Below are 72089 nucleotides of genomic sequence, written 5' to 3' on the forward strand. Positions count from 1 at the left end.
TTACACCCTCTGCAAAGAGGGGGCTCTTTTATAATAAGAGATTTAACGAAAGGGTCTGTGGGTGGAGTCCCAGGTTGACTCCTGGCTGGGTTTCATCGAGAGCTAGAATTTGCTAGGTGGGGGGTGGGAAACCTGAGCAGATCATTAGAATGGGGGCTGGGACAGCTCAAGTTGGCTCAGATCCAACAGGGGTTGTGAGAGCCCCGATATCTCCTATTGGAATTCAAAGGGTGTTTTTGACAAGGATTTGTGAATCAAAGGTCCTAGCTTCTTGAATTGATAAGCTAGGAGGGGTTGGGATTCAGAAAGGAATAAAGGATTTTGAAAGGATTAATCTTAAAGGGACCACCACTTGCATCATTAATAGCACCTGTTTCTCAGATTGTTGCAATTTTTGAGGGTTGGAGAATTAGGAATCTAACCCTAAATCTGTTTCTCTTATACCACATTTAACATAGTCTCTTGTAGGTTTTTTTTTTTTTTAAAGTTGTTTTCAGTTCAATCTGATTCTTCATGACCCCATTTGGGGTTTTTTTTTTGGCACAGATACTGGAGTAGCTTCCCATTTTCTTCTCCAGCTTCTTTTACACATGAGAAAACTGGTGCAAACAAGGTGAAGTGACTTATTCAGGATCATACAGCTATTAAGTGTTAGAGGCTGATTTAAAATCAGAAAGATGAGTCTTCCTGGCTTCAAGCCTAGCACTCTATCCACTGAGCCAATTAACTTCCCAAGGTGCTATATAAATGCTAGATAAATTATTATCCTTAATGACTAGGGGAGGGACAGAGTCTCCTTTCAAACAGATTTCTTTCTGACATAACTACCAGGTAAATAGGCATTGCATCATGAGCTGCACCTGAGAAAGCAGTGTATTCTGTAGCCGGTGAAATCGTTTGACTGCAAGTTGGGAACTGAGATCTTGCCTTTGACCCTTGACCTTGCTTTCCTTCTCTAATTTTCTGATAAATTTACATATTGTTGGACTAATGATTCCTCCCTTTGTTGGTCTAAGTTCCATTTATACTAGAGGCCACTAGGTGGTGCCATATGCGCTTTTTCCTCCCTCTTTCCCTACATTGAGGTCATCTGACCATTGTGTGTTGTTTGTGTTTGGAGGGGGGAATCATGGGATTTTAAAGATTTACTGCTGGAAGGGACTTTGTTGGTCATTGATTCCAATCCTTTCATCACATGAAGAAACAAAACCTAGAGAGATTAAATGATCTATTAAGGTCAATAATTACGGAAGAAGAATCCTTGCAGAAGAGAACATATTTAACATGTATTGGTCAACCTGCCATCTGGGGGAAGGAGAGGAAAAGTTGGAACAAAAGGTTTTGCAATTGTCAATGCTGGAAAATTACCTATGCATAAAAAAAGAAATATTAAAAAAATAAAATTTAAAAATTAAAAAAAAGAGAGAGAGTAGTTATGGCTTCACTTGTCAACTGGTTGCAGCTAGGTGAGTAGCCAGTAGAGTGCATGCCTTGGAGTCAGGCCACTTACTAGCCATGTAACCCTGGGCAAGGCACTTAATCTTACCTCTGTTTACCTCAGTTTCCTTACCTGTAAAATGAGCTGGAGAAGGAAATGGCAAACCAGTCCAGTATCTTTGACAAGAAGGAAATGGCAAATCACTCCAGTATCTTTGACAGGAAAACTCCAAATGGGGTCATAAAGAATCAGATTCAACAGAAAACAATAGAACAAGAACAAAGCCCCAGCAGTCCCTTTAAATCTTTGCATTTGTCAATGAAAAATTAGAGAGAATATATACATTGGGTATATATTATCTTGCCTAAGATTTCAGAGAGGACAAACTGAATGGATGGGGTGGAGTGGAAGGAAAATGAGAGGGTGACTATATTTTGATTTCCTTCCACCATTAGGAAAAGGACCTTAATTGCTGAGATTATGATTATATCCAATTATAACCTGAAAATTAATAGAAATTTTTTCAACCTTCAGATAATGAAATTAATGATTTAAAAAGTGTCACTGTAACTTTGAATGTTGATGGTTTGGGGCTGGTAACTATGTTTAAAAAAAAAAAAAAGATGTAGAATTAGTATTTGCAATCAGCAAGGGCTACAGTTGAACTACTTACATCTGAAAGTATCAGGTTGTGGGATTACCCAGGAGCAGAGCTGTGTTTAAGGGGTAGCTACATTATAGCAAATGAATTCTTATTTGCAGGTGAGGGGTATCTTCTTCAAAGATCAGACTGGACCATTTGCTCTTACTGAAAGCATTCACTAACTGACAGAGCTGTCCACACACCCAGCCTCCTGGGCACTGAGTAGTTATGTGATTTGTCTCCGGTCACTTAATCAGAAAGGCATCATATCTATTCAGATTGGCTTAAACCAATTTAAACTTGATCTCTCTGCTTGGGAGCAGTAAATGAACTTTATTTTTGAAGGCAACTTTATCTTTTTTTCAGTTAAAATGTTAATCTTTGGGTCATTTTAATAATCATTTCCAGCACTTCTTAAGAAAATCAATCTTCTATATTTCTTATAGTGCCATGGACCAAAATTTATGATTTTCAGAGGTTAAGACTTAACGAAAGTTTGGAATTGGGAGTTGATGAAATGGTTCTCTTTCAATAATGAGTGTCAGGGCAAGCTCACAATCCAATCATATCTTTGCTCAAAAGAAATTCGACTTGGAGATTTCTCAGAAATAACAAAGAGATGGCCAATCTGCCAGATAATTAGGTGCCTAGTGGGTGAGCGCAATGTCTGGGAGCACAAAGTTAGCTTATGTTATATCTCAAGATAAGATTCAGAAAATCAATGTCTGGGAGCATGGTGCTTAGCAGCCTTCTCTCTTCCTCAAAGAAGAAAAAATATTCCATGGCCGGCATTATTCACTTGCCGATTGGGCTTTGATAGTAGCTGAACATCTCATTATTATGTGTCCCTCATACATGAAATACTCTCTCTTGGGAGTCTTTGAATATCCAGCATCTGACATAGTGCCTGAAACATGACAGACATGTAATACGTGTTTGTGGAAGTCATTTGAAGTGAATTAAATTGTCAGAGGAGTCTAGAAAGACTTATTTATGCCATCAGGGCAGAAGGGAATGATTGAGAGAGATGGGAGTTATCCAATTCATTGTGCAACATTAAGATGACTATGCAAGATCAATGGGCCAATGTAGATTGAATCTTGATCACGAGACCATAGTTTTCAGCTTGAAAATTACCTTGGGGATCATTTAGTCTCTCTGCTCCCCTCATAGTGTAGCTAAGGAAAGTAAAGCCCAGGGAAAGGAAGCTCTTGCCTAAGTCACAGGATAGTGCCAGAGGTAAAAGGGACTTTAGCCCACCATTCTCAATTTTTAATTAAGAAAACTGAGGCTCAGAGCAGTTTAGTGCCTTACTCTGAGTCACATAGGGTGGAGGAAGTAATAACATTCATGTGTTTCAATCCCATCTAATTGAATTATGCCTGTCAAGGGGCCTCAAGGTTGCTGGATTTGCAAACAGTATAGCCTGCTGTTTTATGGGACTATAGGATCACAAATCTAGAAAGGCTATCCAATCAGATTCATCTGGTCATTTTACAGATAAGAAACTCAATTCCCTTAGGAGAGGCCAAGAGAATTGTGTCTCACAGCTTGTAAACATCTGAGTTGGGATTTGAACCCAGTTCTGATTTCAGAGACAAAGCTTTTCTCACAGTGAAATGCAGCTACTGATCAATAGGCAAAAAAAAGAGAGCAAAAAACTGGTTTGGACCAAAGGATATGAGCTTGTTCTTCAACTCCCCAGTATAGTTTCCCCATCCCCCAAAATTGGGAAGGATAAAAGACAGGAATACTGGAGACTGATCATAGGGTCCTTCTCTTGGGTAGCTGCAAGAAGTCACATAGATGCCCAAGCCTTTGGCATTGTCTGTCTACAGTACATCAGAACTAACTAAAAGAAATACTTTAATGAATTCTTGGCTCCATGGAGGTACTTTGAATATTATTTCCTCTTGTATATACAGTATCAAAGATGCCAAAGTCATCCCAGGCTATCACCAGCCATCTTGTCTTTTGTCTTGACTTTGGAGGAGAGTGAGACTGAGGACTGTGTTTATTAGATGGCAATTGGATTGGATGAATGGCAAATCACCACTAAGCAGCAAGGTTCCTGCCCTTTGGAGTTACAGGGTCTATCTCCCACAGAATAAGAGAGTCAGAGGAGATGATCTCTCCAGTCCTCTCTAGAGCAGTTGTTCTGTTTTCTGGATATGTTTCATTGGGATTTCTTTTTAGAAGGCAGAGTAAAGGCAGGAACTTGCCCAACATCTCCCCTAAACAGCTCCAAATTCCTTTAAGTAATGACTCTAAAGAAATTTTAGAGCATCACAACACCCCACAAGATGAAGTAGAACATTTTCTAGCCAAAGACAACTTAGAAGGTCAGCAGAAAGAATCTATGACACCAGGGTGGTCATCTAGCATGCAGTTCCTGCACCATTGCAACCCAGGCCCCACCCAAGCCCTACCCCAGAAAAGCACAAATGGATCTAGGGATCTCTGGATCAAAGCAGTAAAACAGAAATTGAAAGAATCCACCAATCACCTTCTGAAAGAGATTCCCAAGATGAAAACTCCCAGTAATATTATTGTCAAATTCAAAAACTCCCAGGTCAAGGAAAAAATATTGCAACACATAGAAAGAAACAATTTAAGTATAATAGAGGTACAATCAGAATAACACAAGATTTAACAGCTTTTACATTAAAGGACCAGAGAACTTGGAATATGATATTCCAGAGAGCAGTAGATCTAGGATTACAAACAAGAATCACCTACCAGAAAAACTGAGTATAATCTTTCAGGGGAAAGGTCAACATTCAATGAAATAGAGGATTTTTTAAGCATTCTTGATGAAAAGATCAGAGCTGAATGGAAAATTTCATTTTTAAATGCAGGACTCAGGAGAAGCCTAAGGAGGTAATCTGGAAAGTGATATCATAAGGGCCTTAATAAGGTTTATCTGTTTACATTCCTACATGGGAGGATGATACCTATTACTCATTAGAACTTTTTCATTATTATGTCAATTAGAAGGCATATATATATATATATATATATATATATATATATGTATAAGGCATAAGTATGAGCTGAATATGAAGGGATAGTATAAAAAACTGATGAAATTAAGGGGTAAGAGAGGAATATACTGGGAGAAAGGGGAAAGGAGAAGTAGAATGGTGTAAATTATCTGCCATAAAAAAGAGGCAAGAAAAAGTTTTTACACTGGAGGGTTAGAGGCAGAGAAAAGAGTTTTATAGTAAGGGTGAACCTTACTTACTCTCATCAGAACTGGTTCAAAGAGGAAATAACATACACACTCAATATGAAAATAGAAATCCATCTTACTCTGCAGAAAATTGGAAGGGAATGGAATAGGGGGAATGGGGAAGGGTCATAAAAGAGAGGACATATTGGGAGAGAGAGCAAAACACTTTTGAGAATGGACAGGGTGAAAGAAGAGAGAAACTAAATGGGTGGGAGGAGAATAATTAGCAATAGTAATTGTAAAAAAAAAAAAAAAACTCTTTGATAAGGCCTCATTTTTAAATAAAGAGGGAACCAAGTCAAATTTATAAAAAATATGTACCATGCCCCAATTGATAAATGATCAAAAGATATGATTAATACCAAAAGTGCTATAAATTCATACCAAAAGAGATTTTTTAAAAAGAAAAATGACCTATATGTACAAAATATATTTATATAGCTTTCTTCCAAGGGCAAAAAATTGAAAATTGAGAGGATGTCCTTCTATTGGGAAATGGCTGAATAAAATATAGTATGTGTTTGTGATGGAATATTATTGTTCTATGGGAAATGATGAGCAGGATGTTCTCAGAAAAAAAAAAAAGGAAGCTTTTCCATGAATTCCACACAAAGTGAAATGTATTGTATTCAGAGTAATAGCGATATTCTGGGATGACTAGCTATAAGTATGTTCATTATTTTCGGTAAGTACTATCATCCATAACTACTTTGAAGGACTTATGATGAAAAATCCTATCTATACCTAAAGAAGGAAATGATTGTATCTGAATACAATCTCCTTCCTTCCCCTCTCTTTCTTTCTTTGCTTTTTTTTGAGATTTTTTTTTTTAAATTAGGATAGGAAATCAATGCTTTCTTTCACATTATGACTTTTATGTAAATGTATAACTTTTACATGTGATTTCTTAATGGGAGCTGAGCATGGAGATAACTACTCATTAAAACAATTATATATATATATGTATATATGTGTATATATATATATATATATATATATATAATTGTTTTAAATATAAATGGAAAAATATTAAATAAATAAGTTTAAAGTGTCTAAACATGTTTCAAATTGATTTTGCCAATTTTATTTGGTGACAAAGCATTCTACACAAACACTCATTTGGAGAAATTCATTGTCACCTAAATCTGTGGCCATAAGGTCCTTGACCAAATTTGTATAAATGCAATTTTCATCATATGTGGATACAACCAAAAGAAATTAAATCTGTTTGTATGAATTCTGGTTCCTCTTCCCCAAATCATCCCTAGATATTTTGAACTTCACATTTGTAGAAAGTTTGTCCCATCCTTGCATAAAAGGAGTCTTTAGAGGCTCTCCTATCCATGGGTCATGGATTCTGCTGTCCCCAGTCTCAAATCTCATCCTATCCATATCATCAGGGAGGCTAAGTGAAGTGGATAAAGAATGGAACCTAAGATCAGAAAGATGAGTTCAAATCTGGCCTCAGATACTTACTAGATGTGTGCATACTCCATGGCACAGAGAGAAGAGTGCAGATATAGGAGTCAGAAAACCCAAGCTCAAATCTTAACTCTTGCTCAAAACTATGACTTTAGGAGGGGTGGGTGGGCATTCTACAGGGGAAAAAGCATATTTTTGCTATGGTATCCCAGGATTTAATAGACCTGCAGGGCAAAAGAGAGCATTGGGCCCAGCTCAGTTTCCTTCCAGCTTCCCCTCTTTGACACCATCTTTTGCCTGCCACAGGTGTTTCTTCCAGAGTCTCTGGGATGAGTACATTTTCCATATATTAAACTGTGTTTCACTGGTGTGGTATGGTAAGGAAGCAACAAGATCCCAGGACCATCAGTGATGCTTCCCCATCACTCTGAGCAGATAATTTCCTCAGCCAACTGGAACATCAGTCTCCACATCTGCCCCCACTGACACTTCTAACCTCATTTCACATTCTTCCCCTGTCCTCTGCGCTCCAGTCACACTTCTTCCTAAGCTTCAAATTTCATCTGCTACCCCCAAGCATATTTATCTAACTTGAAGAGCCTCCCTTTTGTCATCTCTGCCTGTCAGAAACTGTCACCCCTCAAAGGCTGCTCACTGTCATATCCTCTGAGAAGCCTTTTCTGTCCCCATCCCCCAGGCTTTATCCTCTCTCCCTTCAAAATTAACAGATTCATTTATCTGTGTCTTCCCAGTAGACTGGGCTCCTTGAAGCTTGGCTCATTTTTATGTTTAGCACAGGCAGTCTTGCATGCAGTCTTTAGTAAGTAAGAGCTTGTTTAATTGAAATGGGACACACCAAATGACCTTATTCATCTCCTGCTTTTCTCTGATGCAGGAGGTTTTGACCTTATTTGTGTCTTGCATGTCTTAGGCAAGTAAAGCTTGTGAACCCCTACTCAGAATCATGTTTAAAATGCATTAAAGAAAATACATTGGAAAACACAAGGAAAACTCATTATATAATGAAATGAAGTTATCGGGATACTAAAAACAACAACAATGTCACCATAATTCAGGGTCTTAGGCCAGATCCTCTCCTCTAAGAAATTCTTTAACCGTTCATTGCTAGATATAAGTTTAGCTAAAATTATTGTTTCAACTATTTTTAGTTGAGTAGAATTATCCATGAAGATTATCATATCAATTGCCAAAAGATGTAGTTTTATTATCTCATTCCCTGTTCTGGTTCCTTCTATTTCCTTTTCTTCTCTTATTCCTATTGCTAAGATTTCCAAAACCGATGTTACAAGGAAAATTACTTGTTTATTCCTATTAAAAATACTGCTTGTTAATTGTTTTATATAAATGCTTTTTAAAAACTAATTTAAGAGAAAATCCATTTATATCTGTCTTCAAATGTTTGTTTCCTTTGTTTGTTTGTTTGTTTTTTGTTTTGTTTTGCTGAGGCAATTGGGGCTAAGTGACTTGCCCAGTGTCACACAGCTAGGAAGTATTAAGTGTTTGAGACCAGATTTGACCTCACATCCTCCTGACTTCAGGGCTGGTACTCTACCCACTGCACCATCTAGCTGACCCATTTTCAAGTGTTGTTGGTTTTTTTTTTTTTTTTTTTTTTTTAATAGAAATAAATGTATTTTTTTTATATTATATATATATATATATATGTATATATATATATATATATATATTTTATAATATTATCCCTTGTATTCATTTTTCCAAATTACCCCCCCTCCCTCTATTCCCTCCCCCCGACGACAGGCAATACCATACATTTTACATGTGTTACAATATAGTCTAGGTACAATACATGTGTGCGAATATCATTTTCTTGTTGCACAATAAACATTAGAATCCGAAGGTACATGCAACCTGGGCAGACAGATATTAGTGCTAACAATTTTCATTCCCCTCCCAGTGTTCCTTCTCTGGGTGCAGTTATTTCTGTCCATCATTGATCAGCTGGAAGTGATTTGGATCTTCTTTATGTTGAAGATTTCCACTTCCATCAGAATACATCCTCATACAGTATTGTTGTTGAAGTGTACAGTGATCTTCTGGTTCTGCTCATTTCACTCAGCATCAGTTGGTTTAAGTCTCTCCAGGCCTCTCTGTATTCCTCCTGCTGGTCATTTCTTACCGAGCAATAATATTCCATAACCTTCATATACCACAATTTACCCAACCATTCTCCAACTGATGGACATCCATTCATCTTCCAGTTTCTAGCTACAACAAAAAGAGCTGCCACAAACATTTTGGCACATATATGTCTCTTTCCGCTCTTTAGTATTTCTTTGGGATATAATCCCAGTAGTAGCGCTGCTGGGTCAAAGGGTATGCACAGTTTGATAACTTTTTGGGCATAATTCCAGATTGCTCTCCAGAATGGCTGGATTCTTTCACAACTCCACCAGCAATGTATTAGTGTCCCAATTTCCCCACATCCCCTCCAACATTTGTCATTATTTGTTCCTGTCATCTTAGCCAATCTGACAGGTGTGTAGTGGTATCTCAGAGTGGTCTTAATTTGCATTTCTCTGATCAGTAGTGATTTGGAACACTCTTTCATGTGAGTGGATATAGTTTCAATTTCTTCCTCTGAGAATTGTCTGTTCATATCCTTTGACCATTTATCAATTGGAGAATGGTTCGGTTTCTTATAAATTATGGTCAGTTCTCTATATATTTTGGAAATGAGACCTTTGTCAGAACCTTTGTTTTTAAAAATATTTTCCCAATTTGTTACTTCCCTTCTAATCTTGTTTGCATTAGTATTATTTGTACAGAAACTTTTTAGTTTGATGTAATAAAAATCTTCTATTTTGTGATCAATAATGATCTCTAGTTCTCCTCTGGTCATAAATTCCTTCCTCCTCCACAAGTCTGAGAGGTAGATTATCCTCTGTTCCTCTAATCTATTTATTATCTCCCTCTTTATGCCTAAATCATGGACCCATTTTGATTTTATCTTGGTATATGGTGTTAAGTGTGGATCCATATCTAATTTCTGCCATACTAATTTCCAGTTTTCCCAACAGTTTTTTCCGAATAATGAATTTTTATCCCTAATGTTGGAATCTTTGGGTTTGTCAAAGATTAGATTGCTATAGATGTACCCTTTTTTGTCCTTTGTATCTAATCTGTTCCACTGATCTACCAGTCTATTTCGTAGCCAATACCAAATGGTTTTGGTGACTGCTGCTATATAATATAGCTTTAGATCAGGTACACTTAGACCACCTTCCTCTGAGTTTTTTTTCATTAGTTCCCTTGCAATTCTTGACCTTTTATTCTTCCATATGAATTTTGTTGTTATTTTTTCTAGGTCATTAAAATAGTTTCTTGGGAGTCTGATTGGTATAGCACTAAATAAATAGATTAGTTTGGGGAGTATTGTCATCTTTATTATATTCGCTCAGCCTATCCAAGAGCACTGAATGTCTTTCCAATTATTTAAATCTGATTTTATTTTTGTGGCAAGTGTTTTGTAATTTTTCTCATATAATTCCTGACTTTTCTTTGGTAGATGGATTCCCAAATATTTTATACTCTCAACATTTGTTTGGAATGGAGTTTCTCTTTGTATCTCTTGCTGTTGCATTTTGTTAGTGATATATAAAAATGCCGAGGATTTATGTGGATTTATTTTGTATCCTGCCACTTTGCTGAAATTTTGAATTATTTCTAGTAGCTTTTTAGCAGAGTCTTTGGGGTTCTCTAAGTATACCATCATGTCATCTACAAAAAGTGATAGTTTAATTTCCTCATTTCCTACTCTAATTCCTTGAATCTCTTTCTCGGCTCTTATTGCCGAAGCTAGCGTTTCTAGTACTATATTGAATAGTAATGGTGATAGTGGGCAACCTTGTTTCACTCCTGATCTTACTGGGAAAGGTTGCAGTTTATTTCTATTGCATATTATGCTTACTGACGGTCTTAAATATATACTCCTGATTATTCTAAGGAATAATCCATTTATTCCTATACTCTCAAGAGTTTTTAATAGGAATGGATGTTGGATTTTGTCAAATGCTTTTTCTGCATCTATTGAGATGATCATATGGTTCTTATTAATTTGATTATTAATATGGTCAATTATATTAATAGTTTTCCTAATATTAAACCAGCCCTGCATTCCTGGAATAAATCCTACTTGATCATAGTGTATTATCTTGGAGATGATTTTCTGAAGTCTTTTTGCTAATATCTTATTTAAGATTTTAGCATCAATATTCATTAAGGAGATTGGTCTATAATTTTCTTTCTCAGTTTTCGATCTACCAGGTTTAGGTATCAGTACCATGTCTGTGTCATAAAAGGAGTTTGGTAGGACTCCTTCATCCCCTATTTTTTCAAATAATTTATATAACATTGGGGCTAATTGTTCTTTAAATGTTTGGTAGAATTCACATGTGAATCCATCTGGCCCTGGGGATTTTTTCCTGGGGAGTTGATTAATAGCTTGTTCTATTTCTTTTTCTGAAATGGGACTATTTAAGCAATTTATCTCCTCCTCTGTTAATCTAGGGAGCCTATATTTTTGGAGAAAGTCATCCATTTCACTTAAGTTATCAAATTTATTGGCATAAAGTTGGGCAAAGTAACTCCTTATTATTTCTCTAATTTCCTCTTCATTGGTGGAAAGATCCCCCTTTTCATTTGTAAGACTATCAATTTGATTTTCCTCTTTCTTTTTTTTGATCAAATTTACCAAAGGTTTATCTATTTTATTGGCTTTTTCATAAAACCAACTCTTGGTTTTATTTATTAATTCAATAGTTTTTTTACTTTCAATTTTATTGATTTCTCCTTTTAATTTTTGTATTTCGAGTTTAATTTTTGGTTGGGGGTAATAAATGTATTTTTATCAAAAGGTATTTCTACATCTATTGACATAATCATGTTTTTAAAACTTTTAACACTAAAACAATTAATAATGTTAATAGGTTCCCTTATGTTATACCATGCCTGCATTCCTGGTGTTAGTCCCACTTGGTCATAATGTAGAATCGTTATTATTACATTGCTCTAAACTTTTAGCTACTATTTTACTTATGATTTTTGCATCCATATTCATTAAGAAAATTGATCTATAATTTTATTTTAGTTTTTACTCTTCCTAGTTTAGATATTAGTATTATATTCATTTCAAAAAGGAAATTTAGTAGGATCCCTTCTTTGCCTGTTATTCCAAATAACTTAATATTGGAATTAGGTAATCTTTAAATATTTAATAGAATTCACTTAAAAATCCATCTGGTCTTGGTATTCCTCCCTTTCTCCTAGGAAGCTCATTTGTAGTTTGTTCAATTTCTTGTTCTAAAATGGATCTATTCAGTTCCAATAGATCTGGGATGGAAAATGCCAAGTACATCCAGAGAACTATGATATTCTTTTTCCTCTTCAGCTCATTGAGGTAATTTATATTTTTGTAAATATTCTCCCATTTCACTTAAACTGTTAAATTTATTGATATATAATTGGGCAAAATAATTCATAGAATTGATTTAATTGATTAATTAATTAAGTTAATATTCACCCTATTCATTTTTACACTAGTAATTTGGTTTTCTACTCTTTTAAAAAAATCAAATTAACCAATTGTTTATCTGTTTTATTTGCTTTTTTCATAAAACCAATTTCTAGTTTTATTTAGTAATTCAATTGGGTCTTTTTACACTCAATTTTATTGACTTCATGCTTAATTTTTAGAATCCAATTTAGTATTTATTGAGGATTTTAAATTAGTTTTTTTTCTAGTCTTTCTATTTGCATATACAATTCATTAGTCTACTCATTCTCTATTTTACTGATGTAAGCATTTAGAGATATACATTTTCCTCTAATCACTGCGTTTGCTGTATCCATAGGTTTTAATATATAAGTTGTTTATTGTTTCTATGATTTGTTCTTCAACCTACTTGCTCTTTAAGGTTAAAATTTTAAATCTTCAATTAGTTTTTCATCTATGTTTCCACAGTCCCTTATTAAATATATTTTTTATTGCATTGTAACCTGAAAAGAATATTTTAAAAGTTCTGTTTTTAACTTTAAAATTTCATGTATTAATAATGTAATAATATGTAATATAATATTACATTAATAATGTAAAATTAATATTAATTTATATTAGTATGAATTAATATATAATAAGGAATAATCTATGTGATAATATAATTAATTATGTATTAATGTAATAATTAATATTGATTAAGCATATCCTGTAAAATATTAATAATGTAATAATTAATATGGTCAATCTTTGTTAATATACCAAGAACAGCTGAGAAAAAAGGTATATTTCTATTTCCTTCAATTCTCTCCAGATATCAATCCTATTTAGTTTATTTAAAATTCTCTTCAATTCCCTCACTTCTATCTTAATTATTTTGGGGGGGTTGATTTATTCTGAAAGGGGAAGATTAAACTCCAGTAGTATACTACTACCATCTCAATATGTAATTCATTTAACTTTTAAAAATTTGATGCCATAGTATTTAGTTCATATGTTTAGTATTGATGTTGCTTCATTGTGTATGTGTTTTTATCAAAATGTAGTTACCCTGTTTATATTTTTTAATTACATCTACTTTAACCATAAGTTCATCTGATATCATAATTACTACCCTTGCTTATTTTGCATCCACTGAAACACAATGCATTCTACTCCAAACCTCTAATTTAACTGTGTATTTCTCATTCTTAAATATGTTCCTTGAAACAACATATTGCTGGATTCTGATTTTTAATCCATCTGCTGTTTTCTTTTGTGGATGAGTTTATCCCAATTACATTCAAAGTTATAATCACTACTTGTGAATTTCCTTCCATCTTCTTTTTATTGTTTTTCTTATCTGTCTTTCTTCTTACCCTATCCCTGTAATTTTATTTTCTCCCTTTACTCCCCCATTCTTTATTTTATTCACCTCAGTAAAGATCCCCTTCTTATTTTCTGCCCCCTCCTAATTTTAATCAATGCATTCCTCCAAAAGTTCTTGCCTTATTTTCTCCCACCTTCCTAAATCTTGATTTATATACCTTTCTAAAATTCTTCCCCAACTCTACCTCCCAATTTTCTCACTTTTCTACAAGTTTAAAAGACTTTATATTCCCTTGGAGATGTACATATTCTTTCTTCTTCAATCCAGATTAGAATAAAGTTCCAACATTACCTACCCTCCACCTCCATCTGTTTTTCCTGTATTCCTTTTATGCCCTATTTTATGAGATAATTGCTCCTTTTTACCTTTTCCAAACTACTTTTTTTAAAAATGATCCCATCAGCTCCAACCTTTCTTTCAAACTAACTTAGTAATAATGAGTTTTAAGAATACTGATAACACACACACGTATATAATAAGCAAACAATCTACCTAAATAAATGCCTTATAATTAGTTTTAAATATTTTCTTTTTATTTCTTCTGGATCTTTTATATTGAATTTTCCACTAAGTTTTGGTCTTTTTGTTACAAATACCTGAACGTCTTTCAGTTCATCGAATATCCATCTTTTTCTTTCAGGAATTATACTCAGTTTTGCTGGGTAAGTTATTTTTGAATGTGCCCTCAGCTCTTTTGCTTTTTGAAATATAATGTCCCAAGACACAGTCATTTTTTCTTATGCACTATTTTATTATTTATCAAATTCATTTTTACCATGAGTAAATGAAAATAAACACCAAAAGAGTACATTTGAAGGCAATGCTTACTTTGTACAGTGTCTGGCATATATGTGCTCGGTTAAAACTCTTATTAAATAATTCAACGCAAGGGGAAGGACAACTAAAAATTCTGAGTCTTAATCATTACCATCACATAATTGAATTTCATACATATTTAGGAAGCTTCAGTAGTATGGGACTTGGCAACTGTGAATTAAATTCACTTGAAATGAAATTCATAAATGAAACTTATAGTGAAAGGTAAAGGAAGAACTGAATATGAGTTGGACTGGGAAACTTGGTGACTACAAAGATGGCAGAGGAGATTCATTAACAGAAATAAGGGATTTGTGAAGAAGCTAAAGATTAAGGGAGATGAGAGCCCACATCAGACTGTGGTGGCCCTAGAGTCTTTTAGTGTAGAAGCTGAGAGGTCTTGTGAAATCCTGAATGTATTTAGACAATATTTAAGTTATTTTTCTTCATTCTTCTTCTTTAATTTCTCCTCCTTCTTTTCCTCTTCCTCCTTTGTTTTATTTTATTTTTAGCAGCTTATTATTATAATTAAGTTTTAATTCTAAGTTGTGGCTAATGTTGCCACAGGTCCTCCTTACTGTTATTTCTGAATTCTGTCTAACTTCAGGGACTCTTCTCCTCCCCTAAGCCAGAGTTATGGCCCCCAGTGACCCTCTCTGCAAAATGCTCTTGCTCCCTGCAGCAACACAGTCATAGGGTATGTGCTTGCTCCCCCTTGACCATAGTCACATCCCAGAATCACTCCTGATTATCACTGCTAGATCTAGCTTCAAGAAACAATGGGGATCCTTCATTTAACTGTCTACTCTTCCTTAGATGAAAGTTTGTGAGGTAAAAATTCCTGAGATAAAAGTTCTGAAGGCTGTGAGGTATCTACATATGAGTCCTCTAGTGACTATAGGAGCCTACTAAGCAGTACCCCCTAATAGTTATATAGTATTAATTTAATGCCCTTGGTCAAAATCCTGGGTTCCCCAAACTCATCCATACTAAGGAAAACATCTCAAATGCCTCAGTGCTTTTGCTTTCTAATCTAATTAATCTTAAGCCTCATCTGTCTTTCTTTTCAGAAGACAAATTTGGGGAGAGTTTGAGATCTCCTGAGCCTAATAGATAAATATTTCTCAGAGTGAAGCTTCCAAACTTCAGGTCACTATTATTCTGTTACCACAAAACTCTATCCAGGACTTTATAGCTTTAAGGCTTTGGCTTGACAAAAGTTTGTCTTTTTTTCTGAAATACTATAAACCCTGGGAAGAGAGAAGTTCAGTTAGCTGAGGAAAGGCCTCTTTTCATATTCCTCTAAACAGGTGTTTCTGATGTACATATGCATGTATGTTTATGTGTGTTTAGGCACATAGTTACCTTGACACAAACAGATGTAGAGTCCTAAGATTTTCTTCCACATTAATTAACAATGCTTTTCAATAACATCTTAAAAGAGAACATTGTCATTTCCCTGGGCCCTCCCAAATAGAAGAACTGGAGAGCAAGTGTTCCCACACACCCCAAATCATCTGAATCCCCTTTTCCAATTCAGTTGTGATTCAACTGAGAGAAAGGGAGAGAGAGGCAGGGCCAGGAAGAAGGGAGAGAGAGGCAGGGCCAGGAAGGAGGGAGAGAGAGGAAGGGAAAAGAGAAGGAAGGGGAAGAGAGCAGAGGAGAGTTGAGAAAAAGAGAGGAGAGAAGAGGAGAGAAGAGGACAGGAGAGGAGAAGAGAAGAGAAGAGAGGAGAGAGAGGAGAGAAGAGGAGAGGAGAGGAGAGGAGAGGAGAAGAGAAGAGAGGAGAGGAGAAGAGAGGAGAGGAGAGGAGAGAGAGGAAAGGAGAGAAGAAGAGATGAGAGAAGAAGAGAAGAGAGGAGAGGAGAAGACTACAAAATATTTTTAAGTTTGTATATTTTTCTTTATTGCATTAAGCAGTTCATAGAAAACTTGCTGAGGCGCATCCATTCCCACACAAAAGTCCATGTGTTCGTAGTAGGGAATCCTCTTGTGGTAAATGAGGTTAGAGATATTGGGGAGCAAACTGTCCACATCTAAGGGGTCAGCCACCAAATCTTCTCCCCCACTCCACAACATAGTTGGTATCGTCATCCGTGTCACGTTGTACAAAGGAGGAATGACCTGAATGCAATTAAAAGAGGCAAATTTAAGCTCAGCAAACTACAAGCTAGGAAAACCCTTTCTGAGAAAAAAAAATCAATTTTAATGTTCCAAGGGTTATATCATCTTTGTGAAAAAGACTATGGCTTTGGTGGCAGTGAGTGCACATGCAGCATGTTAACAGCACAAATGGCACTTACAGAAAATGTGAGAACCATCATTCCAGCAAGAGCTGAAGAGCAGGAGTTGCCCCCTGGGTATCACCCACTGGGGCACCAGAAACTGACTTTAACATAAGTTGGGTACACTAAGCCCTCTTGAGACTGGTAATGCTTACCAACTTGGATCCACGATATGATTTAAGGTTGACCAATTTTTTTTTTTTTTCATAACAACCCTAAGAAGTAAGGAGTTCCAGAATTACTGTATCCCTTTTACAGATGAAAAAACTGAGCCTTACAGCTGGAGTAATTTTTCTACATGATTAATTAGAGAGTGCAGGAGCTGGCACTTGATCTCTGATCTTTTGATTTCAAAGAGCAACTTCTTCCACTTTCTGGAGATCACGGCTCTGCCTATCTTTTGACTATTATTATTATTTTTTTTAATCTCAGAAAACCTCAGGAAGCTTGATGGGTTTTTAAGATAAATTTAAGCTGTTCAGCTACCATGACTGACTCAATCCATTGTGTCATAGAGAGACCTCATGGATGAAAAGAAATAGTTTTAAAATCTTAAGATGTAGGTTTGTTCTTGGCTATATTAATTTTTAGCTGTGTACCATGGACAAATTATGGTCACTCTCTGGACCTTTTCTAGGAAGGGGGAAAATTAGACTAGATGATCGATCCCCAAGGGAATTTTTATTTCTAAATCCTATGATTACATAGGCAACTCAAGTAAACTTCAAGTGGCTTTTTTCTATTCAATGGTATTGGTCTGAAATAAAACAATCAGAGCACAGGAAAAAATATGCTGTTTGCTTATAAATAGTCTCACAAATCTGACCATATTTGATAGCACATACCTGATTATAATGCTTCATATTCAGAACTGGATCCTTCCAGTCATATGCTTGCAATTGGCCAGAAATGATAAGCTGAAATAAAGAGAAAAAGAATTCTCTGATACATACACACAGAAAAAAGGCAGTGCTGCACAATGGGTGATAGTTGGTCTTCAAGCCTCTCCCCCCCCACAAAAAAAAAGTGGGTTAAAATCCTTTCTCTGGCACACACTTATTCTATAACTCTCAACAGCTCTTTAGACATAAAGTACTCAGAAGGTGGGAGAAGGACTTTCTTTGGTGAGTTTCTTGTGTCAGTGAAATCATAAGCTTAGATCTCATCCCCTAACATTTTGGAGACATGGAAATTCCAGCTCCACAGATCATAAAGCATAAGAATCAAGAGGGATGGGAAATAAGAGATACACAAACACAAGAGATACACAAACATAAAATAAAGATCAGGAGTAAAATTTACTATGTTAAAAAAAAAAAAAAAAAAAGCTGGGATAGTAACCATGATCTCAGACAAAATTAAAGCTAAAATAGATTGTCAAAAGAGAAAAATAGGGAAACTACACTATACCAGCCATATTCATCAATATTGTGTTAGACTATTTAAAATAACTAGACATTATAAGATTGGAAATTGTTGTGGTATAGGAAATGAGTTGGTGGAGTTAGAAAAATATGGAAAGATTAAGACTTATTGAGGAAGTGGCTATCAACTTTCAGAGAAACAAAGGCCAAACAAAAATTCTGTAGTCTATATATAAACGTATATGTGTGAATATGTGTTTGCTTATAGATAACTATGTAAATGTATGTGTTTGTATGTATATGCATGTATATATGTATGTGTGTGTTTATATATTTATTTATATTATATTTATATATTTATATTATAAAGATATATTTATATTGTAGCCTTCTTAGAAGAAGTAGAAGAGGAATAAGGAAAAAAGAATAAAGTAAAAAGTGCACAGAAGAAACAAAAGAAAATCTGCAAGGAAGGGATGAAAAGATAGACAGCTTTGAACACAAGTATTTATTATATAAGCTTTCTTGAAATGCAAATTTGTTACTTTATATGTCGAATCCTCTTTTATGTTCTGCTATATATATGGTAATGTTTTTCTTTCTTTCTTTTTCTTTTTTTTTCTTTTCCTAGTTTGAATTTGTTTTTAAAATTAAAAAAAAATCAAAACAAAAGGATCCAATCCCAGATAATGGGGAAAAAAAAAATATGTGAGGCTCTTAAAATAGTCATGAAACCTGTGTCGTAGCTCAGGGACCACTAGGCCAAGGAGAATGAATGTAGGTTACATTTTTCATTATATAATTGTTCCCACCAAAATCATACAGACGTAAACATATCCAGCTGTATTTGTGGGTATGCATGCATGTGGACTCAGTCTCCTAATGTCAAGGAGAAAACCTCCCTCCCACCATTGACCATTCTCTCACTCCCATCTACTTCAATTCTACTCATTTTCTAATTATTCCATTATTCTAATATTCCACAGCCCTTCCCTTTTACTATCTGGAATGTCTAAGAAACAAATTTCCCATCAATTTAAATGGAAGATTTTTTCTTCTCATATTCACTTTGTCTTGTCACTCTCAGACACTAGATAGTGTGGATGGCATTGCAGTTCTGGCTATCATCAGCACTAGTGCATCTTCTCTCATGTTACATGGCATATTAGTTCTAAAATCAGAGTCAGATGTTCCACTTTTAGAATCTGCTGAAGTCACTTTCGTCCCTTGAAGTTCCACTATCCAAACTTGCCACCAAATCCAGATTCTAATGGTCATTGTCTACTTTCTTCCGATTGGTACCTGGCTCACGGGCTTTCTCTCTTCCCAAATTCATGTCTTTGTATCAAAGGAGTTCAATGTACTATCTTTCCTAAATAGTCTCTTCTCATTAGTTTTTTTTTTTCCTTCCTCATACTGCTTTCTTCTGCCAAATCTTCCTCAGTTTCCTTCACTGGATCTCATCCATCTCATGCCCATTAACCACAGGTATTCCTCAGCACCATTTCCTGGATTTTCCCCCTCGTTTACATTTTTTTTTTTCTCATTTAATTCTGGTCTAAACTATCTCACTTGGTGATCTCATCAGCTTTTTTTGGTTCAATTATTGTCTCCATATAAATGGTCCTTAGATCTTAATATCCAGCTGTAGTCTCATTGTTGATCTACCAGTATGCAACTCCAACTGCTTCTTGAGTATCTAGAACCTATTGTTCAAACTCAATGCATCCAAAATAGCTCATTAACTTTGTCCCCCATTTTGGTGTCTTAATAAACGAGTTTCACCTGGCTAGTTGCTCTTTCGGGAATGTTCTCCAACCTTCTTCTCCCACTGCCTTGTAGAAGCCCAGCTCCAGGGCTACCTCCAACATGATCCCTTCTCTGATCCTCCATTCTTCAGGCTAGATTCCTCTCCCTCTCCCTCTCCCTCTCCCTCTCCCTCTCCCTCTCCCTCTCCCTCTCCCTCTCCCTCTCCCTCTCCCTCTCCCTCTCCCTCTCCCTCTCCCTCTCCCTCTCCCTCTCCCTCTCCCTCTCCCTCTCCCTCTCTCTCTCTCTCCCTGTCTCTCTCTGTCTCTCTCTGTCTCTCTCTCTGTCTCTCTCTGTCTCTCTCTCTGTCTCTCTCTGTCTCTCTCTCTCTCTCTCTGTCTCTCTCTCTCTTTATATATATATATATATATATTCTGATACAATGTACTTTGGCATATATTTGCTGTTACAATGTACTTTGACATATCTACTTTCTGATACAATGTACTTTGACCTCTATATTTGCTGATACAATATACTTTGATATATCCACTTTCTGATCCAATGTACTTTGACACATATACTTGCTGATCCAATGGAAACATTGTATAGTAGAAGGCAACCTCCCTGATGGTAGGCCCTATTGAGTTTCTGCTTTTGTATGCCTAATGCGTCCAATGTACCTGGTGATTACCGGTAAATACTTTGTATCTCTAGTGCTTTGTAAGATACCTAGGGCCCTTAAGAAATGTCTATAGTTGAACCTTCTCACTTAAAAAAGAAAGTTCTGAGGGTTTTTAAATGCTACATTTTCTGATACAGTCTCTAACATTCAATCACCTTTTGCGAACAGAAAAACACACCAATAGAACCAATTGGTCAAATGTCCCCCTGTCTGACATTCTATGCAATATTCTGCTTCCATGAGCTCCCACCTCCTTACTGAGAAGAGGGAAGTGTTATCATATGTTCTCTGTAGCTTCTACCTCCTCCCCCTTTATATAAAGAAATTGAAACCTGGAGAGAGGAAGAGATCACACTAAAAATGGCTAATATTAATATAGTGTTATACCTTTCTTTTTGAGGCTTTTGTAAGATGGATAATATAATTATTATAACCCCCATTTTGTGGCTGAAGAAGCAAACTCAGAGGTTTTCTAAAGGTCTTCTAATGACATTAATTAAGAAAACCCTAAGTTAATTGCATTATCCTTATTATCCCCACTTTATGGATGAATAAACTGAATTTAAATAATTGTACAACATAACACATTATTAACAAGAATAGGAGTCAAAATCTGAACACAGAGCTCCCTAAAACTTCATTTGAGATCAGGTCTTTTTTAGGTGTCGTGGGGCTGGGAATCTCCCTACAGAAATGTCAACCCTTCCTCATTAAGGGAGGATGCTAGGGTAAGAGGGGCCTGAAGGTGTCTAGAAGAAGCACTTTGGTATCAGTACCTGTAACGTCCCTAGTAATCCTAACAAGTACCTGTATCCAATGGATTAAATTCTGCACGGATATTCCTCCAGGATAATTGGCCATATAGACATCCAAGCGACTCTGGAAAAGAAAGGTGTATCTTTATCTGATTTGATTACATGTTGCCAACATACTTGACTTACTTAAAAAAGCAGTTCTAATGTAAGGGTTTAATCATAGAACCAGGAGGAACCATTTTACCCAAGCTCTTCATTTTACAGAGAAGTAAACTGAGGCACAGAGATGGGAAATGATTTGTCCAAGACCCCACAAATAATAAGTGACCAAGGTGTGATTCACAGGCTTATGATTATTTAAAGGGCCTTTAGAGATCATCAAATTCAAGGCTTTTTCATATCTTTCTTGTTTCATGGATTCCTTGAGCAGTCTAGCTAATTCTATTGACTTCTCTGAGTAAAGTTTAAAAATATACAAAATAAGACATGTGCAATTAAAAAGAAAACCAATCGTATATCAAAATACAATTTTCAATATATATCTATACACACACACACACACACACACACATACACACATATATATATATAATATTTTTTTTCCCCTGAGGCTGGGGTTAAGTGACTTGCCCAGGGTCACACTGCTAGGAAGTGTTAAATGTCTGAGACCAGATTTGAACCCAGGTCCTCCTGAATTCAAGGCTGGTGTTCTATCCACTGTGCCACCTAGCTGCCCCCAAAATATATATTTTTTAAACTTGGGGATCTCCGGTCAAACACTTCTAAATCAATCCAATGCTTTCACTTACAGATGAGGAAACTAAAGCTCACTGAGACAAAATGATTTGTCCCAAATCTCAGAGCAGGAATTCATAAAATTCTAAATGTAGTTAGGAGGAGGAAAAGTGTTGGCAGCAGGAGGCCAGCAGGGGGTACCATGAAACTAAACTTTGAGAAGAGAAAAAAGAAGAAAAAAAAAGTGTGTGTGTGTGTCTGTGTGTGTGAGTGTGTATGTGTGTGAGTGTGTGTGTGTGTGTGTGTGTGTGTGTGTGTGTGTGTGTGTGAAACATTTGCATTGAACTGAACTGTTGCTATGCCCATCCCATCCCTCACAGGTTCTGATCCTGGGTCTTGCTCTTCAGCTCTTTAAGAAAGTTCAGCTTGCTATTTCTTGGAGAAAGCTTGTGATGCCCATTTATATCCAGGTGTGTGTGAGCTCGCCCACACCTGGCTATTTCTCTGTCAGTGAGGGATTTCCCCTTATTCCACAGGAAAGAAAGGGAAAAGTGAGGTTTCTGATAACTCCACTGAGGAGTGAGATGGAGCTTTCCCAATTTAGCTGCAGATTGGTCTCTCCCTCAGACTCTTTCTCCTTTATTTATCCAACTGTAGGGTAGTAAAACTTCCCTGAAATCTTTCTTTAAGGATTAATCCTATTTTCCTAGGGACCTTGGGGTAACAAGAGCAACACGTTCTGATCACCTGAAAGCTTTTCTGGAAACTTCACAATCAAGCTGGAGCTGAAATCCCAGGTGAGATGGACTGGCTCCATTCGGAATGGGTTTCCCCTTGCTGGATGTCCCCAGGCGGAGGATGGAAGAGCATTTGTTGGGTATATAGTTGAGGGGATACTTGTTCAGGTGTGGACTGACCTCAAACATTTTGAGGTCTCTTCCAAACTGGAGAGTCTGTGATTCCATGATCATAAGTGGGGGAGGTGCAGAGGGCCAGATTTGGGGAGAGAGAGAATGTCAACCAAGGACTATCCCCGATCAGTGGGTAGGGTCTCCTCACTAAAAGCTTGTCTACAAAGTTAGGAAGTTCTTTACCACCTGAATGACTTTGAGCAAGTAAATTGTAAAATGAACAAAATATACTAAGGGGACTTCTATGGTAACTTCAATCTCTAAGTTTAGGAGCCTACGTGTGATATTAGACAAGACAGTTCATCTCCCTGAGCCTCAATTTCCTTATCTGTAAATTGAAGAGATTGAGCTAGGTAACCTCCAAGGTCCCTTCAAACTTTGAATCTCTGAACTCATGAGCTTGTAATCTATGAAGGTTGTCTAATAAGTTGTCCCCACATCTATGAAAACAGTTTTATTGTTGTTGCTTATTATTATTGTTATTACTGGATAGATTATATTAAAGAGAAGAACATTATCCCCGAATACCATTTGCATATCATTCTTGTATTGGTAAGGAGAAGAACTTGTTCCTCAACCCTCCCCCCAGGGGAAGGCGCCTCCACGTACCTCATTTAAGTTCCTCAGGCTAGCTCCATATGTAGAAAAGAATATGCTTTTACACAGCCAGTGAAAAATATGGAGGTTGCATATTTTGTTTGTAATGAATTGATTGAACTTGTTTTGTGAAAAAATATCTTTTTTGTGAAACAGAACCTGCCAAAGGAATGAGAAATGATAAAATTTCAATTCATTCAAAAAACATTTATGTACTTACTGTGGGCCCGGCACTGTGCCCAGCATTGAAGATCACGGGATTACAGATTCAGAATGGAAAGCAATCTTTGTAGCTATTGAGTACAACCCCTTTAATTTACAGATAAAGAAACTGAGGACCAAAGAGATTTCATGACTCACTCAACATGTCACAGCGTGGTCTACACCATCAAGGAGTGTACCTTCTAATGGAGGTGGGGTGGAATAACCTATACCCACAGAAATCAATGCAAAATATAGGAAGAATGCTTTGGAGGTGGGAGAAATGCTAATAACTGGGAGATCAGTGAAGCTGATTCTTGAGGGAAAGAAGCCTTGAAAGCCAGGGGCAGAGCCAATTGTTAAATTTTTAGTCTGAGCATTTGGAAATTTTGGAGCATCTTGGAAATCAGCAAACACGACAAATTGGGATCCAATTTATTGTTTTGTTGATTGTGACATGAGAGAAAATAGTAACAATTCAGATTAAACTTAAAAGTGTGTGATGGGCACATTATCTCCCCCAGGAGATTGCTAAACTTTTAGTATACACCTTTGGGTGGAGATGAAGAGGGAGAGCATTCCAAGAAGGGGAACAACTTGGGCAAAATCATATAGGTAGGTATAAGAGGAACATCAAGGTATCAGAAACTTGTCAGAAAAAAAGATAATATAGAAGACAGGGTAATGGTGGGAAAAGGGAGAAAATAAGCATTTCATGTGCTGTTGTAAATGTTCTAGGCGCTCTGCTAAGTGCTTTACAAATATTATTTTTGCTGATCTTTACAATTTTGTGAGGTACAGACTATTATTGTTGCTATTTACAATTACAACCGAAGCAGACAGAGCTTAAGTGGCTTTCGGAGGGTCACAGAGCTAGTAAGAGCGGTAAGGCTGGAGGAAGATTGTAAAAGGCTTTAAATACCAAACATTTGGTTGTATTTGGTTGTAGAAGCAAGAGAGAGTTAGTGAAATTTCTGGAGCCGATATGGAGCAGGTTCATCCTTACCCTGTCAGTAAGTGTACTTTCCAGACAGGTCTACATAGCTGACAAAGTTGACACACACATACATTGTCGGAGCTAGTTCAGTGATCAGGAGGCTCCAATGAGGTATTAGGCTGCCTACTACATTCAAGGTATAGCCAGCTGTTGTGTCGACTTCATTATTATATGCTTGTGAAACCTGAATAACCTTATGAAACCAGATTTCCTGGCAAGATGCGGTGCTAGATTCTGAGATCTTTTCTTGAGCGGAACTATTAAGCAATTAGACAGTACTGAAGAGAGCGTAACTTTGAGGGGATGACCATGTTGTTCAACTGTCAAAGACTGAGCTACAAGATTACAGAGAATTCAGATGAAGTACTCACAAAGAGGTCAGAATTAGTGATCCAGGGACACTCTCAAGGTCTCTCTAAAGAACTCTGGAGTCAACTGTGGGACTTGGGAGACAATGGCACAGGACTGCACCGTAGAGTGAGCCCTCATCAGAGAAGGTGCTGTGCTCTATGAGTGAAGGAGAATGCAGTAGCTCAAAAGAAACATGAAATGAGTAAATTTAGAGATCTCTCCACTCCAAATATTCACGTGGACTTTGTGTCCTGTGGTGGAGCCTTCCAAGCTTGGACTGGAATGAAAAGCCACAGTGGGGCACACACTATAACCTGACCTTGATGTATTGATGTAATTTTGATCCTCTTTGAGCATGAAGTACAACAACCATAATCATGACATATCATAAAACAACATTTATGCAAAATACTTCCCCCTAAACTTCATACAGGTTTATTTTTTTTGGTTTTTGGTTTTTGGTTTTTGGTTTTTGATTGGTCTAACCATTGATGTCCCCCTAAACTTCATACAGGTTTATTTTTTTGGTTTTTGGTTTTTGGTTTTTGATTGGTCTAACCATTGATGTCCCCCTAAACTTCATACAGGTTTATTTTTTTGGTTTTTGGTTTTTGGTTTTTGGTTTTTGATTGGTCTAACCATTGATGTCCCCCTAAACTTCATACAGGTTTATTTTTTTGGTTTTTGGTTTTTGGTTTTTGGTTTTTGATTGGTCTAACCATTGATGTCCCCCTAAACTTCATACAGGTTTATTTTTTTTTGGTTTTTGGTTTTTGATTGGTCTAACCATTGATGTCCCCCTAAACTTCATACAGGTTTATTTTTTTGGTTTTTGGTTTTTGGTTTTTGGATTTTGATTAGTCTAACCATTGATGTAAGTTTTAACTATGGGGCCCTCTTGACTCCTGTGTCTCAAGTTCTCCAAAATCCATGATGAACAGAATGGATGAGGGGCTGATGATACTCATGAATGAAGAACACTGGGCAAGAGAAGAGGAGGTTTGAGTTGGACCCTGAGATCCAGCTGAAGTTATAACCTCAATTCAGAGTGAATCGTGTGTTCTCTGTGTGTACTTGAAGTCATTCACTAGCTGCCTGAGACAAGTGCTGTAGCTCGATCCGGGGATTGATCATTTCCTTCATCGTTTGGGTGATACACCTAGATTCCATTCACATAGTGGTCAGTGGAGTACCTTGTTTATGGCTAGAGGGATGCAAGTTTGTCATACTAGGGCATAGGTAATAAAGATTAGATCAAGAGTTCTTGATGAGGTAACAGAAATATTTTGCTCTTACTAGCATTGCTATACAGACCAAGGAGGTATCAAAGGCCAAAGCTTTGAGTAGGTCAGGATCTAGAGAGCTATGGTCAACAAGGTTAGGATAAATGGGTCAGGAGCTAGGGAGACAGATAAGAAAGACTTGGTACATTGGGTTCAGTCATGGAACCCCAGCCCTCAGGGCAGGGAGAGATCTCAGAGGTGTCTAGTCCAGCCAGTACTTCACCAAGAATCTCTTTTGTAGCATCTGCCATGAAGTGGGCATCTGGGCTTTGCTGGAAGGCTTCCAGGGAACATAGACTTCACCACCTCCTGAAGCAGCCCATTCCATTGGAAATATGATTCTATTATTAAGGATCTGGAATTTATTTCTTTGCAACCCATCTTTCTAACCCTGCCTGTAGAATCAAGGGGAACTCATGGAATTCTCCTATATAGAAGGGCCTCAGTTCTCTTCAAATATTTTATATCTTCCCCATGTCTTTTCTTCTTCTTCAAGCTCAACATAGCCAGGTCTTTCTGTTGATTCTCTTTGGCAAAATCTGTAAGACTGTCGCCCTCCTAGTTGTCCAAAAGTCAGAACCAGGATGGCTGCTGGAAGTGGAGGATCTGGATAAGGAATGTCATAAAATGAAACCTAGACAGTCAGGAACCAGGAATGCTTCCAGGCTCATGCTGGGAAGATAACACAGGGGAAAGCATTCCGGATGGGAGCCAAAGTAATGGACTGAATGAGCATTCATTAAGCTCATACTGCGTAGGAACAATATATCATGCTCAGCTCTTCTAAGTACTAACTGGGTGCCATCTTGAACAAGTCATTTCCTTCTCTGGGCCTCCATTTCTTCTGTTGTAACATAATAGAATTGATCTAGGTGGTCCCTAAGTTCTGCTTTGATTCTTATTCCAGTGGACATTCTCAGAGAAGGCACAGTTTGACGGAGAATCTCATCATTTCTGAGGGAAGACAAGCATCTTGAGGTAAGACCTGTTTCTCTTTTGACTTTGTAGTGACTATTACAGATGGATGAACTATCCTGCTGGTAAACCACATGGAATAATCATTCTTTGTCTTGTTTTCAACAAACCAATAAGAGTGTCCTGATCCAAATGAGTAAATGTAGTGTTGTGCCAAATCTCTGAAATTTGCCCATTCTTATTTGGCTCCTCTGTTTCCAAATGTCTTTTGTCTCAACTTTCTCTCCACATTAACAACAAACTATTTGGAGAAGCTAATCTGTTGCCATGAAGTCTTCTGATAGTCTTCTTGCCTTGCAGACACCACTTTTATTGGATGGGAATATTTATTGTGGAAAGAATGCTTTGATTGGTCTGTTACTCATTCCACACATTATTTCAACAGTCATATCCTGTCAATCTCTTCTCCTTGCAATCACACAGCCCATTAAATGGCAATGATTGCTTCAAGGGTATTGCATTTACGTCAATGGAAGACAGTGGTGGTGATAGGTTAGGAGATGCATAATCTTTAGTAGTAAAATGACAGTTGCTGTTGCTGTTTCCAACGCCATTCCTCTCAAGAGCTTCCTGCCATGTCTGATAGTCTGGGCCTATTCTGGCATTAAAGTCACCCAGAATGATAGTTCTTTCTCCAAGAGAATGGAAGCTCTTTGGTGGTGGATTCTATTTCATGTTTGTCTTTGTATTCTCTAACACTTATTTTAATGCCTAAATAACAGAGAACCTTAACAGAATACTTAATAAATGATAGATTAAATAAATGATCAGTCCATTGATAAGAAATAAACTTGGATTTGGGAAAAATAACTCAAAACTAGACTTTGGGACCTGAGTGACCTAGTCACTTCTCTCTGAGTCAATGTCCTCACCAGCAAAAGAAGAAACTCCAAGGATTATCCAAGGATTTCTTAGTTTGGAGTCTCCTAGGACTCCTAGTTCTTGGGAGACTCCAAATTCTTGCCAATTCTAATCAATGATCCTACAGCATAGGGAGTAACCCTGGTTTGGAGAACCTTGGAAAGCACCTTGGCTTGCAGGGAGTAATGTGGCTGAGGAAGCAGGCAATGTGGGAACCTCCAAGGATTGGTGAATACCTCTTGAATCACCATTTCCTAACTATTTGGTATCACATATGATTTTTGCACCTTGGGCCATTATTGATTTTGGATCTGGGAATCACGTACCTTTACTAGTGACTCCAAGAAGGGGAACAGTTTTTTCGGAGGACTTTTAACATGCTTTACTGACACAACAGGAGCCAAGCCAAAAAACATCTTGATTCTCTGAGCCAGCTTTGGATTGGTAGAGAATGATATGAAAGCTGGAATAGAATAAGAGACTCATTGCTGGGCTGTTCTTGGTTAAGGTTAAATCCATCCTGTAGTTTAGAGGGCAAACTCAAAGGTAGTAGGGATGAGAATCACAGAGAGAGGAGAAAAAACATAGCCTTTTATTTGGCCACTTTGTGAAGCCTAGGAACCTCTCCTAGAATCGTTTTCAAATACATAAAATAGATACATAGGATGTAAAAATACATCCTAAAATATATCCTAAAAAAAAATAACATATAGGATAATAAAGAAGAGCAGTTATGTTGAAAGAAAGATGCAATTTTTCACAACTAAGTTCAAAGATTACTCGTGATCTATCCATAGTAAACCCGAAGGCAAAAAAGGATTCGAGAAGAGATGGAAGATTTGTCCAAGAGTATATGGGATAATCTGAACTTTAAAAAAAGATATAATTCCAAGACAGTGAAAAGGTTTATCAGCTCTAACTTGAGTCCCTGTAAATGGTTAAATGATCTAGAATCAAGGGCCACTTCCAAGTCTACCCTGGTGAGAAAGAGCATATTCTGAGACTGCAGACCCATTGCTGCTCATTTGTGACTTTGAAATCAACATTTTAGGAACCCATTTTTATCAGGGTTGAAGCAATTTTTTAAATTATCAAAATTACTTCAACCTGATAAAAAATGTTTAATTAGCTCCATCTGTTAAAATGATCATTTTAGGGATATTATATCATATTTCCAATCATATTAGGGAAATGGCCCCAATTCAGCTTAGGGAAAGGGATCAACTTGCAAAATTATTAGTTACACTGAGACAATCCCAGGAGAAATTGGTAATACATGGTAAAGAATAGTTAATCCGATATGGCTCTTGTAGGTACCTTAGAGCTGGAAGGGATCTCAGAGGCCCCTTATCCAACCCATACACAGATAAGAATTCTTTCTGTTTTATATCTGACAAGTAGTCAAGGTGACCTTTATTTGAAGACCTCTAGTGAGGGGGAGTCCCCATGGCTCAATGCAGTCCACTGGGGAGTTCACAATTTTAGGAAGAATTGCCTTATATCAAACCAAAGTCTGTCTTTCTGTAAGTTCCTCTCCCAAGACAAAGAAGAATAAATCTAATACCCTTCCATGTGGCACCCTTCCAATATTACTTTCTTTGAATTCCGTGCATTTAGCATCATGCTCCATACAAGAGGCCCTCAATAAGTAATTGTTGACTGGCTGACTGACAACCATCCTGTACTTCTTAATTCTAGTCTTCAAACTCAACCCTCCAAATGCCTTCAACTAGTTCTTTTTCCTAACCAGTCCTCTTGCTTGCTTAAAGGGAAGAAAAAGGACCTTGGTATGAGTACCACATTTTGACCTAGTTCTGAGGACCCAAGAGAAAACAGCTGTTTTGATAAATATAATGAGAAGACCTGTTTGACAGCCATTCAAGGAAAGAGTACTGACTGAGAGCATTTTTCCAATCACTGGTTCACTTGAGTCTGTTTTCAGGGTTTTGAAAGATATGATTTAGAAACTATAAATTATAAAACTAGTTGGGGAATATGAACAACTTGTTGACTGTTGGTTAGCATTGTAACAAGCAGGACTCAATCTAAGATGGAGATGAAGTACAATTCACGAGGATGCTCCAATTCAAGTTCTCACAAGTCAATTGAGATGGAATCAGAAAAAAATGAGAAGAAAAAGAGATAGCGGTGATCTATATAGATCAAAAAGAAGCACAGAGAAAGAGAATCAGAAGATAAGTGTGCTTGTCTCTGGCAGAGACCTAACTATAAAGCCAGTCTCTGTAGTACTGCTCAAAAGTAGAAACCTCCTGCTGTATGAAGAGCTCACTGGGTTGTCTGCCTTCTTTTTCTTTTTCTTTTTCTTTTCTTTTCTTTTTTTTTTTTTTTCCCCCCACCATCTGTAATTTGAGAATCTACTGTGGACCAACATCTAGAATCTGGGAACTGTTCTGATTGGAGGAGAGCTTGGAAGCTGTTGGAAGCTTATTGGAGAAACCAGAAACCTCCTGCTGTATGAAAAGCTCACTGGGTTGTCTGCCTTCTTTTTTTTTTTTTTTTTTTTTTTTTTCTTTTCTTTTCTTTCTTTTTTTCTTTTTTTTTTTTTTCACCATCTATAATTTGAGAATCTACTGTGGACTAACATCTAGAATCTGGGAACTGTTCTGATTGGAGGGGAGCTTGGAAGCTGCTGGCAACTTCTCAGAGAAACCAGAAATCTCCTGCTGTATAAAGAGCTGGTTGGACTTGTCTATATTTCTCATTAGTGTCCTCTCTAGCCTGACAAGTCAAGCATTTGTGCTGACTGTCCCCCATGCTTAGATCTTTCTCCTTCCTCATGTAGGCTTCTCAGCTTCCTTCAAATTCTCTCTTTTTGCACTTAATGATAGTGCTTTCCCTCTCTTTATTATTTCCATTTTATCCTGTCTATAGCTTGACTATACATAGTTGTTGGGTTTTATTTATTTATTTATTTGCATGTTGTCTCTTCCAGGACCCAAAACTGTCTGTTGCCTTTCTTTGTACCCCAGCACTTAGCATAATGCCTACCACATAGTAGGCTCTTAATACCAGCTTATTGACTGTGAAGAATGCTTTCAGAGTCAGAGAGATCTGAAAAGTTTTGCAGGTCTCAGTCTTAAGAGAACTCCTTGTCACTGATATTCCTATTCAAAATTTAGGCTCAGGGCTCCTTTTTTGACTAAAAGAGCATAATTCTGTGCTTTACGAAAAAGGCTTAACCGCCCCTTCCACAGCCTGAGAGCTTCATGTAGCAGGAGTACTAAGTACTAAGGAGTACCAAGAACTCCTCCAAAAGAAGCACGTTGCATCCTAACAAAGACTACCAATGTTCAAGATGACAGTCCCAGGTGTTGCTGAATCCCTGCCAAGCTATGATTATTCTTGTTTAATAAATGTTTAATTTGGAGAGTCTATTAGATACACTCAATGTCTGCACATTGAAACTGTTCAAATAAAGTGTGAGTGGATGGGTAACTGCCCCACCCATTGTCCTTAATACATTTAGAATGTGCATCTTGTGAACTGATTGCAAATGCTTTATGCTTAGTCTACAATTTCTCCATCAGATGCTGGAGCAGGTCCCAGCTGGGCCACCTCAAACTTCTTTTGGGGAGATTCCATCCAGTATCACCAGCCCTAATGATTCTCTATGTCCAACCCAAACCCACACAAGAGTTCACCCAGAAAGGAGACAGACTGGCCGCCACAGGATGCCCTCCCCACCCCCCACCAACCTGCACATACCAATGGTGGTACCCTGGGAATGGCCCAGGTAATACAGTTCCTTCTGCCTGGTTTTCTTCACAATAAAATCAATTGTGGCAGGGAGGTCGTACTTAGCCATTTCATCAAAACTGCCAAAGAAAGAGAGAAGTGAAACTAGATATTCATTCTGGCTATGATGTCTGCTTTTAAACAATGAAGATGGGAGCATCTGGATGGTACAGTGGATAGAGCACTATCCCTGGAGTCAGGAGGACCTGAATTCAAATCCAACCTCAGATGCTCAACACTTACTGACTGTGTGACCCTGGACAAGTTACTTAACTCTAATTGTCTCAAGAAAACCCTCAACAACAACAACAACCAATGACAATTCACAGACAGACTCCCATCACTGTGAGCCCCCTCTCCCTGTTCTTAGGAGATGGTTGATATGATTAACTCCAAACTTTTGAGGACCAGCAGTCTGGTGAGGAGGCCCTGAGCCCAGCTAAGCTGCTCCTTGGAGGGCAGATGTACCCTCCTCATTCTCCCCTGCTCCTGTCTTTGAGAGTCCAAAGTCATTAGCAAAGCTGATCCAAACACAACGAATTTAGTGCTTTTCCTTTGGAGAAGATTAGCATTGAATAGTTCTGATGGGAAGCCCAGATCCAGGACCCCCCAGCAAAAGCTGCAGCTCCCAGTGAGGCTAAGCCTTCAACAGGACATGGTCCTCTGTGCGGTGCAAGGAAGGAGTCCAGGAAGAGGGTCCCTGTGCTCACCTCCTGACTATACTCATTTGCTCCCTTACATGTGATGCATTATTTGGCTGTGTGGCCTAATAGGTAAGGGAAGCCCTAGCATAAACTAAATCCTGTGGCATGGGGCAGCTAGGTGGCACAGTGGATAGAGCACCAGCCCTGAAGTCAGGAGGACCTGAGTTCAAATCTGACTTCAGACACTTAACACTTCCTAGCTGTGTGACTCTGGGCAAGTCACTTTACCCCAAGTGCCTCAGAGGAAAAAAAAAAAAAAGAATCTGTGGCCAGACTGGTAATCTCCTGTACTCTGTCAGGTGCTTCTCCAAATAGTTCCAGTGAGATGAAAGGAGAAGGCAGCATTTGAAATCGGATGATTTGCATTAAAAGCTGACTTCCGTCATACTAGTTGTGTGACTTGGAATAAGTCTCGTTGGCCCTCACCCTCCTTATCTATAATATAAGAGTTTGGACGAAATGATCTTTAAACTCCTATGGAGCCTTGGTGTTCAGCTCCTACTCTCTCTTGAACATTCCCAACTGCCTATTGGACATCTCCACCCAGATGCCCCCCGCCCCCACATCACACATGCAGCATGATTGAAGCCCAACTCATTACATGCCCTCCCTAGCCCAGGTCTCCAGTATCCCAGAAAGTTTGCCTAACATTCCATTTCAGCCTAGTCATGTGTCCTAATTGGAGCCAGCTGTCTGCTTAAAGGCCAGAAAGAGCTCATAATAATGCACATCAGAGGCTATGGATCAGTAGGTGGAAACAGGTGTAAGAAAGTGTCTGTCCCCTGCTCTGGTGCTGAGCCACTCCTAGTCTGCTTCCCCTTCCTGGGCTTCTAAATAGTCTCCTTATCATGGAGTCTGAGGATTCACGTTTGCAAACAATCTTGAAGGTGCTTTGGATTCCCTCACCTCCACCTCGACTGTGAAAATAAAGACCATCCACTGTGGGCTCTTTCCCTTATTCTACTCTCAATGACCCTTGTGGGCTCTTTCCTCTCCCTTATTGGACTCTCACTAGCCCTAACTGCCATCCTGCATTCTTTCCTTCCTGGCTGCATTTTCTCATGAAGAGCTGATCCTTTTCCTTGCCAACACATCTACACTCAGGCTCTTCTTCTCTCAACATTCCCTCTTGTTAGGTTCCTTCTTTTGTGTCTTTTGTGAAGTCTTGTGACTTCCCTCTTTTATCCTCCCAGAGAAGGATTATAATTGAGCAGACGGGACCCTCATAATTCAAGAACCTACATATTGGCGTCCACAACGTGGGGCAAGGACTTTTGCTTATTCTGACAAGGACTTATTCTGAGCCCTTCAGAGGAGCTAGCCCAGACCTTCGCATTTAAGGACTTATTCTGAGCCCTTCAGAGGAGCTAGACCGGACCATTGCAATTTGGCACCCAAACAGGGACAGACACGATCCTGATTCCAGTGGAAAAGACTTTCTGACACAGAAATAACTGTGAGTAACAAAGAAACTTTGTTAAAGATTAAGTGAGCGTTCTAATAGATAAATAAGGAACTTAACTTGTTAAGGGCTAAATCAGCAATCTCTTATAGTGAAATGGGGCAAACACCTTCTGTTCAAGGAAAATGTTTAGAGAGCATCATCAAGGTTATGAAAAGCCAAGGATTGATTATAATTTTGGAGGATATTACTGAACTTTTAAAAACTGTGAAGGTCATATGTCCTTGTTTTTCTCTGGAAGAAGAATTGGATCCAGATGAATGGGAATTAGTAGGAAAGCAATTAGGTGAACACTACAATTGCCTTGGGACATTTTGTCCTTTGGTTCCGGACCAAACTCCATTTCCAAAGATACACTTCATACCTACAATTTAATCCAAATGGCTTTAAAAAATGTTATTCTAAAGGAAGAGAAGAAGGAGCAAAATGGGGAAGTATCAACTAAACTAGGTGAAAAGGATGAATCAGATAACAATGAAGTTAAGTACAATTCTGAGCAACAGGAGCATTTCCCATCTCCTCCCTTAATTAACCCTTCAGGGGTGGAGCAAGAAGGAGGAGGGGAAGAGGCAGAAACACAAACAGAATTGCCTGTGAAGCAGCCTAAGCCTATGACAAGATTAGAAAAAGCATTGGTTAAAGCTAAGAGAGAAGGACAGGATATAAGTGATTTTATACATGCATATCCTGTGATTGAAAATACTGACTCTGTAGGTCAAAAAGGAAAAGATATGCACCTTTAGATTTGAATAAAATTAAAGATTTGAAAAAAGGTTGTACCCTTTATGGGGCTATATCAGCTTATGTTAAAATGTTACTAGATGGTTTGTCTTATGAAGTCCTAACCCCGAATGATTGGAAATCCATAGCAAGGACATGTCTGAACCTGGACTAAATTTGTTATGGCTTGCAGAGTTTCATGAATTATGTAAAATCCAAGTCAGATGCAATTTGGAAATAGGAGTTAACACACAATTCACTTTTGAGCACTTAGCTGGTGAAGGTCGGTATGGAGAATTGTCAAGTACCGACTTAGCACTTAGTAAGAACCTAATACCCTCTCTCTCTTGTCTTCATTTTTTCCTTATCCACTGAGGTCTTCTTTGTCACATATAAATATATACATATGTTTATATATGTGTATATATGTATGTATATATACATTTGTGTGTATACATAAATGTGTGTATATGTATGTGTGTGTGTGTGTGTGTGTGTATATATATATATATATGTGTGTGTGTGTGTGTGTGTGTGTGTGTGTGTGTGTGTGTGCTACCTCTGCTCTCTCTCCTCCCCAAGTATTCACCTGATCCTACCATTTCCTCAGCTTACAGTCTTACTTCTTTTCCCCTTCCCAGCCAAAGCACCAAAAAAGATTGCCTGTGTTTAAATCCATTTCCTGACCCTATTACTTACTTCTCAATCCATGAATCTTGAGTTCATCTTGGAGAAGAAAGAGGGGTGTGTGTGTGTGTGTGTGTGTGTGTGTGTGTGTGTGTGTAGCAGTGAACTCATCACTCAATTGAAAATCTCTCTCCACAATTATCAAGGATCCCTTAACCAGTAAAGTTTGCTAACTCCTCATCCTTCAAAGCCTTTCGTTGTAGAGGCTGTGACTCCCAGATACTAATAGTGAGAACCTAGGATGACAAAAGGAGAGTAATGATTTCATTGTTTTCTGATTTCAGTAAGGTGTAATGTTCTGTTTCTCTAAATTGCAATCATTCTCTGGGAGTAGATTTCTTGGGAAGCTTCTGGAGTCAGCCTTGGCTTTAGTTCAGTTTCAATAATCACCAAATGTAGCCAGGAATTAAAATCCAAGTCCTTTATTTTGTCCTTCAAAGTCTTGTCTCTTTTCCTGGGCCGGGTTAGCTTTCTTAGAGGCCTATCTCTCTCTTTGGTTTCCTAGAGCTCTTGTCTGGGTGTCTCCAGGCAGCACGAAGGTTGAAGTGGGAATGAATCTGACTCTGCCTCAGAGAGTGTGGGATTGTGGGTTTCTGCCTTGTGAATCTCCTGGAAGTCCATCCTAGTTCTGAATCTCCTGGAAGTCCATGAGCAGGCTTTTCCTTTAAACTTGTGAATCTCCCCACTGAATCCTGGCTCTGAATCTCTCCCAGTGGGCTTGTCCTTTTTTATGCTCTCTAAAGGTGTGAAGTCTAATGTGTGAACCAATGAGCAAACTCCTTTAAAGGTATGAACTCCTTTAAAGGTGTGAACTAAGTACATAAGTACCTTGTAAGAATCCTAACAGTAAGGGAGTAGAGTTTATATAAATAAGAAGAACCAGAAAATGCTTTAAAGAAGATATATATATATATATACATATACATATATGTGTATATGTATATATGTATATATGTGTATATATGTATATGTATACATACACACACACATACACATATTAAAGATTCCATGTTTTTACAGAAATGACTAATCTAAGATCACATCAAAGTATCAGAAAGCAGGCTCAGACTGAACCTTCAAATCTAAATCTTCTGTCCTGTAGGACTCCAGGTATTTGGGAAAATTTCTTTCATGGGAAAGGAGTGCAACTAGAAGATGGCCATACTTGGAGGAAAATCAAAGGCAGGGAGTTACTGCCTGTTACCTGAAAGCCCAGAACTCTTCTGAGTTGGGAGACAAGGACATGTGTCTCCGAGACCAGGTGGTCCCCCGGCTGTTCCCCATCCACACATCACAGCCAGCATCTGCCAGAATATAGGCCAGGCTGTTTGAGGGTAGGTTGCCAATCCAATTAAAAGCGGAGGCAGACAAACCATGTTGCAAATACACGATGGGACGATGGGAAGCTGTACAAAAGAAAAGGAGGAGAGTCACCTGACCAAGTTCCAGCTCACTTCCAAGGGCCTCCTCAAAACTGATTCCTCAGGAATCCCTGCCACAACCACCATTCATCTTCTATCTCTTGTTCTAGAAACAGTAATTCAACTAACACTACCATTGCTTTTGGGAAGGGTGTGACAATCAACCATCTTATGGTTCCATTCACCATCCTTGTGACTCCTCAATCCCAAACACCTTACTTTGTCACCACCTCCATCTAATTTTTTGTGTCTCTGGGACCAGTGTCACATCACAGAGTAGATCCTTAATGAATACCTTTACATTTATTCATTCAAGGTTGCCTTTCACTTGAAAAGTTCAAGTGAGAAAGGAATCTATTACCTTCCAAGTCCATTCCACTTTTAGACAGCACTTCACGTTAGGAAATTTCTCTGACCTAGAACCCAGATTTGTCTCCACCCATTGCTCTCCATTCTTCCCTTGAGGGAACACAAATCAAATCTCTCCTTCACATGGTTTCCCTTTTCATATTTAAGCCCAGCTGTCATGTCTCTCCACACCTTCTCTTACCCATTGCCAAGTTCTTTCAATTAGTCCCATGTAAATTTGAGGTTTCTTCCTCATCCTGGTTTCACTTCTTCCTGGTGTTCTCAGGCTTCTCAATGTTTCAAATGAGCCAGTATCTAGAACAGGACCTACTTCCTAGATATGGCATTGCCAGGGCAAAGAATATGATATCTGACACCCCCTATTCCCCAGTCCTGGCCCCTCTGCCTCTCGAATTCAGCTTGACAGACCAATTGGTTTTTGACCATAAAATCACAGGTCAGCTTATTAGGTTGGGGTGCAATCTGATACTTTTATAAATGGACTTCAGTACACCCATAGTCTTCTCATCTTTACCTTTGAGACAGATGTTTTTCTCAAAAATAATAATGGCTTTTATTTTTCAAAATACATGTAAAGATAGTTTTCAATAGTCACCTTTTCGAAACTTTGTGTTTCAAAATTTTCTCCCTCCCTGCCCCTCTCCTCCTGCCCTAGACAGCAAGTAATCCAATATGTGTTAAATATAAGCAATTCTTCTAAACATATTTCCACATTGATCACGCTACCCATTGAACCCAAACAGGACTTTATATTTATCTCGGTTTATTTCATTTGGTTAGAATTAGCACAAAGTGCTAGCTTGTCAAGACTTTTTTTGGATTTTGACTTTCTTATCCAACATGTTAGTGCTCTCACTTCCAAAGTTGTGTTCTTTGTACTTTCATTTGAGTCACTGATGCATTTAGCATCAGGCCCAGCATAAATCTCTGAAAGATTCCCTATAGACTTCCTTTCAAGTACTTCCTTCTGCTCTTACCTGTTCCAAAATGCCTTTTCCCACGAGGAATCCTGTAAATTTCCAGAATATAACCATCTTCAGTCACAACATCATATTTTTCATTGGCATAGCCCCAGTAAGAAATAATCTGGCTCTATGTTGAAAGAAGATATTTATATTGGTCTGGTGGACTGGGCACACCTAATTTAACCCATGGATGCCTGTCAGTGTTGCTGTGTTCATCCTCTGACCTTGTATATGGAACATGAGTGTGCAACTATGAGCTTCAGGTGTTCTTTGTTCTCTGGAGGTACAAGAAACAAGGGAAGAGGGAGGGTAGCACTGGGTGAGAGAGGAGAAAAGGATACTCCAGGAGGGCATTTTTAGAGATCTGAAGGTCCTAGGAGAGGAATAACGGGAAGATAGATAAGGCAATAATTATCTTAGGTATTTAAGATAATAAGATTCCATACCTAAGAAAATAAGAATACCTCCCATGTTTATGAGGCCCAAGTAGAATGAATAATATTTACTCTTTACCGAAAAAATTAGGGTAACTAGGGGGAGCTATAGTGGATAGAGTGCTAGGCCTGAAGGCAGGAAGACTTATCTTCCTGAGTTTAAATCTGGCCTTGAACACTTACTAGCTGTGTGAGCTTGGGCAAATCACTTAATCATGTTTCTTTTTCTGTAAAATGATCTGGAGAAGGAAATGGCCAACCACTGCAGTATCTTTGCCAAGAAAACCCAAATGGGATCACGGGGAGTCACACACAACTGAAAATGATCAAACAACAACAAATAGAAAAGGTATCTGAGGATCAGAGTATTGGCTTGCCCAAGATCATGATGAATGTCAGATCTGGAATGAAATCATGTCCTAAGAACAAGGGCTGAGATAGCCCAGGCAATAAAATTCAGGACAATCAAGTTGTTTGATAGCATTTATTAGCAGCTGGGATGGACCTCTCAGTAGAGTTACATCCTGAATAGAAGTAGGGACAAGCTTATAAGCATCCTTGTTCAGCCTTGTGGTTACAGTGACTTGACTTTCTGATTACAAGGGGACAAATAGGAGGCTTACAGGATGTCTGACATTGTTAGGCAAGTATTCTGTCTGAACATAGTTGAGCAAGCACTTTGTAAAACACTTCACTTAATTTAGTTTAAGCAACATTTTTCTATAAGCATGAGTACCCCCTGACTTAGGACTGAGCAGGGGCCAATCTTTTGTCCATTTCAGGTCATTCCCTAGCCTATCTCAGGTTCTAATCATTCACAGTTATGGTGATATTCAGGGTCTCAGTGAGTCTCAAATTGTGGATCCCCCCCTGGGAAACTCCTTGTCTTTACAGCACCCCACGTGCTATGCAGGGTAATGGACATTCCCCAGGAGCATGGCTTACAAGATTCATTCGAGCTTCTGGATTCTTGGGGATTTTGTTTTTCAAGCTGTCACCATTTTGTGTTCCAGTAAGGAGCATCCAAAAAGCAATGACTGGAAGGCTCCACATTTGGAATCTGTCTGAAACAAACAAACAAACAAACAAAAGAGAATGAGTGATCCGGGGAGAACCAAGGGGCTCTTCTCCAAAATGTGGCCAATTACAGTTGCTTTTATGACTACTCCAATTCTAATAATGTGGCTCTTGATGAGTCTTAGCTGCTGATGGGGCTCAAAGCCATAGAGAATTGGATGACAAGGTTGATGGAATGGATATGAAAGGCATGAAAGCCTAAATATTAAAAAGTGTGTGTGTGAGTGTGTTTAAAATATAAGATTTAAAATGATGGAAGAAAAGGCTACAATTGGTTAGCATAAATCCATATGATATATGTGTTTCAAAACATGCACACATACACACACACACACACACACACACACACACACACACTTCAAAATGTCCATCCTGTAAGCAACCTCATTAGATTGAAAAGATGAGCAAGTAGCTTCAGCAGTGGAGTAGAAATCCATAAAACTTGGGTTCAAATCCTGCCTCTGCTATTTATAACTCAGCTACACCTAATTTTGTTCCCAATCTACGGAGGCTCATCTCAGATCTATGGGAAGATCTAGTTCAGTGGGTTGTTGAGTCAGGGGAAAGTCATCTAGAAAACCAAGGCCATTACAGCAACATGTGGGGCTCTTCTGTCTGTGATGGATTGGGCCCCACCACATGTGGGATCTTGGGCAAATCACTTCCCCAGGTTAGCCCTTAGTTCCCTCATCAAAACTTTGCTCAAGCAGTGTCTTCCTTATGAAGAAGGGTCTTCCTTCCTAAGCTACATCACAATCACTTTATGTCTATGATATATACCCATGTACATGTGGTCTCCCACATTAGAATGGATCAGTGACTGTTAAATTAAAAAAAAAAAAAAAATCCCTCATGTTTCTCCTGGAGCCTGGTCCATGGTAGATACTTAATAAATGATGGTGGATTGACTTACTGATTGACAAAATCTGGGGATTTGGCTAGATAATTTCTCAGGCCCCTTCCAATTCCTAGAATCTTGAAAAACTCCTCAGGTTCTAAACTTGGAAAACTTTTATAATGCAATCCTCATTCAGGTTTTCTGCCAATTTCCAATATGGGAACAGAAGGTCTTATCGAGTTGTCTAAAACTCCCCGAGGAGCAGCCCAGGGCCTGCACTAAGTGTCTTTGGATGGCTGACACATCTCTAGGGAAGAGGAGGAGGGGAGGGAAGAAAAGAAATGTGCAGGATAGTTTTGTTGTATATTTGAAAGGAATAGCAAGTTGTGAAGAGAAGATTTGAAGTTTCAAGTGCACTCATCTTTTTTTATTGTACCATATTATGGAGATGCTTGCTTTATTCCATTAACTTTTTTTTTTTTTCATGAAAGAAAGGCTAACACATAGATGGACAAAACCTCTTCTGCTGGGCCTTAGGGGCAAGCCTAGGACAAAGCCTAGGGAGTGGCATTTACTAATATGACAATTTAAGATTAGGGAAAGAGAACACTTCCAAGTAATTTTGATGAGATATAGAGGGAACCAAAATGAGGAGGTTTAGATTTGGGGTACCCAAATGAAATTAGGGTTACTGGTGGTCAGGGAAATGAGGTCTAGTGGTGGCACAAGCAGTTCTCCGTAAAGAAATTTACAGACCTGAAAACCTAGATTGATTAAAAAAAAGGTTTATTATGGGGATTGGAAGTAAGATTTAAGTCTAGTTAAGGAAATAAGTGAAGGTAGAGATAAGAGAGCACCAGAAATGGTATTCCAGTGGGCAGAAAGTTCTTTGGGTGCCAAGCATGGCATAGCTGGCATGTTTGGACCCTCTGCAAAGAGAAGATTTTAGTCTGGCTCTTTTTATAATGAGAGATAAAGCTAAAGGGGCCTGTGGGTAGAGTCCCAAGTTGGATCCTTGATGGGTTTCATCAAGGGCTAGAATTTGCTTAGTGAGGGTTGGGAAACCTGAGTAGATATTAGAATGGGGGCTGGGACAGCCCAAGTTGGCTAAGATCTGATGGGGGCTGGGGACAAGCCCGGATCTCCTATTGGACTTAATAAATCTTAAAGGGACCACAACCCACTTAACTTTAAAGTTAAAGACCAATGTTTTATCCACTATACCACATTGTCTCCCAGAAAACTTGTGTTCTACTTCTAGCTTTGCCACTTGAAGGCTCTGTGGCCTTGAAGAGTTATTTAATATCCCAGTGCCTCAGTCTTTCCACTTCTTAGAAGGCAATAAGAGTCTTTATTCTATCTAGCTCATAGGGTTTTGATGAGGTTCAGAGATGCTTTTGCATGAGATAAGAATACTGAGGCTCAGAAAGGGCTATGGACTTGACCAAGTTCTTGGAATTGGTGAATAATCCCTGAGTAAAATTGTAAAGTTACTCTGAGTCCTTTCCAAGGCCCAGAGGAAAGAGAGTTGGATTTGAAGTCATAGGATTTGGGTTTGAATTATACCTCTAATGTTAATGATCTATGTGGTCTTGAGCAAGTCTCTATTGATAACTTCTGTTAATTTTGTTTTTCTAATATCTCTTGTTTTCACCTCCATTTCTTCTCTGGTTTCAGCCATTTAAGGAGGTAAATACAAGAGATATTAGGAAGATCTCTCCAAGTCACTGAATATAGACAGCAGATTGGTCTTGGAGTAAAGAAGTTAAATACTTCTTACTATATGACCCTGGGCAAGTAATATAACCTTTATCTGTTTCACTTTCTTCAGTTGTAAAATGGGGTGATGATATTATCTATCTCAGAGGGATGTGAAAATCAAATGAGATAATATTTGTGATTTGTGTGTGTATGTGTGTGTATCCTGGCACCTACTAATAAATGTTTATTTCCTGTAATGGGCCAGAACTCTGTAATTGAAACAAAGATTCTTACAAGGTGTTAACTGACTGGAATTGATAAAACAATAGTTATCTAGTTTAGCATGGTGATTAATAGTTCTCTAGTTCAGTATAATTGATTTAATTTTTCAACAAATAATGGTCTCCTAGTGATATGATGATTGGCTTATATTCAGTATGATGAATGGATGTAATTGTTATAGAGTATTTCAGAGGTCAGAGTCAGACCTAGAGGGGAATTCGGAGTCAGACTCAGAGAAGACAGGACTGGAGGCTGGAACTCAAGGTCTCGGAGCCAAGGAGAAATATTCCATCTTCATCAGCCTCATGGTGTCTGGCCTGTCCTCCTACATTTCCCTACTGAGACCAAGCTAGCTGAGCCCCAGGCAAGGAGACAGACTGTGAAGGAGACAATAAAGACTTTTGGACTTTATCTCTGGCTATTCTTATAGTTACTCAGCTGATACAAAGGCTGGTCCAAAAACCTCCAGAAAACAAACCAGAACATTACAATTTTCATCCCTTTTTTCTATTTTGTTTCCCTTATAGGGCCCCTTTCTCTACTCACATATCATCACTCTAGCTAAGGCCCATGTCATTTCTTAACTGGAAATATCGTAATAGCCTTTTAGTTGATTTTCCAATCTCCAGTCTCTCTCTTCTATAATCTCACCTATACTCAGATGCCAAGGTGATCTCTCTGAAGTAAAGGTCTGATTAAATCTCAAAGAAAAATGTGAATTGGTCTAAGACATCAAAAGAATTTCTGGAAGAGCCAAAAAAAAATTTAAATCAAATAAAAGATAGAGAAAAATTTAAATAGAAATGAGAGTAATGCTACAGAATTGGTCAAATGGAAAACAATGTTCAAAAATTCATGTAGAACTAGAATTCTCAAAAATCAGAATTGGCCAAATGGAAAAGAAAATACAAAAGATTACTGAAGAAAATAATTCCTTGAAAATTAGAATTGAGCAAGCAAAATCTAATGACTCCATGAGACATCCAGAAACAACAAACAAAATCAAAACAATGAAAAAATTGAAGAAAATATGAAAAAGTTCATTGCAAAAACAATTGACCCAGAAAATAAAACCAGGAATTATAATTTAAGAATTATTGGACTATCTAAAGACTGTGATTAAAAAAAAAGTCTAGACATCATCTTTCAAAAAATTGTCCAGGAAAACTGCCCTTATAGCTTAGAACAAGAGAGAAAAATAAAAATGGAAAGAATCTGTCATTTAAGTCCCCAAATGAAATTTCTCAGGAATACTACAACAAAATTCCAGAGCTGCCAGGTCAAGGAGAAAATATTGTAAGTAGTCAGTAACAATGCAAATATCATGGAACCACAGCAGGATCACACAAGACTTAGGAGCTTCTATATTAAAGGACTGAGGAGCTTGACATATATTCTGGAAGGCAAAGAAAAGAGGCTTACAATCAAGAACTGTAGAAATTCTAGAAAAATTCAGTATAGTCCTTCAGAATAAAAAAATGGATATGTAATAATATAGAAAATTTAAGCATTCTTGAGTGAAAAGGCCAGAGCTAAATAACAGCAATAAAGATTTTGAAATACAAAACTCAAGAAAAGTAGAAAAATGTAAGCAACAAAGATAAATTATGAGGCATTCAATAAGGCTAAGTTGTTTACATTCCTACATGGCAAGATGATAGTTAAAACTCTTAAGAACTTTATCATTATTAGGAGGATTCTACATAGAAAGCATGGGAAAAGTTGACTATGATGGGATGAAATCTAAAAACAATAAAAAATAAGGAGTAAAAAGAAAAAGGGATGCACTGAGATAGGAGAAAAGGGAAATTTAAAATGGGGCAAATTATCTCACATAAAAGAGACACAAAAGAGTTTTCATGGCAAAGGATATTCGGGATGGTGATGGCACACAATACATTGGAGTTGGATATAAAAATCGATATTACCCTATAGCTAAATAGAAGGGAAAGTAAACAAGAGAAGAGGGTAGGACTGATAGGAAGGAGGGCAGATTGTAGTAGATGGTGGTTAGAAGGAAAACATTTTTGAGGAGGGACAGGATGAAAGAAAAGAGAGAAGGATAAACAAGAAAAAATAGGATAGAGGAAAATACACAATTATCAAATATAATTGTGAAAAAAAATGTTTTATTGTGAAGTTCTCTAAAAAAAAAGGCCTCATTTGTCAAATATAGAGAGAGAACTGGGTCAACTTATAAGAATATGTTATTCTTTAATTGATAAATAGCCAAAATATATGGTAGTTTTCCTATGAAGAAATAAAAACTATATATAGTTATATGAAAAATGTTTTAAATCTCTATTGATTGGAGAAATTTAAATTGAAACAATTCTGCTTCATACTTATCAGATTTGTTAGTAAGACAGAAAAGGAAAATGACAAGGGGATGTGGGAAAATTGGGATACTAATGTACTGTTGATGGAGTTGTGAACTATCCATCCATTCTGGAAAGTAACATGGCACTATGCCCAAAGGACTATAAAAATGTATACCCTTTGATCCCAAAATACTTTTACTAGGTCCGTATCCCAAAGAGATGCAAAAAGGAAAAGGACCTGTATTTACAAAAATATTTCTAGCAGTTCTTTTCATGGTTGCAAAAAATTAGAAATTGAGAAGATGCTCTTCAATTGGGAATGGCTGGACAAGTTGTGACATATGATTGTAATGGAATATTATTGTGTTGTAAGGGATGACTAATAGGATGTTCTTGGAAAGACTTAGAAAGACACCCAAAGTGAAGTGAGCAGAACAAGGAAAACATTGTATACAGCAGTAATATCAACAATATAACAATCAACCACGGATGACTTGGCTATTCTCAGAAAGACAATTCCACATGGCTTCCTTACTGTTCCTCAAACAAGATACTCCATCTCCTGACTTCAAGTGTGGCTCCTGGCCATCCCCCAGGTCTGTGGGGCTCTCTCTCATCACCTCTGCTTCCACATTCTTGGCTTTTTCTAAGTCTCAACTCCAATTCTATCTTCTACAAGAAACTTTGGCTGACCTCCTTTTCTCTTGTACCTCCCCTCTGGGCTTATATCCAATCTACATTTTCCCTAACTTGTTTTGTATAATTGTTTCCATCTTGGTTTTTACATTAGACTGGGCTTCTTGAAAGCAGAGGTTATTTTGTTTTTAACATTTCTTTGTATTCCCAGTGTTCAGTACAGTGTCTGGCATATAATAAACAATAAATGTGGTTGACTGACTGAAACAGTAGATATAATTAGAAAAATAAAATTTGATTAAAAAACAACAACAACTCATCATTGACCTAGTTTCGTTGACTAGAGAATGGTTAATGTTGGAATGATTCAGGATTAATGAATCTATTCGAGTCTGTTCTGATTAAAAAGCTCCCATTTAAGAATTAACACACATACAAACCTATGTTAAGAATGTCATGTTAAGAATAGCTTGTTAGCTGTTAACCAAGAGCTATAAAGAGAAAGGGGATGTCCATAAATTAGGAAATGACTGAATGAATTGTGGTATTGTGATGGAATATTGTTGTTATGTGGGAAATGATGAGCAAGATGCTTTCAGAAAAAAACCTGGAAAGTCTTCTATGAACTCAAGCAAAGTGAAATGTAATGTATACAAAGTAATAAGCAATGCTCTGGGATAGCCAATTTAAATGACTTTCCTATTCTCAGTAGCACCATGATCCATGACTACTCTGAAGCACTATCATGAAAATTGTATCTGAATACAAATTGAAGCATTTTCTGTCTCTGTGTCTCTCTGTGTTTTTGTCTCCCTGTTTGTTTCTATCTTTCTTTTCTTCTCTCTCTTTGACTTTATTTTTCTTGAGGGTTTTTTTTTTTTTAATTAGAGTAAGAGATCTATGTTTTCTCTCACAATATGACTCAAAATTTTTTTAAAAATGTGTAAAGAAATTGTTTTAAGTGTAACTGGGGAAAATATTAAATAAGAATGATTCTCAAAAAGGAATAGATTCCTATTTCACTCTATAAACTCTGCTGAAGCCAAATGGCTGCCTTCACTAGTAGAAGGTTCTTCTTTCTGGGGTCCTTTAGCAGTGGTAAAGGGTATTAGGGAGGAAATTCTGCTCCAGCTTTACCTCACAAGTCCCTTTCCACTCTTCTATTCTGCTCTTCTAGAATTCTCTCCCTTTTGGGACCTGTTCAGATAGTCCAGGATCCTACAGTCCCCTATCTCCATTATCAATAATAATGAAGGGATTTGATTGAGGCATAGTTAATGGAAAGCAGAGAAGCCCCACTTCTGATTCATAGAGAAGCATGTTCTGAATACTGAGCTCCCTCTTTCAGTGACCCATGTTGATTGATTCTATGGCGGGCAGCAGTCTCAGAGCATCTAGTCAATCCCTAAAGTCACAGCATGCTATTTGGAGACAGCATTGAATCTGGTCTCAGAAGACCTGCACTCAAACTTTGCTTTTCAAATTTCTCTTGGCCTCCATTTTCTTGACCATTAAAAGAGAGCTTTGAGCACAAAGTTTTAGATTTGAGCAAAGAACTTGGGTACAAATCCCAGTTCTATCACTCATTATATCTGTGATCTTGGGCAGGAGGTCTGACTTCTCAAAGTTTCTGTGCCTCATCTATGAAAGAATAAAGTTAACTTTAAAGTTTCTTCCAAGCTCTTAGCTCATCATTTCTAGATCTTTGAGGTCTTTTCCAGCTCTAAGTTTATGGCCTTTGATCTGTGTGACTTTGGGCAAGTGATTTAATTTCCCTGGCCCTCAATATCATCTGTAAAAATAAGAGCTTTGACCCAATGGCCTCTGAAGTCTCCTTCAAACCCCATTTCTGATCCCAGGATACACAAGGAATGTGTCACCCATCTGCTTCCACATTCTTGGCTGTATCTAATTTCTATCTACAATCACTGACAGTAGCAGAGAAACCATGGGGAGTAAATAGAAACAAGCTGAGATGCCAACAAACAGCTGTGGTTGAGCAGCTGAATTTCCATATATCTTCAAGCATCTGAGAGCAAGATCTGACTTGAAGAGGGGGAGGATTCATTCTGCATGTGGGCCATGGGTTCCACCAAGATAAGAGCAGGATAAAGGAAATCCAAAATGGTGAGAGATATAACGATTAACAACAGCAACAACAATTCTAACCAGCATTTATATAACACTTCAAGGTTTGCAAAGAACTTTCAATGTCTTATCCCATTTGATTCACACAACAATCTTATGAGGTGATTGATTCTTGAATCATTTTCAGTCATGTCCAATTCTCTGAGACCCCATTTGTGTTGTTCTTGGCAAAGAACCTAAAGTGGTTTGCCATTTTTTTCTCTGGATCATTTTACAGGTGAGGAAACTGAGGCAAATAGGATTATGTGACTTACCCAGAGTCACACAGATTTGAACTCAGACCCTCCTGTATCCAGACCTGATGCTCTATTCACTTTTCCAATTAAATTGCACTTAGAGACTAAACTAGGGAACCATTATTTTATCCACTTTGACGATTCCCACATCCTTATCTTGATATTTTCATCTTATAACTGAGTGATCCTAATATAGGGGTTGGAGATACAATGAAAGACCACCAGTCTTCCAATTCAAGTCAGGAAAGAAAGAATAAAGAGATAGGAAGAAGAGACAATGAAAAGTGGACATTGGGGTTAATCAACTCATTTCTGCACCAGACACAAAGCTCGAGATGCACCTTGATTTCCCTTCTGTCTGCCATTGACTGCTCAATAAAAGAGTTGTCCCAAATCAGGACAAATATGAAAGAAGAAATGTTTGGCATTAACTTGTTTTTTTATTCATTGTCTACTTCAAATATGGCTGAAAAAATATAGGATCTTAAGAATTTAGAGCTGCAAGGGCCGTTAGAAATAATCTAACAATTTTTTCTTTTTGTTATGAGCCGCATCTGGCAATCTAGTGAAGCTTAGAATATTTTAATATTATAATTCTATTATAATAATAATATTTTAAGTGCCTGAAATAGAATACAAATGATTACAAAGGGAATCAACAGTTGTTTAAATATATATATAACTTTTTCCTCAGGCATGTTTACAGGTTCCTAATATCTATTCATGCCCTTGGGGTCTCTGGACCTTAAGTGAAGGTTCTTTCTCTAGTCTATTACCTTTATTTCATAGATCTGTTAACCAAGAGCTATAAAGAGAAAGTGACTCATCCAGGATCACAAAGCTATTCAGTAGAAGGAGAGGATTCAAACCCAAGTGTTTCAGTCCAAATTCAGTGCTCTTTACACACACACACACACACACACAAAGTTGGAGTACTATATACGATAATGCATGTTTTAAAGTTTGTACATGCAAGGAAGAATTTTTAAATGTATTTAAATTTTTAAAAAATGTGTAAATAAACATAAAAATATAATTTAACCATATACATTAAATATATATAATAAAATTTAAATTTAAATAAAATACATATTAAATTTTAAAAGATTTAAAATGTCATTTATTTTATTTTTAAAATTCTAAAATTTTGCTTTTCCTTGGAAAGACAATGTCCTCAAAAACAATTTAGAGTTAATATATGATGCAAGTATCTCGAACGCAGGGTCCCTATCTCCCGAGTGTCCCTTCATTCTGCCTTTCCACATTTTGCATTTCTTTTGAAAGGGTCTGTGAGCTTTTAGAATCATGGAACAAATAGTTTCTCCAGAGGCCATTTACTCCAATAGCATCATTTTATAGGAATCCTAGAAATGGCCAATGCAAGGTCACATGGGTAATAAGCATCAGATTTGGAATTTGAACCCAAGTCTTCTGCCAAATTTCCTTTGTACATGCTGACTTACACATGAGTGCCCATGTGCATGCGCACACACACACTCATACACTAAAGGAGATAAAGAAAATATTGACAAATCAGGTTCAATGCATCTCAAGACAAAGAACAAGCAATGCTTCCCTGGGGGGAAAGCTTTCTGTCACTCATTATCCTCTCTCAGATATAATTCTTCCCATATGGCCCCATTCTGTCACATCCTTGCTCATGTCACACACCATTGCTTGTCAGCGAGGTGCTGAATTTCCAGTGGAAATAGAGCAGTCTTTGGGCAGGCACCTTCCCTCCCCCTCCCCTCCTCTCCACCTTCCACCTTCCCAACACACTTAAAGAAGCAGAAGAGAAGAACAGCATAGAGCAGTCCCTAAGAAGGCACCTCACTGGCTTCTCACTTCCCAGGCCCAGATGCCCCCAGGTTATGCACAGATGAGCCCATGGGCTCAACACCTGATCCCCTAGCCATGAGCTATCCTTATCTATAGGCAATTCTGGAACGAATATTTATGGACTTAAAAAATTATTTTAAAAGCCTTTTTTAAAAAAAGCATAATAATAAAAAAAGAACATCCCTTTCCAGATAAGTCCCAAATAATCTTATGAATTTCTAGATTAAAAAAAAAAATGCCTTCTTACAAGCACAGCTGGAGCCAGTTTTGCTCAGGAAAGGTGCCCACTAGCCAGTCTTGCTGAGGTTCAGATATCAAGGTCCACTCTACGGGTACACTGGCAGCTTTCTGCTAGAGGAGAGGGATTGGACAAAATAAGCATTCAGGGCAAGCCTACATTTCTTCCTTTGGGGAGTGGCCAATGGGATGGTGACTCTCACCCTATTTTGCCCAGCTGGCTGGAATTCAGACATGGCTGTTAAGCAACCGCACATATTTGGGTCCTCCCTAGCTCACTAGAACCCTTAGAGGAATGGATCAATAAATGCCCTCTGGTGACAGCCATCAATTACTGAGTATTCCAAGAAGTCCACCAGTAGGCTCTGTGGATGGGGCCCTAAGACATCCTGGAAGGAGTCAGCTGCCAGGAGGTGAGTGACTTGGCAGGGCCTTCTGCCCATCCCACAGAAGGTGGTGCAGCCCCAGATGTTTCCCAACCAGCTTTTACTGACTCATGGTTTCGACAGCCCTAAGGGTACTTCATTGCCAGCTTCGTCTTTTTTTTAAATGCACAAAGGAGAAGGCAACCATACCACATGTCCAGACTGTACTCTGAGTAGTGTTACTGAGTACATAGGACAATCAGGAACCAACTAGGAAGTTTGGGAATCTTCTGGATGAGGAGACCACAGCCTCAGTGTTTGGGGTGGCTTCTAAGAGGCCCTTCATTCCCCTATTCCATGACAAGTCCTCAGTTCTGATGAGATTTCACCACATACAAAAAATGAGTACCAGCAAAGAACAAGACAGCAGCATCCCTGTGGGTCACTTCCTAACTTCCCTCAGAATATTAGGTAAAGAAGGGTTGGAGCAACAGGATCAGGTTTTTATCTCAGCTCTGGGACTTGCTACCTGGTGAATATGGGCACATTAAGCCATCTCTTTGGGTGCCTCAGTTTCCTCATTTGTGAAATAGGGATGATGATACAATGAATAGAGCACTGGGCTTTGAATCAGGAAAACTTATCTTCCTGACCTCAAGACACTTACTAGCTATGTGACCTTAGGCAAGTCATTTAATCATTTTTGCTTCAGTTTCCCCATCTGTCAAATAAACTGGAGAAGGAAATAGCAAACTACTCCAATATCTCTGCCAAGAAAACCCCAAATTAGGTCATGGAAAGTCAGGTACAGCTGAAATGACTGAACAAAATCCTTGTGCTACTGTTGTAGAGAAAGTGCTTCCCCCTCTCCCCCCACAACGCTCATAAAAGCTATTGTTATTACAGTTTAATTTAATCTGGTGAGCCATCAGTGTGCAATGGCTAGAGATAAGTGATGATATAAACACCGAGGTAGGTCAGGGTTGGGAAGATCTGGGCTTACAGTTGCTCTTTCACAGATTTTGTCTGTATAACCCTGGCCAAGTCACTTGCCCAATCGGTTGCTCCATCTTGTTGGTTTCACAAACCTCTTACCTTTCTCCCCAGCAGAGTCCACAAGTGGGACAAGAGACAGAAAAGATCATCTTTCCCCTCCTTTTAAAACATGGCCAGAGGGGAGCCATTTTTCAGTTTGACACCATCACTTGACCCTTTCTCCCAGTGAGGCGATCCCTCCACATTCAATTCATTCCAGTAAGTATCTAATTCCCCCTAAGATCAAATTTAAGCCCCTCTTTTGGCATTTATATTTTGTTGCAACTTGGCCACATCTGATGTTTTGAGCCATATTCAACAACAATAATGATTGACATAACTTCCGATAATCTTGTGACAGAGAGATCCAGATAGAGGATTGTGGGAGCTGATTATGGACCACAACATAGCATTCTCACTCTTTTTGTTGTCGTTTGTTTGCATTTTGTTTTCTTTCTTATTTTTTCCCTTTTTGATCTGATTTTTCTTGTGCAGCAAGAAAATTGTGGAAATATGTATAAAAGAATTGTGCATGTTTAACAATATTAAACTAAGGAAGGGGGTGGGAGGAAGGGAAAAAAATTGCAACACAAGATTTTGCAAAGGTGAATGGTGAAAATTATCTATGCATATGTCTTGAAAATAAAAAGCTTTTGCATTTTTGTTTTCCTTCTCAGGTTTTTTCATCTTCTTTCTAGATCCGATCTTTCTTGAGCAGCAAGATAACTGTATAAATATGTATACATACATTGTATTTAACATATACTTTAACCTATTTAACGTGTATTGGGCTACCTGCTATCTAGGGGAAGGGGTGAAGAAAGGAGGGGAAAATTTGGAACAGAAGGTTTTGCAAGGGTCAGTGTTGAAAAATTACCCATGCATATGTTTTGTAAATATTATAATAAATAGCATGTAAATATTATAATAAAAATAATAGTAAAAAGAAAAAGAAAATAGAAAGCTTTAATCAAGAAAAAATGATTAGCTTTTTTATAGAATGTTAATTCATTCAAAGCACTTTACAAATATTATTTCATTTTATCCTCACAGAAACTCTGGATGGTAGGTAGGTGCTACTATTGGCCTTACTTTACATTCGAGGAAACTGAGGCAAGCAGCACTCTGACTTACTGAATTTTCAGACCCATGGATACAAAGCTAATGAGTATCTGAGGCTGAGGATGAATTTCAATTATGTCTTCCTGATTTCAGTTCAGCACCACCACCTAACCGCTTCTACAAGCCCCTGATTTCCATCTGGCCTCCCTAAAGCTTTCAGGAAGCTTCTCCAGGCTTTTCTTGGTAAAGCTGAAATCTTCATTTACTCCTCCATAATTTTGGGTATTTTCCAGCCTGTAGAACATCTGCTTCTGTTTGCTTGGACAGAGGGGGCTACCCAGTATTTTCTATTTGTGTTCTGCTTTTGTGTAGCCAATGTGTGGTGAAAAGGAGTAAGGTAATGCGCAGAGAAATAGATTTTGTCCCAAACCAACACAGGGTGGGAGGAGGTGACACAAATTGGGCGAGTTTCGGCCTGGGATCCCTCTCAGAGACTGAAGGAGAGGGCATTTATGGCCCTTCCTCTGATTCCCTCAAGGCAGGGATTGCAATCTACTCTGGAGAAGAGTGGGCAAGATTCCAGAGATCCTATCAATGCCTCCGGATGCATGCAGTCAAGCCTCTGGCATGGGATTCTCCTAGTGAATAAGCTGCCATAACCAATGCATGTTGTCACCTTCTCTGCAAATTATGGTGAGTTGCCTAAAGCATCAGACAGAAAAGCAGCCTGCCCAGGATCACACCGTGTGTTCGAATTGGAACCTGAACCCAGGTCTTCCAGACCCTGATGGTTATTTTCCAGTCGTGTGCCCAACTGCTTCTCCTCTTAAATTATTGCTGATTGATGCAATGATCTGCTCTTAATGATGGAAGTGGGAGCAAAATGCAATCCATACTTGTTCTTGTTTGTCCTTTATTCTCAGGGAACCATGACATCAGGGAGGTGAGGCCGTGATTTGCAAGTGAAATGGATTTGAGGGAGGAAGGGCTATGCAAGCCTCACTTTCTCCTCCAGAGCCAAATGTATCCAAAGGTAAAAGGTAGATTAGGAGGACTGGAGATTCAGGGGGAGAGCTGGGCCTTTTTAAGCCTAGGTCTTTAACAAATCTCAGTCTGACTGAGGCAAGGCCCAAGAGGTGATTAAGGCTGGTTAAAAAATGAAACAGAGGGGCAGCTAGGTGATGTAGGAGGTAGAGCACCAACCCTGAAGTCACAAGGATCTCTGTTCAAATCTGGTTCAGGCATTTAACATTTCCAAGCTGTGTGACCCTAGGCAAGTCACTTAACCCTAATTGCCTCAGGAAAAAAAGAAACAGAGAATGGCTTCTTTTGCCTAGTTGAAAAAAAATCCCAATCTCTACTGCACACAGTGAATCAGAGTTATTCAGTTAATAAACCCTCCTTAAGAAGTGGAGCTAAGATAACACAGTAAAGGCAGGGACTTGCCCAAACTTTCCCCCAACCCCCTCCAAATACCTTGAAATAATGACTCTAAACAAATTCTGGGGCATTAGAACATGCAAAAAGATGGTGTAAAGCAATCTTTCAGCCCAAGACAATTTAGAAGGTCAGCAGGAAAGGTCTGTTGCTCCAGGGTGAGAGTGGAGCAGAATCTAGAGCAGCCTATGTCAGCCCACCCCAGGGCCCAGCAAACCAGGAGCAAACTTCAGGAAAACAATCAGTGGCAGCAGTGGTGGTTTCCAGACCTCTCAGTCTACAGATGCCAATGAAGGCTTGGAAGGTTGGCAAGAAAGGTTAGTTTCACTAGGGTGAGAGTGGAACATAGTCCAGTAAAGGCTTGCACCAATACAGGCCTGGCCCCAGCAAAGTAAGAAACAGGCTTTGGGAGCCTCTGAATCAGTAGTTCTTTTGGATGTCTCAGCACATAGATAGGAAGTTATCAAATAGTTTGTCGGAAGGAGATTTCTAGGATCTCTTTGCTAGCACTGAGTCAGCATTCTGTTATTTTTGCCCATATCCAAATCTAGATCACAGTCCTTTCTCATCGTCCCAGGATGAGGAGGAGTGCTAATATACTAGAATAAATAAATTAATTAATAGTTATATATTATATATTATTATATGTTATATTTATCATAAATTAATTAATAGAATTAATAAATTAATTAATGATTAAGTACACTAATAATTATATATATATATATATATATATAGAGAGAGAGAGAGAGAGAGAGAGAGAGATATAAATATAAAATAATTAAGTACACTAAAATAAATAAATAAATCTAGAATTTATATCCACAGTGGAGCAGGGACCCTCCTCATGACTTCAAGCTAGAAAAGAATACTTGTTGTCACTCATAAAGCAGAGAATAGACTAAGAGAGTAGTAAAAACACTTCTCCTTAGGTCATACCACCTTGGAAGAACTGAAAATTTAAGGTCCATAGAAATTTTGAAAACGGCTGCACAAAACCCCTGAAGCTTGGGACATAGCATCCTCCATCCTAGAAATAGAACCCTACTATAACAAATAGTTAATGTCAAGTAGCAGGCTGGGTAAATGAGCAAACAGAAAAATATTCTGACCACAGAAAATTACTGTGGTGACAAAGAAGATCAAAATGCACATTCAGAAGAAGATAATGCTAAAGACTCCAAGAAAAATAAGAAAACTCAAAAGGGATTTTGAAAATCAAGTAAGGAAATTTGGGAAGGAAAATGAGAGTAGTGCAAAAGGAAGTACAAAACAACAATAAGAAGAAAATGCCTTAAAAAGCAAAATTAGTTAAATGGAGAAGTATCTACAAAAGGTTGCTGCGGTATATAATTCCTTAATAATTAGAATTCAGCAAATAGAAACTACTAATGATGAGAAATTAAAAAACAAATAAAACCAAAAAAGAATTAAAAACAATTAAAAACAATGTAAAAATATCTCACTGGAAAAACAACTGAGTTAGAAAACACATCCAGGAGAAACATATTTAAAATTATTGGATTACCTAACAGCCATGATAAAAGGAAAAAAAAAAAAAAAAAGAATCTAGCCATCATCTTTCAAGAAATTATCAAGGAAAACTCTCCTGATATTCTAGAACCAGATGGTAAAATAGAAATTGAAAAAGAGCCACTGGTCATCTCCTAAAAGAAATCCCAAAATGAAAACTTCCAGGAATATTGTAGACAAATTCCAAAAATTCTAGGTCAAGGAGAAAATATTCTAAGCATTCCAAGAGAAATAATTCAAATATGGTGGAGCCATGCTCAGTATAACACAAGATTTATAAGCATCTAAAAGGATTAGAAGGCATGGAATATGATAATTCTGGAAAACAATGGAGGTAGGATTACAATTAGAAATCGCCTATCCAACAAAACAGAGTATAATCCTTCAGGGGGAAAAAAGGGGCTATTCAATGAAATAAGGGACTTACTTTCAAGCATTTGTGATGAAAAGAGCAGAGCTGAACAGAACATTTTTCTTTCAAATACAAGACTCATGAGAAATATGAAAAGGAAATGATAAGCAGGATGCTTTCAGAAAAACTTGAAAACATTTCCATGAACTCATGCAAAGTGAAATGTATTGTATACAAAGTAACAGCAACATTGCAAAATGATCAGGGGTGGATGACTTTGTTGTTCTCAGCAACACTTTGATCTACCACAACTCTGAAGGACTGATAATGAAAAATGCTATCCATACCCAGAGAAAGAATTCATTTTATCTGAGTACAGCCTGAAATATATTTTTTAAATTTAAGTATCTTTTTTGGGGGGGATGAAAAATCTATGTTTTCTTTTACAATATGATTTTTATGGAAAGGTTTTGAATAACTTCACATGTGACTTCTTAATGAAGGGAGGAAGAAGGAAGAGAGAATCTGCAACTCAAAGTTTTGAAAACAAATGTAAAAAATGTTTTACATGTAATTAATGAAAACTAAAATACTAAATAAATTAAAAAAAGACACTTCTTAAGCAATTACTGTGTACCAATATTGTACTAAGCACTGAGGGTATGGAGAAAATAAATAGTTATGAGGATCAAATGAGATGTTACATGTAAAATGCTATATAAATGTTAGCTATATTAAAAAGAATTTCAAGTCACCTTCCTTCACTCCCGACCATAATCCATGTCACAGAATTTATATTGTATCAACCATAGCATCGATATGCCTTTGAAAAGAAAGCAACATATTTGTGTATGAGCCATGTTGTTTATTCCATATAAAGTGAACAAGCATTTATCAAGTACCTGCTATATGCCAGGCATGGTCCTAAGTACTAGACACAAAAGCAAGTCAACAAGCCAGTGCCTATTTTCAAAGATCTCCCCGTATAATAGGGAAGAATATATGAAAAGAAGCTACATGCAGGCTCAATTGGAAATTTTCACCAAAGGGAAGGCAGTGGAAGAAGAATATGGAATTCAAAATTTAAAAAAAAATGAATTGTTTTTACATGCAATTAGGGGGGGGAAAATCATATAAACCCAAAAAAGGAACTGGAAAAAGCTTCTTGCAGAAGGTAGGATATTACTGGACTTTGAAGAAAGTCTGGGAAGTCAGGGGGCAGAACAGAGCTGAGTAAGGAAGACTTATCCAGGAATAGAGATAATGGGCAATGTCAATGGCCAGAGACAGAAGGAGAGTCTGGTATGAAAAACAGAAAGGAATCCATTGTTTTTGGCCCATCCAGTGAACAATGATGGTAGAGTAGAGGGAGAGATTAAGGTGTGAAGGAAAAGTAGTGAAGGGGCCAGGTTATGGAGGGCTTTGGCTGTCGGAGGGTTTTGACATTGATCCTGGAGGTGATCACTAAGAACTGAGCTTATTTGGGGGTGGGGAGGGAAGATGGAATGGGTGATATGATTTAGGAAAGTCACTTAGGTAGCTGAATTGGTGAGGGGAGACTGGAAGAACCAGCAACCCTTCCCCCCCATCACATTAAGGCTATTGCAATAGTCCAGACATAAAGTGTGCATCAGTCCTATGTTGGAAGAGAGAAAATTCTACTTCTATTATAGAGATGAAATGGAAAAACCTTGACAATAGATTGGGATGGGGTTGGGGGAGGGCAGAGTGGGAGTCCAGAATGTGAGCCTGAAGGACTGAGAAGATGATGGTACCCTTTCCAGTAACAGGGAAGGTTGGTGGAGAGAAGATTTGTGGGAAGGTCAATGAGTTCAGCTGGGGACTCACAACGTTGAGTTTAGGGTATTTATAACACACCTGATTCTACTTGCCCACTAAACAGTCAGAGATGTGAGATTGGAGTTACAGAGAGAGGTTAGGGGTTGTGTAAGTAGAGATCTCCTGGAATACACAATCTGGCACATGCAGTGAGAAAGCAGAAACAGGGCAAGATAGGGAGCTTGTCCAGACACAGCTTCATTTCTTCAGGATCCCCAGGGCAGTGACATATCTCTTGGTCCCCAGCTTTGGAGCTAATTTCACATTTCAAAAAACATCATTCCACAATTCTACAATAACAAACATCGTAGAGACAAACCACACTGAAAGCTGTATATGACCAATACAATGAACATCCCTGATTCCAGCAGTCTGATGATGAAACTTGCTCTCCACCTCCTGACAAAGGTGATGGATTTCGGACTGGATGAAACAAATACCTTTGTATATAGTCAATGACAACATTTGTATCTCCTGAGTTGGCAAATGTGTAAAAAAGGAATTTCTTTTTCTTTTCTTTCTTTTTCAGTAGAGTGGGGTATGGGAGGGAGAGAAAATAGATTTCTATTAATTAAAACAAAAACTTTAAAATATTGAGTTTGGTGTGGGGATAAGAGTAGGGGAAGCATTCTTCATGTACTTTCAGAAGAAGTCACTATTGCTAGTTTTGCTTAATTGTTTTATTGTATTACAAGTAAACTAATAGAGTGAGGGCAATCTGGAAATGTTTGCAACTTAAAATCAAAATATCAAATGAATTTACCAAAAAAAGTCATCCCCAATGTTTCCTGTCTGATAGCTTGTTTTATCTGTTGTCTCTGTATTGGTAACAAACCGATTCCCTAAATTAACCGGCAATGACCCAACGTCAACCTTGGGATTTGATAGGACAGGGCTTAAAGTCAAGTTGCTCATCTGTATCAAACTCCAAATCAGAACAGGAGAAATCAGGATATTCAATAGCTCTGGGACAAGAAATAGCTTTACAGCAGCTTTTTACAGTTTCCCAAGTCAAAATCACTTTGAAAAGCTGCTGTCTTAAAACTCTTGGTAAATTAACCTTGGCCAGAAATTCATAAACTTGACCATGATTTTCACATGAGAGGGCATGGATTTACTACAAACATAAAGACTGAAGTGAGAATAGTCTTTTTAAACCTTAATAAGATAATAGGAATAAGTTTGTTAGTTCAGTATAATTGATAATTTGGTGATAATAAGATAAAATAATTTGATGATATTTGATAATAAATTAACTTGACATATTATATATATATAATTCCATTTTGTTTTAAGACTTCAATTTGTAATTGTTTTGAGTAAGTCTTTAAAATTTTTTTTCTCAATAATGATATAAACATAGTTATAGTGATGAGGGTTGGGGTCCCTTTAAGATTCCTTTCTAATTGTCCAACCCATGACTGACCTTGATTCACAAATCCTGGTCAAAGGCACCCTTTGAATATCCGGGCCCAGCCTCCCACTCTCAGCTCAGCTTCCCCCAGCCCTCCTGATCTGGGCTAACTGAAAAGCCCACCAGAACTGGGTACCATCCATCATCTTCTAGGTATAAAAGAAATGAGCTGGAACGCCCTCTTTGCAGGAGCCCTCCCAGCCAACACATGGTATCCTTGCAGCCATGTAAGGGTTCCTGCCCCCCTAGCAGCCACCTTCGGCCCTGGCGTCTTTCTAACTGAACTTTACTTCCAAATTTCTACAATAAACCTTTTATTTATCAATCCAGGTTTTTGGGCCTGTAAATTCATTTTACAGGGGACACTGCACCTCATGGGATTATCTATGCACCAAGAAATGGGGTTCCCCTTTTCCTTTCCCTCATTAACAGTACCATGTTAACCACCACTTATTAACATCTATAAGAGACAAATCACCAAAGAAAAATACTATCAAAATTTTATCAGTAATTTTAAAACAAATTGCCAATCAAATTATCTGGTAAATTACTTTAATTATGTACAAAAACTTACCTGAGACCCCAGACATCAGTCTGTTCCTATGTCATGATCAGAGCTGCTTCTTGCATTTCTCACACTTTAGACTTACGAAGCAAATTCATGCTGACTAGAAGAAAGTGGCAACTGGTTGACGAAGATTTTTGAGCTGTACCAATCACCCTGGCTGGAAATGTACATACAGTCTCTAGCTGGGTGGAGAGGGAACCAGTTGGAAAGAAGCCTATTGGAACTTCTAAAATTCATTTTTTTTTTTTTTAACACTGTGACTAATAGTTTGATTGCATGTATTGAGAAGTATAATTTGAATTAATGTTTCTATAATATTAATTAGCCTATATAACCCTAAAGCAGCTTTGCTTTTTACCTACAGTACTGTCATTGAGATGGGAAGAAGAGGAAACTGAAAATCCAATCAACACCCCCTCAATCAATATTTCTTTTTTTCAAATTTAATAGTATTTTATTTTTCCAAATATATGCAAAGATAGTTTTCAATATTCATCTTTGCAAAACCTTGTGTTCCAAGTTTTTCTCTCTTTTCCCTTCTCCTTTCGCAAGACAGCAAGCAAATCTGATGTATGTTAAATATGTACAATTCTTCTAAACATATTTCTATATTTGTCACACTGTGCAAAAATTTCAGATCAAAAGGGGAAAATACACACAAAAAAAGGAAAATAAAACAAGCAAACAACCATCACCAACAAAAAGGTAAAAATACTACGTTTTGATCCACAATCAGTTTCCATAGTTCTCTCTCTGGATGTAGATGGCACTATTGGATCAATAAAGATTAAGAGGTTACTCTGTGCAAATGATGACAAAAAGCTTATAGTCTATTAGGGGAGGCAACATGTAAAAGAATCATCAGGTTTCCATTCTAGAGGTGGAGGAGACACCAAAGGTCACTTGGTAGAACCCTCTCATTTTACAAATGAGAAAAATGAGGTGTAAGGAGTTTAAATATTATGTTGATAGTAAGAATCGGAGATAGGATTTGAGCTTGTTTGTACTCTGACCAGATCCATTATTCTGCTGCCTCAGTGTACACATTTGTACAGTGATGCTAGAGCTGTGTGTTCAAAGCAAGTGAGCATACTCAAGGGCAAAGGTGAGGAAGGAGTGCACTGTAGGCTTGGGGAGAGGAGCCAATGCAAAGGCACAAAGGGTTTCCCACCTTCTCCATCTTCTCACACTGAGGGCTGGCTCTCTCCTGATGGCACTTCCTCCCAGGCCATTTTACCAGCACTGGCCCTTTTCTCTCTATATATCCTATTTCATTTGGAGATCTCTAGACAGAGTCTATTCAGGTTTATTTGCCCATCCTTAGCTGCTCTCCTGACCTCCAGTCTTACATCTACCTTTATAGTATCTCTTATATATACTCTCCCCTCTCTGTATACATCGCCACCATCCTGGCCTAAGCTCTCATCACATCATTCCTGGAGCATAATAGGAGCCTACTGGTTGGTCTTTTTTTTTTTTTTTAATTAATTTTATAATTATAACATTTTTTGACAGTACATATACGTAGGTAATTTTTTACAACATTATCCCTTGCACTCCCTCCCCTTCCTCCCTCCATCCCCTCCCCTAAATGGCAGGCATTCCCATACATATTAAATATGTTACAGTATATCCTAGGTACAATATATATGTGCAGAACCTATTTTTTGTTGTTGTTGTTGTTGTTGTTGCAAAGGAAGAATTGGATTCGGAAGGTAAAAATAACCTGGGAAGAAAAACAAAAAATGCAAACAGTTTACACTCATTTCCCAGTGTTCCTTGTCTGGGTGTAGCTGATTCTGTCTGGTTGGTCTTCTTGCCAGAAATTGCTCTTCACTCTAAACTATCATCCAATCTGCTTTCGATTGATCTTCCCAAAATGCAAAGTTGACCACATCACACCTCTATTTAATCAACACCACTGTCTCCTCACTATCTCCAGAATCAAATATAAACCTTCTGTTGGAGTTGTAAAGCCTTTCATAACATGGCAACTTTCATAACATGGACTGACTGTAAGATGGAGTGTTCAGTCTGCAATAAATAATCAAACCTTCATTACATAACCCTCCAACTCTAACCCTAACCCTAATCTTAACCTTCCTAACCCTAACCCTAAACTTAACACACATGAATAAATATGTTGCTTTCCTTTCAAAGATAGCTCTATGCTGTTATGATTAATGAAAATCCATGCAAATTCATGCAACATAGATTGTGATTGGAGGGTGAGTGAAAATGACTTCAGATTTCTTTTTCTTTACATTGTATTTTACATATAGCATAGCATTTGATCCTGACAAGCCTGGAAGGTGGGATAATAATAGTGCATTATTTTTACAATGAGAAAACTGATCCTGATGACTTAGCAAAATCACAAGTGGCTGAGGAAGGATTTGAACTAGGTAGTGCAATGGATATATGGAATAGAACCAGGCCTAGAATTAGGAACACCTGAGTATGAATCTATGCTAACTTCTTTTGCCTTAGATTTCTCATCTATAAAATGAGCTGGAGAAGGGCTAGCAAACCAATTCACTATCTTTGTCAAGAAAATCCCAAATAGGGTCACAACAATAGCAAAACTTTCTCTATCCATTGTATGGTTCTCCATGCTCACTACCACTTCCACCATCTCATGCCCATCAAAACCATATGATGCCCTCATTGTGATTTCATCATGGTGGATAGATACCCAGATCTTGATTTTTCAGGTTTCACCCCTTATGAGTCTTGAACAACTGATTTATTTGATGGAAGCTCAAGGAAGACAGTTTATCAGCTTTATGATCCAAATTCCTCTGCAGGCTGAACTCCTAAATAAATAATTCATTTAAAAAAAAAAAGCAACACTTTAAGGTTTGCTAAGCACTTCACCTTTTGACAGAAGTTAATTTTTATATCATTATATTAATAACTAATAATTTGTGGCCCACTCTTTTCCCTCTTATTTCTGTTAAAACCTAGTTCCTGAAAAGGTCAAATCAATCTCTAAAAGGCATAGCTGAGAAGTGAGATTACTCCTAGCCTCCAAGGCATAATCTCATTAATTAAGTTGGGTTTGGGCTGGGACTTGGGTGGGACCTACCCAACCAGATAATCTAATTTCTGTTTAGAATGTAAATAGAATCCCAAACCCCGGTTTGGATTTTTGCCCAGGCTCTCTCCCATACTTAGACCACTCCCCTTCTTCATCTCCATCTCCCAACATCCTTGGCTGCCTTCAAGTCCCTGCTAAGGTCCTACTTTCAGAGAGATTTTTTCCTGATTCACCTTCATGCAAGAACCTTCCCTCTGAGACTGCCTCAATTTTTCCTGTCTATATCTTGTTTGTACATAGTTGTTATATGTCACCTACCCTACTGGATTGTGGGCTCCTTGAGAGCAGGAACTGGTTTGATCCTCTCCATTAGAGCTTAGGGCATCCCAGTTCAAGAAGGAGAAAAGTATCCAGAGAGGTCTGCAAAGAAATGACTTCCCTTACCCAAATGCCAGGAGGCTAAGTCTCATGATCAAGCTACTTCTCAACAGTAAGGGCTGAAAACTTTTAGCCTATCCAATTATTAAATTTTCTACCAATCAATATTTTGTTTCACTTGTCAAGGAAGCTCTCTGTGAGAAGGTGATTTAAGGTGTTCCAGAGTCTCCTTGGGCATCTTTGGTTCCTGAGAGAAAACACTGGCTGTCAATTTATTGTTTACAAGCTATTACCCATTTTTTATTATTATATAACTTTCTCTGAAGGAATATTAAGAATAAATAAATATTAAAATGTAATAAGACTCCATTTTTTATTTCAGGATATAATCTATTCTAAACACACACACACCACAAACATACATTCATATATATATATATATATATATACATATATATATATATATATGAATACCACCTATATATGCATATAGATAGTTTTAGATACAAAGAGAGAGAGAGAGAGAGAGAGAGAGAGAGAGAGAGAGATGTCTCTCTATCTCTTTATCTCCCCATTAAGTAAAATTTTAACAAAAATAACAAAATCACAAAAAAAAAAAACACTCCAGGACATCTCTATTGTAAAGGACATTTTCAAAAGGATCTGCACTACAACATTATTAGCACAATCTGCTCAATATCCCAATATCCACCACCTCCCCAGGAAGTCCATTTCACTTTCAGAAGGTTTTCATCAGGGGCAATTGAGTGGAGCAATGGATAGCCCTCTGGACCTGAGAGATTGATTAAGCAAACAGATTATATTCACAATACGCAGAAATAAATAAGCTTAGTAGTCCTGTTTTGTTTTTTTAAAATAAACTTTGAAATCTCATTTATTAAGATGTGGGAATTAAAATTATTCCACTTACATTAAAAGACACTGGGGCAGAACTCTGAGCCAATGGTTCTTTATTAATGGATCCATGGTTCCCCCTAATGAAAAGAACCTCAGATTTTTCTCATGTTGTGAAATGACTCCCCCTTCCAGAGCCCTGTTTTTATAGGAATAGACATCCAGTCATTCCAGGATAATTACACCAATCGCAGAATAATCCCATTGATTGACATGTGTTATATAAGCTAAAATAAGCAGTATATCAGGAGAGTCACAAGTTGGTTGAAGCAAGGAATATCTTCCCATAAGAACAAGCTTCTCCTTAAATTGGGCAGGAGAAATGGCACAAGTTATCGTAGTCAGTGACCTAAGTATTAATAGTGTGGTCATCTATAGCTGTTGGACAAGTGATTGGTCCAAAGACACAAAAAGATTCGAGGGGACTTTTCATGTGGTTGTTGAATGGGACCAGGTGAAGATTTCTCAAAAAGTCTATGAGATGGAGCAGTCAGTCCTTAGGCCTAAGTGTCAGGAAGTCACATAATCCCTATTCTCAGAGGGCTGTAGGATAGAAGAGCTCAGACACTAGATATAAGCTTCAGGAAGTTGCGTGACCCATAGGAAGTGGACAGCATTGTTGACCCTTGACCAGTGGTTATTTCCTTTCTAAGCCATTTAATGAATCCAAGTCTTTTACTCTTTAATCAATTCACTATTTCTGGCTTGGAGCCACACATCATGCTGGGAGATTAGAGCCGAGAGGCTTTGAGTCTGCTCAGTTGGTGTGCTTGGACCAAATAAATGCTTCCTGTTTGTATCTGAAGATGCCTCTGGGATAGTCAATTTGAGTAAGGGGGGCTAGCACCCCGTCCCACACATTGTCATCCCTGCCATGCTGGGCTTGGTCATGATCACAAGGCAAAACAAGGGCTAAGGGCCTTTAGTCAACTTCCTAAACAAGTGAACTTAGCATCTGCAGCCCAAGCTCCAGGGCCTTATATATGATTCTATCATATTGGTTAATTGGAATAGAGTAGGGTCCAAATGAATTGCTTCTCTCCAAGATAAGAATTAATTGTTCAAGAAAAACTGGAAAACTGTCTGGATGAAACTACGTATAGATTAGCATCTCACACCATATACCAAGAGCAGCTCCAAATGGCTATCTGATTTGGACATAAAGGGTGATAGCATAAATAAATGAGAAAAACACAGGAGGAATTATCTGTCAGTTTACTGTATGACTAAACTGATAAAAAGATAAAATGGTCAACTTAAATTATATGAAATTGGAATGTTTTTGCACTTTCAAAAGCAAGTGCTGTTAAAATTAGAAAAGAAGAAGGAAATTGGGGGGAAATACCTTTTCAACAAGTTTCTCAGATAAAATATGAAGGAATTTGATTCATATTCATAATAAGAATCATTCCCGATATGATAATTGACCAAAGTATATAAATGGGAAATTATCAGAAAGAAACCCGAGCTCTCAGCAGATGAAAAATGCTCTAAATCATTAATAATCAGGAAAAATTCAAGTGAAAGCAACTCTGAGGCTGCGCCTCATACTCATCAGTTTGGAAAGGTTGGCCAAAGTAGGAAAATGACCAGTGTTGGAGAGCTTTGAGTAAACAGGCACAAAAAAGCACTCTTAGTAGAACTGGGAAGTGAACCAGTTCTGGAAGCCAGTTTGGAACTATGCCCCAAATCTATCCAATTGTGCACACTCTTTCACCCAGGGATACCACTGCTAAGTCTCTATCCCCGGGGAGAACAAAAAAACAAGTATAGGGGGCAGGTGCTAGACCCCCCCCCTCCCCAAATTAACTAACCAGAGACATCTTCAGATACAAAAAGAGAGCATTTATTTAGTCCCTGCGGGGAGAGGTCCAGCACACCAGGGAGGCATCCCGGCTCCTAACATGGGCCCCACCTGGCAAGCAGGAAATACTAAACTGGTTAAATAGCAAAAGACGCAAGGCTTTTCATTGGATGGACTAAAAAGAAGTAACCATCCTTGAGCAGTGGTCACTAATGTTGTCTGCTTCCTGTGGGTTACATCACTTCCTGAAGCTGACTTAGGGTCTGACATTTAGAGACCTCTAGGCCTAGACATCATGTGACTTCCTGCCACCTGGGCCCAGGGCCTGATCTTTCTGGCTCTGAGACCTCTGAGAATAGGGATCATGTGACCAGTCTGAACTACTCATAGACTCTTTGAGAAAGCTTCACCTGGTTTCCCTCAAAAGAAAGAGCCCATGTGAGTAAAAATGGGGAAACCAGTTTTTTTTTGGTGGATACCAACAAACAATGAGGAGGTGCCCATGAACTGAGAAATGGCCGAACAGGTTCTGGTTTCTGAACTTGATGAAATATTTTTGTGATGAAAGAAATGATGCAGAGAATGGTTTCAGAGAAATCCAGAAATGCTCTTATGAATTAATTCCGTGAAGAAAGCTGAACCAGGAAAACAATGAGTACAACAAAAACAACATTGTAAAAAGAAACTCTGAAAGACTCGGGAATTCTAAACAAATCAGTAACCAGCTACAGTTCCAGAAGACTCATGATGAAACATGCTGTCCACCGTGACTCTCTTCATCAATGAGAAGTTTCAAACCAGTTCCGATTGTTCATGATGAAGAGAGCCATCTACACCCAGAGAGAGGCCTGTGGGAAGTGAGTGTGGACCACAGCATAGCATTCTCAGTCTCTCTGTTTTTGTTTGCTTGCATTTTGTTTTCTTTCTCAATTTTTTTCCTTCTTGATCTGATTTTTCTTGTGCAAGATAACTGTATAAATATGTGTATATATATATATATATATATATATATACACACACACATATATATATATATATATATATATATATATATATATATATATATATATATATATATATATATATATATATATATATATATATATATATATATATATATATATTGGATTTAACATAAATTTTAACATGTTTAACATGTATTGGACTACTTGCCAGCTAGGGGAGGGGATAAGGATCAATGTTGAAAAATTACCTAGGCATATGTTTTGTAAATAAAAAGCTTTAATAAAATTAAAATTAAAAAAACAAAACAAAATATGCTGTCCACATCTTGCTAAACGTGATAGGCTCTCTATCAGTAACAAAGGTGGGATGATCTGCTATCTGCTTAAGCCTATATGGTACCAGCTGCATTCTATATTTGAGAAGCTGCAGTTGTATGAGACCAGGAACAGGAAAGCTTAGAGTTTAGGACTAATGACAATACAGTAAACATTGTGTGCACAAGAAGATGTGGCCTGCTAATCCAGTTCTAGGTCCATGATATGCTAATTGCTAATTGACAAGAAAAGTTAGATATTCCCTGCCCTCAGAGAGCACACAGTTAAACGGCTCAACATGCATACAATTTCATGCAAATAAGCTGTATATGGAATAATTGAAAAATAGTCTATAGAATGAAGGCACTAGAATTAAGAGGGTTTGGGAAAGACTTCCTATCGAAAGATAGAATTTTAGTTTAAGTCAGGGAAACCAGGAGGTGGAGATGAAGAAGGAGGGCATTCCAGGGATGATCACTTCAATTTTTTTAATTGCTGAAAAATTTAATTTAATTTAATTGCTAACGCAATTGGAGTTAAGTGACTTGCCCAGGGTCACACAGCTAGGAAGTATTAAGTATCTGAGATCACATTTGAACTCAGGCCCTCCTGACTTCAGGGCTGGTGCTCTATCCATTGTACCACCTAGCTTCCCCTAAGCTTTTTATTTTCGAAACACATACATATATATATTGGACAAAAGATAACCAGAAGGGAGAGAATTACCACTTAGAGTGAATGGGAATGATGATAACTAATATGAAAGAACAGATAGACCGATTTTTCTTGTGCAGCGTGATAGGTGTGAAGATATGTATAGAAGAATTGCACATGTTTAGCATCTATTGGATCGCTTGCTGTCTGTGAGGGGTGGGGGATGGAGGAAGAAAAGTTTGTAGCATGAGGTTTTTTTTGCAGGGACAAATGTTGAAAACAATTTTTGCATGTATTTTGAAAATAAAAAGTTATTAATAGCTTTTGATAGTAATTATAATAATATAACAATAAGCTTTTAATAATTAATAGTTATTAATAATAATAATTTAAAAGAAGAAAAAAGGAAAAAAAACCACATACATAAATACTTTTCAGGTTCATCCTCCCAAAACCTTAAGTTCCAATTTTTTTTCTCCTTCTTCCTTCTCTCCCTTATATAACAAGTAATCCAATATATGTGAAACATGATCACTTCAATTTTTGAGCTATATGTTAATAGGCGTTTTTATTTTCCTCACACAATGAAAATATGTTGACAAATGCTGGTCTAACGAGATCTCTTCTCCCAAAAAGAAGGAAGAGGAATAAGAACCTAGAGCCATAATTACCGATAAAAGAATGTATAAGTGACACTAGTGACTCCACAGGTTTACCCTTCTTTGTCCTGCTAATAATTGTGGATATTCAAAGGTTCCTGGAGTCTCCTCATGTTAGGCGTATGCATTTGTTCAAGTTTCCAGCTTTTCTTTTTTATTCTCTTACATAAACCCCATAGACCCTAATATTGGGGGGCCATTTGTAATTGATCTATGGTTTGGGGAGAGGAAATTACTTGGGTCTTAGTAAAATATGGTTTTGCTTACCAGAACTAGAACAATATTGGGACCCAGAGTGTCATCTATGTGTTCATATATGGCTCCTTTATGGATGCTCCAGGGAGAATTCCACCTGCTGTCTATAAAGCTACTAAGAGGCCCTAGAGTTAGTTTAGTTTGTATGTGTATGTGTAGTTAGTTTATATGTGACCATTCTGCTCTTCTTTGAAATCCCGCATTTAACTGGCAGGATGATAATGTGGAACCAAAACCTGGCAGTCATAGTTGACTACATAGACAAGCTTATGCTATGTAACTTGGGCATTCAATTCACTGGGCATCCTTTGGATGGTCCCATTTTTTAGAAGGACTCGGAGACACTGAAGTCCACAAAACAAAAAAACAGATTGCTTACTGTGGCCCTGAATCCAAAGGACTGGATCAGTTGGACAACATAGACCAGAGGTGGAGGAAAATCAAGAATGGGCCATGCATAAAGAAAGTGAACTTCAACCTTATTTTTCAGAAAGAAGAGAGAAATTTATGCTATGCACCCTCTGGAATGGCTGAGGGCATGGGCTTCTAGTGAATTTAGAAAGGTGATTAATTATAAAACTCAGCAGAGTAAATTAGGAAACAATTCATTTCTCTTTGCCAGAAAGACCTAAAAATGTTCTTTGTTCTTTTGCCATCATAAACAGAGTTATTTCACCATATACACAATTCCCAAATGATATTTGGAGCCAGAGTTCTCATTGTTCTGAAGACTTTGTGATTCCTGAGGTTTCTTGAAACCTTCGAGTTCTCTAACTCTGGGAGTTTTGAGTTTAAACTGAAATCAGATTGGAGAATCCAACTGCGTTGTACAGTGTACCAAGGAGAGCATGAATGAGTAGGAAAGACTGATGTGTTTGATCTGATTGTGAGGTCACAGTTCTGGTTGTTGTTTACCTGGAGCTGGGTAGCATGGTAGATTAAACTTGGACTCAATGTAAGGAAGATGTGACTTTGAATCTTGTCTTGGACATTTATTAGTTGGGGGATCCTGGGCAAATCACTTCACTTCAGTTTTCATTATTGTCCTTATCTGTAAAATGGGAACAACAGTAGCAATTGCATCCCCTGATTGTTATCAGGATCAAATGAGATAATCATTCTAAAGTGTTACATAAAAGTTATTATTATTGTTATAGTTAGATTGCCCAAATTATGACCTGAAATTTTGAACCATTAAAGAAACCAAGGAGCCTTTGGGAGGCAAACCCAAACCCTCATTTGCCAACAAAGATCTGGACATATTTATCTCTCTCTTAGTTGCCTCTCACCTTTTTTTACTCCCATTCTTTTTCTTTCCTCTGCTCCAATTTCACTCCCTTCTTTCCTTTTTCCTGATTGGTATAAATCACATTTATTTCCTAAACCTGATCTTAAAACATTCTTTTTATTTACACATAGTGAATGGCTTATGAACTTTTCCGAAGGTTTAATCTTTCCCCTTCCAATGGCTGCCTCTCCTTTTGCCCAGTCTGCTTCCCTTCCCCTTCTCTTTGGTTCTACTTAAATTTTCAAGTTTAAGTTCCTTTCCTCTTAACCCTATAAACCTAGTATCAAGTATCTTATTGGGGGAAAGAAAGGGGCAGAATCCCTAGTCTTTCTCATTATTCACAAGTTTTACTAGGAATTTCACCGTCTGGAATATTCTCTCTGTTGCTCAATGGTTTAGTCAGCATAGGAGAATTATGCCTGGGCTGGAGTCATTCATTACCAAGTTCAGGACAAGAGCAGTGGAACAAGTGTCCTTGACTCCTTGCCATGGAGTGCCTCCATTAAAGATCACCTTTAATATCTTGGAGCGTGGAGATGATCCTGACATCTTTGCAGTTCTACTCAGGAAACACAGGCTCTGACAAATTCTTCTAAGAAGGTTTGAAAACAAGTTCGGTGACTGTGGACCAAGGACCAGTCTGAAGGAGGATGAAAAGGTTCATAATCAAATGCATTGAAAGATGAGAAATTTTTTTCCGCCACAGAAAATCATAAGAATCATTCACTGAATAAGATACAGAAGAGTCACAATTTGCATCAGTGGAGCAGGTGCCCTTGAAATGTTGATGAAAATAGTAGTGTGATATGAATAAGCTGAAATGAACCAAGAGCTTTACTCTGAGGTGATTTAAATGTATAAACATGACCTCTAAAACAAGTATTCTTGACTTGGGCTCTGAACATATATTGTTGTTATTTAATATCAATAACTGAATTTGAAAATGATCTATTTTCTTTGCAATCCTGTAATTTGATTTTATACACTAATAATTAGAAAAATTTCAATTAGAACAACCTTGAGTTTTCAGCTCACAGACTGGTAAAGATGACAAAAAAGAAAAATGAGAAATATTGGGGAGGATGAGGAAAAATAGTCACAATGATACATGTCTGATGGAGTTGTAAATTGGTACAGATATTCTGGAAAGGATCTGGAATTATATCTTCAAAGTTATTAAACTGTGTATGCTTTTTGAACTAGCTATATCATTAATAGCCTTATGACCCAAAGAGGTAAAATAAAAAGGAAAGGAATAATATGCACTAATTTTTAGAGGATTTTTTTTTTTTGTAGAAGTCAAAAATTGGAAGTTAGGAGCTTCTCTTCCAGTTGGCAAATGGAATAAGTTATGATATAGGAATGTGATGAAATATTATTACACCATAGGTTTGGATGAAAAGGACATTTTCAGAAGAAATAGAGAAGACTTCTCTGAAGAGAGAAATGAGCAGAAAGAGAAGAGTGATTTATACATTGAGTGATGTAATTAATATTGAAAAATTTGAGAAATCTAATCAATTCAAGAATAAACTACAAATCCAATAGGCTGTAGATGAAACATAGTCACTTCTTGCTAGAGAAGTTTGAAAAGCAGAGAAAGACTTCCATTTTGAGTTATGAACAATGTAAGCATTTCTTTGTGGACCACAGATATTTGTGTTCAGGATTTTATTTGGGAGGTGGGAAAGAAATCGGAGGGACAGATTATAAATAAATGTAAAAATCAATGTTTACTTTTTTAAAGCAAAGAAAAGTGATATGTGTTAGTCATTGGTGGTCTAAAATACTGACAATACTCAAAAAAAATATTTGATGAAGTAAATTAAGAGGCACTAAATAGTTCTTCAATATTTCCTTCTCTGTCCTAAAATCCTCACCTTGTGTCTTCCTTTGGCTTAAGCCATTACAAACTTCTATTAATTTTTAAAAATCTACTATCTGTGAATCAAGTTTTTCTGATAAAGACCTCATTTCTCAAACACATAGAGAAGTGAGTCAAATTTATAAAAATAAAGGCCATTTTCCAATTGACAAATGATCAAAAAGTATGACTAGTTTTCAGATGAAGTAATCATAGCTGCTTATAGCCTATAAAAAAAAAGCTATAACTCACCATTGATTAGAATTCTGAAGTACTACTACTTATTAGATTGGCTAATAGGGCAGAGAAAAA

General features: G+C 37.7%; 1 protein-coding gene across 2 annotated transcripts; it reads right to left on the minus strand.

The window, feature by feature from the left end:
• Positions 1–16337: 16337 nt before the first annotated feature.
• Positions 16338–59798, minus strand: LOC141559051 (lipase member K-like). 2 transcript variants are annotated; one of them, XM_074297084.1, is made up of 10 exons: positions 59647–59798; positions 39666–39784; positions 38299–38413; positions 36736–36937; positions 31929–32038; positions 28529–28665; positions 23547–23693; positions 21344–21415; positions 17587–17658; positions 16338–16580 (listed from the first exon to the last, which is right to left on the minus strand). In XM_074297084.1, exons 1-10 carry the CDS (start codon positions 59660–59662, stop codon positions 16341–16343), a joined length of 1230 nt encoding a protein of 409 aa, XP_074153185.1. In that variant the 5' UTR covers positions 59663–59798; the 3' UTR covers positions 16338–16340. The 2 variants fall into 2 exon arrangements, with proteins under 2 accessions (XP_074153185.1, XP_074153186.1); XM_074297085.1 differs by lacking the exon at positions 59647–59798 and adding an exon at positions 50046–50138.
• Between the last annotated feature and the right edge of the window lie 12291 nt (positions 59799–72089).

Source organism: Sminthopsis crassicaudata, chromosome 2 (assembly GCF_048593235.1).
Source record: "Sminthopsis crassicaudata isolate SCR6 chromosome 2, ASM4859323v1, whole genome shotgun sequence".
NCBI classification, from domain to species: Eukaryota; Metazoa; Chordata; class Mammalia; order Dasyuromorphia; family Dasyuridae; genus Sminthopsis; species Sminthopsis crassicaudata.

Coding starts and splice junctions, on each gene's coding strand:
- LOC141559051 (XM_074297084.1), bottom strand. Junction 28,666..31,928: donor TTCCCAGGGTACCACCATTG/GTATGTGCAGGT, acceptor ATTCTATTCCAG/CTTTCATATCATTCTCTACC. Junction 21,416..23,546: donor GCCTGAGGAACTTAAATGAG/GTACGTGGAGGC, acceptor TTTCTTTTCCAG/AGTCGCTTGGATGTCTATAT.